The following is a 72,089-nucleotide window of genomic DNA, read 5'->3' as shown; positions in this document are numbered from 1 at the left end:
AAGACTGTTTGCTCCAATGATGAACATGCTTTCTTTCAGGTCATTCTGGACATTTTATTGCAATTATTTAGACGGTGTCCTGCTGAAACTGTCCAAAAAAGGGTGTCTTTTGAGGGCCTCCATGACGACAGCGTGAACTCTGATGGCTCTGTTATGGTGCGTGCCGTTCATTATTTTGTTCAGTAACACACATTCCAGATTATTATCATCATCATCATCATCATCATCTATTATCTATATTTCAATTATTATTATTATTATTATTATTTAATTATATATTATATTATTAATTATTATTATTATTATTATTATTATTTTATTATTATTTATTATTATTATTATTATTATTATTATTATTATTATTATTATTATATATTATTATTATTATTTATTTTATATATTATAGTAGTAGTAGTAGTAGTAGTAGTAGTAGTAGTAGTAGTAGTAGTAGTAGTAGTAGTAGTAGTAATAAAAAATTTTTAAAAATTGAGTTTTATGTAGCGCAATATCCACTAAATGTGCTAAAAACGCTTTACAAGGGGTCCCTGGTCAACAGCAACATTTAACATCTAGGACGGGACATCTGTAGTAGTAGTGGTAGTGGTAGTAGTAGTAGTAGTAGTAGTAGTAGTAGTAGTAGTAGTAGTAGTAGTAGTAGTAGTAGTAGTAGTATGTATAGTAGTAGTAGTAGTAGTAGTAGTAGTAGTAGTAGTAGTAGTAGTAGTAGTAGTAGTAGTAGTAGTAGTATTTTATTAATAATTAATATTTTTTATTATTATTATTATTATTATTATTATTATTATTATTATTATTATTATTATTATTATTATTATTATTATTATCATTATTATTATCATTATTATTATTGTATAATTATTATTATTATATTAATTATATATTCATACATCATCATCATTATCATTATTTTGGGGTTGGTCAAATATATTTATTAAAGAACATGAGCCTTCATAAACACAAACCAAAGCTGCACATAAAAAAGTGCACCCCGATCCCAACCAAGATTTTCTACCACTCTTTGTGTACAATATTAGTCAGTTCTTCTTGATAGAAAGTGATCCCAATAGGGAATTAGATTAGCGGAAGAGTAGCGTCCCTTGACTGGACGTCACCTTACAAAGAGAACGTCAATTTGGTTTTGAAGTGTCTCAAGCCGTGGCCTTCGCTCAAGCCGCTTTCACCGGAAGCGAGGACGAGAGACGCATGCGCACAACCAACATGACGTTCTCTCTCTAATAACTTTTCCGCCGGTGACGTCACAGACTATGGGTGACGTCCAATCAAGGGACGCTACTCTTCCGCTAATCTTATTCCCTATAGTTTTGGCCAGCAGTGGACGAAATGGGGAATGGCTTTGTAACTTGTTCAGCAAAAGTATGAGCCAAGGTCATTTTCTTGATCTGCACTTAGCTCAGATCACTGATTGTATCATTTTCATCACAAATGAATAATTCATCTAAACTTTTTCCTTTCCACGTATTCAACTTCCCCTTTTCTATTGTGCTTACCTTAGTATGTTGCATTGTGTCAACAGGAAAATCAAGCAATTGGCAAATAGTTCCAATGTGTTTGCGTAATGCGATAGAAGTAAATAACTCTGGATGACTGGCTCCGCATAATAATAATATGTCAAAAATTGTCTGAGAACATCTGATGTTCTCAAAGGCATTTTACGAATTCCCATTTTGTCCAAAAAAAAAACATAAGGATTGTCATGCTCAAGACCACTTGATTCTCTATAGTTTAGAAGTAGAAGTTCAACATTTTTATTGTAGCAATTAAGTAGCACCTCTTTTCCTCTGATTTCAAAACAGTCAAACTGAATGGCGAGTTTCTTTTCAAAATCACTGAGACTTTCCATAATCTCGCCCTGCAAGGATTTTTCGGAAGTAAGGCCGTTTTGATCATCTGCATTTCACCACCTCTTCGGAGATTAAAAAGAACAACTTGAGCAAGAGTACTTCAGCTAGTTTGTTTTTTTTTCCCCAAGAGGTTGGGTTAGGACTTTTGAACAAAGTCAATTATGAACTGTCTGATTTTTCTTGCATGAACGTGTACACTAATTTGACATCTTCCGCCAAGGGAATTCTTCGTGTTGCATTGGATTTTCTTTTGTGCAATGTGTTTAAGGCTCTTGACGATGCAGCATGCAACCAATTGGAAAGGTACAATTTAATGAAAAGATTTTGAATTATTTTTAAGGAAGCAAGAATGAGTGAAATTATGTGTACATTGGACAAGTAATGTATTAGTATTTGGCATCATCATAAACAACAAGGACAATCTAAATCCACTAGATCCATTTAAGTTGCAGATAGTCTCAAAATTATAAAGAGAAGTTTATGCTACATTGAGTCAATAAAACAGATGTGGCCTAAACAAAAGCCATGCATTTTTTAAACTCATTAACTCATTAAAGTGGGTTCATATTTATAAATATTTGCAAAAAGTTTCATTGCTGCTTACAAAGTAAACAGTAATAGATTTTAGCCATCAATGCTAATCAATACCCATAAAAGTTGATTAGGTATTGAAAACATGATTTTCATAAATTATGACTGATAGTCTTTTTTACAAACTAAAGAGTTAAATGCCTTATTGCACAATGTCAAAGAGGAAGGGTAAGCCATTGCAACAAACGTCCCAAACGCTCATCTTTCCTTAATCACTTCGCAACCTAAATCATCTTGATCGTCTTCACCTGGGAATTGATCCAAATCATCATCGAGAACACATTCATCTCTGCTGTTGAAGTAAACAGATTCATCCTACAAGCAGAAAAGAGACTAGTTATTCAACAATTTTTATGCAAGAGTTGAATAAGAATAATGGAATAATGAGTGATTCATACATTGGACAAATAATGGAATTGTGATCATAATCATCAAGGGCAATCTAAATCCACTAGATTCGTTTAAGGGCAGTTAGTCTCAAAATTATAAAGAGAAACTTGTGCTACCTTGAGTCAATGAAATGGATGTGCCCTAAACAAAAGCCATATATTTTTCCAACTCTGAAATTGCTTGGTTTTACATTTATAAATATTATAAATATATTTTAATATTTGCAAACATTTTCTTTGCTGTCTGCACAGTAAAGTTTTTCAGCCATCGAAATTAACAATTACCCATGACTAAGTATTTCAAAAATGATAGATGACTGATAGTCGTTTTTACAAACTAAAGACTTAAATTCCTATTTCAAATCTCCATTTGGAAGAGAAAAGACAAATATGGCAAAAGATCCTATACACTCTAAGTACAATGACTCATCTTACCTTAATCGTTTAGCAACCTAAGTCCTCTTTGTCGTCTTCACTTCACCATCGGGAACATATTCATCACCGATATCCCAGCAGATCGTGGCTTTTGAAAGAATCACTTCGATTGCAAATAGGTCTATCGAGAATGCAGACATTCCAGCCTGCTTCAAGGAAGCTCTAATTACTCCACTCTTGAAAAAGAAAAAAATTAGACAGCGATCAATTCAAAAACAACAGGCCAGTCTCGAACCTTCATTTCATTTCAAAATTAATAGAGAGACTTGTCACGTCTATGTAGGATGTTGGCAAGGATGTTGTCATGGTCTCAAGTGAGTAAAGAGCTACTCGACTATGCATAAAGATATATGTAGAATGAGGCCCCAGAATTTACTAGTTACTGTAAATGAAAAACAATTAACGATTTGTTTACAATGAAATAAAAATAATGATGAAATTTAATTAAAAGAGATAAATAGTGATCGTGGCAGTTACAAATAGAGATATGAATATATTACGTAACTTATGATAATATGTCAGGTTCGTAAGTTTACGTTTCCAGGCAGTTGACAGGCTTGGATGATATATTCGTCTGATAACAGGCTCGGGCTTGTAAAATTCCACTTCCAGGCAATTGGTAAGGGGTTATTGTGTAATTCTTTGACAGCGGGTTTGATCCTTGAAGATTATACAATCAAAGTTAAAAGCTCCGGCGTCTTAATGGTGTAGATATAATATCTACAAAGTCCCAAAAGATAAAAATCTTCCAGTATATATAAGGAATAGAGCGACTGGCCGTCCGGCATAGATTGTGGAGAGAAGTGAGTGTCAAATGTTAGACCTATCAGCTTTTATAATAAGTGGCTACGTGACAGAATGTAGAACGAAAAGTATTCACTAATTAGAAATTAATTCGAGGGAAGGCTATAAAAGGAAAGACGATCTAATATTAGAAGGTAAAGTTTATCTAAGCCTACCGAAATATAACTGGAGTGAGATGAATTCAGTTCTTAATAAAATAAAATTTAATAAGATAATTGTGAACAACCTTTACTGTGACACCCCCCACCCACGTTTAAAATATACTCTTTAACAATTATGGGAAAGATAGATTTTACAAACGGAAGTAAATTTACTATCATGATACTCTAGCATTAATCCATTGTTATGATTTGTGCTACAATTAAATTATTTATTAACTAGACATGGAAATGTTTATATTAACGTAGGTATATGAATGGGTGACAATAACAATGAAAGATTGTGATTACAAATCATTGTGATGAACAACATGATGGCAATGTGATTACAAATCATTGTGATAAACAATAGTGATGGCAATGAAGCATGATTTAAGTCGATGATATGAAGGTAATTTACTGAATGAAATGAATGAAAATGTAAATGGAATATTGACATTTCAATTATTAATCATAAATGAGTGAAAATTCATAACAATAATAGATAAAGAGAAGATTTCCCAAATCATGAATGGGTATGGTATATATATATCCAAACAATACTCAATGTTACATTAAGTTGGGTCATCATGTTTACAAATAAAATTATCGAAATTGTGCGTTCTGATTTGGCATAATTTGCGAGGTAACTAACAGTATGCATGGGAGGTTAAGTTATACCCTTCTCACGTGTTTACACTAATCGAGAAAGTAGGTCGGCGTGAATATTTTCACAGCCTGGTATGTGAGAGATACTGAAAGAGTAATTTTGCAAAAATAGACTCCACCTTAGTACTCTACTATTATTCATTTTGTTATTTCTTATGTACGTGAGTGGTTTATGGTCCGTTTCGACCACAAACTCTTTTAGCAGTAGATATCTGCTGAATGTCTTTAAAGCAAAGACGATGGCCAGTCCTTCACGCTCTATTACAGAGTATCGTGATTCTCTGTCCAATAATTTTCTGCTTGCATATAAGCAAGGCATTAGAGTTCCCTCATGCTCCTGTAATAGTACACCTGCGATGCCCTTATCAGACGCGTCAGTTCTTACAACAAATTCTTTTGACATGTCGGGTAATTTAAGAATTGGTTCTGAACAGAGTAATGCCTTTAATTGGTTAAAGCTATTCTGACACGCTTCTGTCCAAACAATTTTGTTCGGTGACCCATTCTTTGTCAGATTTGTTAGCGGTGTCGCGATGTGCGCGAAGTTGTAAATGTATTTCCTGTAAAAATTTAGGAGCCCAAGTACTTTGCGTACTTCTTTTTTTGTCTTAGGTGGTTGCAATTGTGCGATTTTTGTTTGTTTTTCTGTCTCGGGTGTCTGTGTCCCATGACCAACGGTATGATTAACCCTGCATTTGAAGCTTCGATATTAGTAAACATAGGTTGCGACACTGTGTCTCTATCAAATATTTTTTTAGCATATTTGCATGGAATGTCTTTGTTGTGTTGTTAATTTTAATCTCGTAATTAACATTAGATTTTACTGCTGTTATTTTGAATGGTCCTTTCCATGTAGCTAAAAGTTTACTCGAGTCATCGGGTAAGAGTATTAGTACTTTGTCACCAATCTCAAATTTTCTTGATTTGCTTTTGCGATCAGAGTATTCCTTGTATTTCTCTGCTTTTTTGGTGACGGATTCCTGTGCTAGCTTACATGTGTCCTCTATTCTGTCTTTCAGGTTTCTTACATATTCGTAAGCAAACATAATTTCGTTATTGTCCTCCTCATTCCCTTTACAAATGTCGGCTACTATATTGATCGGGCCGCGAGGTGATCGTCCATACATCAACTCAAATGGGGAGTAGCCTGTAGATTCTTGGGGTATTTCTCTATATGCAAATAGGATTGCTGGTAAGTATCTGTCCCAATCATCTGGTTTTTCTGCTGACACTTTTCTTAACATATTCTTTAGAGTGCCATTAAATCTTTCACAAAGACCATTTGCTTGGGGGTGGTAGGGAGTTGTGAATGAGTGTTGGATTCCCATGAGTTTCATGGTTTCTTGCATCATATGTGATGTAAATTGGGGTCCATTGTCCGACAGTATCTCATTTGGTATGCCTATTCTAGTAAAAATTGTCATCAATGTTTCAGCTATGTGATCCGATGTAGTTGATTTCAATGCTATCGCTTCTGGCCACCTGGTTGCGTAATCGACTAGTGTTAGTATGTGTGTATGGTTTCTATCTGATTTTGTTAAAGGGCCTATAATGTCAATTGCAACTTTTTGAAAAACTTTTTCAATAACTGGGGTTGTCTCTAATGGCAATCTCGGTATTCTGCTTTTTGCGACTCTTCTTTGGCATGTGTCACAAGATTTCACATATTCTCGGACGTCTTTAGTAATTCCAGGCCATGTGAAATTCTCGGATATTCTCTTCAATGTGGAAGAGCTCCCAAGATGTCAAGAAGTTATTGAATCGTGCGCTATTCCAAGGATTTTGTTTCTGTAAATACTCGGCGTGACCAGTTGTTTAGCTATTTTGTTTCTTTTCCTATGTAACCTGAACAGAATATCTTTTTCAATGATGTATTCAACTTTTGATTTCGTCCCTTTGTTTGCGATATTGAAATATGATGTTTAAGTCGGGTCCTTTTTCTGTTCTTCAATGAACCTGTTCCTGTCAAATTGTTGTGGTTCAAGAGAAATGGTCATTGGCTTCTCTGTTGTCTTAGTCATCTTTCTTGTTTCTGCTAGACAAGCTGTTTCTTGGGTTAATGACCATTCTTTTACATCTGTTGGGTTGTCTTTAAGACCTTTTATATTACCAACAATAACATCAGCGACGGGGTTGGGAAGTATACAGCATTCCACTATCCCTGTATAGTATGGGGTTTCTATGTACACATTAGCTGTTTCAAAGGTTTCGACTGTGCCACTGAATGTGATGCATTGTACCGTTTTTCCAGTTTTGTCTTCGTCATTGATCAAAGATGCTTTTATTCCTACTGTACTGCATCCTGTGTCTCTCAATATTTTGCAATCAGTTCCATTAGCTTTGCCTTCACAAAAAAATAGCGATCCTGACTTGTGAGTTTGTGTTAAAAGTGACATACCTTTCACGCAATACACATTTATATTTTCTCCTGACATTATTCGTGTCTGATTATTTACACTTGTTTGGAGTGATGCATTTGCAGTTTCTTTCGGATATCCCACGATTTTGTAACATTTGTCTGCTGTGTGGCCTTTCATTCCACAATATTGACATATTGATAGGTTTGTTGGTTTTCTTATACTCAGTATTATTGTCAGTGCTATTTCTTGTTTTGTTTTGATAGGATCGGCTATGGTCTCTATTGAACTGTTTGTTCCATGGTTTGTTACTATGATCATCTTGTTTCACTTGCGTGTTCCGAGTGATTGATCGGCTCGTTCTATTTGAGTATTGAACTTTAGGTGTACATGGATTCTGAGCAGCGGCAGCGTAGTATGGTTCCTTCAATGTTCTGCTAAGGGGTGTCAATGGATGTGCGCTGTTAAAGTTTTCTGCGTAGATTTTTAATTTGTCCAAGTTTTCTGGCTTTCTCTCTTTAAAGAATGCGACTAAATCTGGGTTGCAAGCTTGATAGATTCGATTCTTCAGCGTGAGATAGTAAAGGCCTGCAAAGTCGTCTTGTTTTACGTTTGCCAACTCAAGCCACCGATTTAGAAATTGAGTAATTCGGTTCACGAATGTATTAAAGTCTTCTCCACTTTCCGGTTTTGCAGTGTGAAACATTTCCTGGTAACCATCTTCCGTTAATCTAAATCTTTTTAGTAGTACCATAGTCATCTGCATCTTCAGTTGTTAAGGTATAGAAAACTTTTAGCGGTTCTCCAGATAAGCAGTTAATCAAGGCTGTGGCCCATTTGCTTTCTGGCCAACGATTGAGCGTTCATCGTATGTTGGCATGCGTGGAAGTTTCACGAAAAATTCATCACTATTATTATGTTTTCTTTCATGACCGGTTTTTGTTTTTTCAATTTCCAGCATCATTTGGGTCTTTTGGTTTCTTCTTCTGCTAAAGCTATTTGTCTTTTTAGTTCCCTTTCTTTGACTCTTTCTTCTCGTTCTTCTCTACGTATTCTTTCTTCATGTTCTTTTTCTTCTCTACGAATTCTTTCTTCATGTTCTTTTTCTTCTCTACGAATTCTTTCTTCATTTTCTTCTCTACGGATTCTTTCTTCATGTTCTTTTTCTTCTTTTACTTTCTCTTCGCACCATGAAAATATTCTTTCCTGGGGTATTTCTAAGTCCTTTGCGAGACTTAAGTATCTTTTATATGCTTCCATGTTGCAATAAATTAGTTACGATATTTTATATATATTATATTGACAGGATACTGTTACTGACTGTTTTATTTATTTACACTTACTGGAATGAACTGTTCTATTTTTAGAAATCTCTCTCTCTTATTTCAACTTATTATGTATGTTGAATTTGATGCCTTTTATCGTTATATCTTATAAAGCAATGTGTCAATACAATGCGGAGTTATTATGACTTGTTTCAATAACAATGTGTCAATCGCGTGTACTCTAAACTATGTTACTACGAAAAATGTATCACCAATGTGTGTGACTCGTCGTTAGTTTGTGTACAATTATTCGCAATGACGCTAATATACTAGAGTGTGATAACAATAATAGGATGCCAAAATAATCCCAAGTTATCTATCACTAAATATAACACGACGGCTAGTAGACTCCTTTTATTATTATTTAGTTTTTAAAGACTCACTTTTCAGAACATAATATATAAGTGGTTTTCGGTAACAGTAGTATGCCAAAAATGTATTTAAAACAAATCACTATGCAAAACAAATCACGATGTCTATAGTTATTATGTGATGCCCAACTCATGTAAAAGAGAATAATGAAGGATATATCTACCAACTCAGTTCGTGGCTGGGACCTCTCTCTTGTTCAATGGTTGTTCAACAATTGTAATTAGGCATTGAAGAGTGTTTAACAGTGATGTCTGAAATACAAAACAATAAAATATCGTAAGATTTACAATAGTTACAAAATGTGTTCACAACACTGAGTGATTGGATGATAGGTGAATGAATCGTTATGGAATGTAAACATATTGAAAACAATTCATGAATGAAGCAAACAACAAAATGAAATGTGTGATATAATAACAAAGTGGACAAGGAATGAATGAATGAATGAAAAACTGAGTGAATAGATGAATGAATGAATGGACAATGTATGAATGAAAGAATGAAGGGAGGAATAAATGTATGAATGATTGGATAAATGAGTGAATAAACGAATGAATGGATGAATGAATGAATGAATAAATAAATGAATGAACAATGAATGAATGAATAATTTATAAATGAATAAATGAATGAAGGAATGAATCAATAAATGCTATTCAATTTGAATGAAAGAATGAATGGATAAATTGCTATTTCATTTAAATGAAGAAATGAAAAAGAAAAAAAATTAATCCTGTAAATAGGGAGTTCAATTAAAATATGATCAAGTGGGGCAATTAAGAGTTTTACAATTTAAACTTTAAAGTTAGATGAAATAGATATAAGTAACTAAATAAATTCAATTCTTTATATGTGTCCCCTCCAAAATGTCATGGTCTCAAGTGAGTAAAGAGCTACTCGACTATGCATAAAGATATATGTAGAATGAGGCCCCAGAATTTACTAGTTACTGTAAATGAAAAACAATTAACGATTTGTTTACAATGAAATAAAAATAATGATGAAATTTAATTAAAATAGATAAATAGTGATCGTGGCAGTTACAAATAGAGATATGAATATATTACGTAACTTATGATAATATGTCAGGTTCGTAAGTTTACGTTTCCAGGCAGTTGACAGGCTTGGATGATATATTCGTCTGATAACAGGCTCGGGCTCGTAAAATTCCACTTCCAGGCAATTGGTAAGGGGTTATTCTGTAATTCTTTGACAGCGGGCTCGGGTTTGATCCTTTAAGATTATACAATCAAAGTTAAAAGCTCCGGCGTCTTAATGGTGTAGATATAATATCTACAAAGTCCCAAAAGATAAAAATCTTCCAGTATATATAAGGAATAGAGCGACTGGCCGTCCGGCATAGATTGTGGAGAGAAGTGAGTGTCGAATGTTAGACCTATCAGCTTTTATAATAAGTGGCTACGTGACAGAATGTAGAACGAAAAGTATTCACTAATTAGAAATTAATTCGAGGGAAGGCTATAAAAGGAAAGACGATCTAATATTAGAAGGTAAAGTTTATCTAAGCCTACCGAAATATAACTGAAGTGAGATGAATTCAGTTCTTAATAAAATAAAATTTAATAAGATAATTGTGAACAACCTTTACTGTGACAGATGTAGATAAATAAGATAGGATTCAGATAGTTTCCCCATAGACAGCGCCGGGTGCCACTTTATTCCATTTTATTGATGGTTAAAAGTTCCTAGCACTTTGACTGATACTAATATAATGTATTAAGAAGTTTAAAGAAATAGGTAATAGTGGAGTTGTAGGCTATTGGCACGTTGTATACGGATAGGTGGGTTCAGAAAGTAAGTATTAATCCCCGTTAAAGGAAATGTATTTTTATGTAATTAACAGAATTGCCTCATACAATAACAAGATAACACGTAATTAGTCAAATAATAATCATAATGCTGGTTTTAATTCAAAAAGAAACATTCTATGAATATTGATCTTCATCCCATCACAATGTAATTCATTTTTCATTTGCGTGTCCTTAATGGAGTGACGTGGGATGTTCCCGTTATCTTTGGCGACAACCGCTTCGGTCCGCCATCGGTAGTCGGTTGTGCTAGCCGTATTAATCCGATTCACATTGGGTCATTTACCACTGAAGAGTTCGTCGATGACAGATTCATGCTGGGTGGTTAGAGGATGACGGTACGGTCATAGCTGGTCTGTGGGAGGATGATTAAAGACTTCTTGTTTTCTCATACCGATCTGTGAAAGATATCGGTGCAAAATCTTTGTCTTGTTGCGACATTTTAATGGTCAATTAATAGAGGGGTCGTGAGGGATTCGAACCAATACCCTTACATCACCACTATCCATAATGAAATAAATGGCGTATTGAGCTACTGGGATGGGGAAGGATATGCATCAATGAGAACATAATAATCAATGCATATAAATACTAAATAGAACTATCAAGTAATTGCGATAGCACATTGATAATTCATTCCTTTTTTTGAAGGGATAATATATACACTATTATACCAAAATACATATATAAGCTTATATATGTAATAGAATGACCATTCTATCTAATTTGATTTTGTACTCTATTACTCTTTACTACTTGTCGCTACCATCACTATTTAATTGTATGCAAGTAATGCAAGACTGTGTGCCTCTGTGGTTGATATCAACATTCCTTTACTCGTGTGTGTTACTATGACCAATAGTACACTGTGTGTTGTGTGTTAAGCCCTTACACAGCTAGCCTCTCGATGTAGTACTAGTACTAGTACTATTTTTATCTTCGGCTGGGTGTGACTTCTGGCCTGATACTATATTTTTGTGTGCTTTCTTTCATCGTTATAACTTCATTTTAACAACTATGATCATTTACAAATTTATATCACTAATTCTGGCAAATCATAGGTAGCTTTCTAGTCACCTACCTAGAGTCATCTAAATCTACTTTGTTCTTCTGTATACTTAATAATCGCTACTTAAATATTTCATACAGCCATAACGTTAACGCCTTTGATTACTAATTACGAGCTAAACATTTACTCTTTAACTCTGCAATTTTCTATGATTGATTCTGTAGCATAACTCTTTAGTTTAAACTAATTCGTTCCTTCATACACGTCCTATGTTATTTGCATTAATTTGTTTAAATCATGAAGATGCACACAACTCAATCGAGTTTACTCACTTCAGTCTACGCATCACTTTACCTGGACCAGTGACGTAGGTGCTCTCCCTGAGGTCCGCGCTAAATCTATTTTTAACTGCTACAGCTAATAGTATGTGATTCTTTTAATTCATTCATTGATCCATTCATTGCTACACGCCTATAGAATACGATACAAAAGAATGATCTGTTCCATTGTTCCTGAATAAAGACTTCATTATACATCCTGACCTTTGTTGTTTGATCGCCTCCACTACCCTGGAGTGGATGGGCTAGGACTCGGGTAGACTATAGAGCAGTAAAGTTAGGTGCCCCAAACGTAAACAAAGGTCGAGAAGCACGTGGCAAACCACATGTTCCTGTCTTGACAGCTCACGTTCCAATGTAAATAATAGAAAAAAAAATAACCTTTAAAATTTGGCTGTTAGGTGGCAAAAGAAACACATATTTATAAATACTCGATCATGCATCAAATAATGTCTAGATATGGATATTTTATGGAACAAAAGGTAAAATTTTCTAAAATTTATCAAAAGTTACAGTCTATCTATTTTTAGATCAGAGCAAATTATTGCGCTGGTGTGAACAAAACGAGAATTATTCGGAGCCTGATTTTCATAATAATTTAGCCATATATTATTATTTCTGCAACTGTTAGATTTTATTTAAACATATTTTCAATACTGAAAGTGTATTGCCTACAACTCAAACTACAAAATTGGGAGACCTATATTGTGCGTAAATTATTCCGGTCCCTAACCGAAATCACTAGCAACTTGTTATTGTTTACGTTTGGGGCACCTAACTTTACTGCTCTATGGTGTCTCCGGACTTGACTGTGGTGTGTGCTCTTCGCTCATGAAATCAACTCCCTACTTCTACTTCCGACACATGAAGCCATGCTACTATTAACTATCACTAACAGTAGTACTAAACTGTCACTTCATTGTCTCGATCTATCTTCCTCACTTGAGCACCACCGCTGCAGTTACAGTCTGGAACTCTTAAGTCGACACCGGGACCGAATCCATCCACTCCCACGACCTCTACACTCTCGCTGCCAATACTACTACTACCACTCGCCGGCATCAACTAACCGGTTGTCTATCAGTAACTACACTCGCCGGCATCAACTACCCGGTTGTCTCTATCAGTAACTACCACTCGCCGGTATCAGCTACCCGGTTGTCTGACTCTATTACATATATATATATATATATATATATATATATATATATATATATATATATATATATATATATATATATATATATATATATATATATATATATAAAGATAGCGAATGAATATCTTTATAGGAAACATGAGTATCAATTAAGAGTTATTGATTCCTGTTAATTTTTTGTTTGTGTTTACTTACTGCCAGGCGAAAACACAATATTAATTATCACTCCTACACTCTAGTATAATTATATTAATCATAGTATACACAATGTTAATTTTTCACTGACCCTTGGCGCACAGTTTTCTCGCTATGTGTGATTTTTCGAGTTGACTATAGAGCAGTGAGCTCTAAATAGATGAAATGGAGAGAGAGAGAGAGAGACCGTTATTTCTCCCCACTCTCGCTTATATGGGTTTTTCGACGGGAGTTGGAGAATGTGCTGGGTCGAGTTTGAAACGATCAAATCGAGCGGGTTTTCGATCGAGTCCTCTAAAATCGAGCGGGTTTCGAGCGGGTTTCGAGTCAGTGACGTCATCGAGCAGTGATTCGTTTGAAAAAAAAACAAAAAAAACACGAGCATCTCGTTTGCCACAGGAAACTTCACCCCTCTCTTATGTCTGTGGCTGACTTGACTGCAGCTGGTTATGATGGGGGCTGCCAGATGGCCAAGTTCAAAAATGGTTACTAAGAAACGCTTTTCTATTATTATTCTTTTTTTTTTAAATCTTTTTTAAAAAAAAAAAATGAAAAGATAAGTTTATCCAACTGTAGTCGATTGTTTTGTTAATCAAAACCAATGAGTTTTTCAAGGGAGTCAGAATGCTTGTGGTGTTTGGCTATTTGGGGTCTATTTGACTACTTGGGCAAGAAGAAATCTGGCTGTCTGGCAGCCTTGATTATGATCATTCGTCGCATCACACACACACACACACACACACACACACACACACACACACACACGCCATCAAACAGTTGTTGATGGTGAAGGGTTGAGACCCCCCCCCCCCCCCCCCACCACCACCACCATCCCGCTGTCACCTTAACATTTCATATTTATGTCGCGCCAAAAGTTGTCGGCCGCCCCCACCTCCCATTTGTCACTGGTCGTCGTCGCCTCTTGTGTGTGCGGGAAAAGCTCGTGCCTTTCATTATTTGAAAAATAAATGAACAAGAATGGTGTGTTTTTATTAGGTAGGTAGATAATAATAATATTTAGCAGGTTCCACCCCAGACACACATTGCCCGGACACGATGATAACGATGCCGACGACAATGGATGATGATGATGATTATCGTGTTTCTGTTTAAAAAATGATAATACTTTAGCAGGTTCCACCCCCAACCCCCACACGGATAGACCGGACCCGAAGATGATGATTGTGGTATTGCTGGCTGTTACGGCTGTGATGAGGATGATGATAATGATGATGATGATGATGATGACGATGGCGCAGATGGTGATTATTTGTTCGGTCTCTCAGTGGTACGGTGTCTCTTGTCACAAAACCAAGCCTTGCTAATGGCCGGATGAGTGACAGTGATTGTTGAAAATTGTGATCCAGACGTTAAGTCCGTGTGTAAGGCACTTGACTCAGGTGTGAATGTATTCCTATCTTATAAGCAATGACGGGTATTGTATTTAATACAAAAAGACTCCAAACAGCGATCGGTACCTACTGTACGAAATGGATGTATGGTCGATATGGCGTGCCGGAGGAATAAATTAAATAAAATATTGTGAAGAAGTTCATTGAGCATGGTAAATCCTTGGAAATGCGCTTTGAACTAATACACCTGCTAGACAACTCCGATTCCAATATAAACGACTGATTAATGTTCCCATATATAAACTATAGTTAGCTGAAAATCTTTCTTTGTCGGGACTCCAAAAGTATGGAACGAATTAGATAAAGAAAGCAAAGGGGTCTTTTAGGAGCACTGATTGATTTTAGATTGATTATTACATTGAAATGTGTTGATATTTATTATATCCATTATTATTAGGGTGGTGGTGGTGGTGATGATGATGATGATCCCGCTGATATGATGGTGATGATAAATAAATTAAACATAATTCCCTTTATTCATCCCATAGGGGAGATTCGTCTTTCGGGTCTATTCTAAGGGGAGACTGGAATAACCCAAGCGACAGCCGCAGTGCAGCGCCGCAAATTTAGTTAGGGCAAGGTGACTTGCTCAAGACCACTCAGCGGCGGGTGATCGAACTCGGTACCTTTCGGGTGCCAACCAAAGACCGTACCGCTGCCCCTAATGATGATGATGATGATGATGATGATGATGATGATGATGATGATGATGATGATGATGATGATGATGATGGGAACTAACAAAGAATACACAGGCATCTAAAATTGAAACATTCCATATTCAAGGCTAATGTTTTACTTTAAAAAATTGAGCTTTACAATATCCACTAAATGTGATCAAAGCGCTTTACAAGGGGTCCCTGGTCAACAGCAACATTTAATATGTAGGACGGGACATGCCGCCTGTTAGGCGATATTACAATTTTTCAGACAAAGACAACGCTGTTAACGGCCAGGTACTCATTTTACACCTGAGTGGTGAGAGAATGTGAGTAAAGAGCCTTGTCCAAGGACTCAACTATGCACCGAGTGCGAGGCTCGAACCCAGGACTTTCCGATCCGAAAGCGAGTGTCATACCACTAGACCATTATAATGCACTAGACCCATGGTCGACTAGAGTACTATAGTTACGTCATGACTAGACCACATAGCCGCACTACTGTAGGAGTGTTCATTGATAGATGGATGCGTGTGCGTCATAGAAATAGCCTTAGTGTGTGTGTGTGTGTGTGTGTGTGTGTGTGTGTGTGTGTGTGTGATAGTCAAACTTTAGTAGGTTTAATGAAGTCTTGTCACACACGCGTGATACACCTATACGAATTTCCCTGCCACCTAGACACACTAACATCTGACAAGGAGTGAGGGCTGTGGAAGAACCACAGAGTACCGTGTGCAAACTTTGGCGATTGGTATTGGATGGCAAACTGTGATCGTTTGAAATTATTCGAAACACTCGTTACCCCTCCGCTCGCTCGAAACCTGATCGTCTCAAGCTCGTCTCACGTGTCAAGATCGTCTCAAGCTCGTCTCAAGCTCACAACCCGCTCGATCGTTTTACTAACTCGCTTTTCCGGCATTGAGATCGGACGCTGAATCGTGGCTTCGCGCTCGAACGTCGATCGGGTAAAAGATCAAATAACCCAACACTAACTACTACTACCACTCGCCGGCATCAACTACCCGGTTGTCTATCAGTAACTACACTCGCCGGCATCAGCTACCCGGTTGTCTGACTCTATTACATATATATATATATATATATATATATATATATATATATATATATATACAGTGCACTCTGGATACGTCGACGTTGCCTAAGTCGATTTTTACCCAAGTCGATTTTTTTTCTTGGTCCCCCCCCCTTCTTCCTATATAACATTAGTAAAAAAAAAAAAATCCACATAAGTCGATGTCGCTTAAGTCGATGTTCTTATCACTCATGACTACAAAAAAATCACAAATAAACAAGTATTTCCATTGCTTAAAAAAAGCTACCAGTAAGAATTTTAATACGTTAAGAATATCCGTGAAAGATTGGCGCACATCGATGTGATGTAGGTGCTTTGCCTGACGTCCGTGTTCAATGTACATGAGCAGTATTGAATAACTTTAATTTCTCCATCTCAAATTTTACATTGTCGCAACTTCAAGCTCAAGATTTTTTTGGTTCTAATCCCAGGCCATCCTATGTAATGGCCCTCTTAATTAGTATCGATTTTATCAAGAGGAAATCAAGTCAAGTTTACAACTACAATGGCAAACCTATCGTGGAAAAGGAAGATTCGATGCATTTGGAGAGTTAGGCATGCGACAGAAAATCATCGCATAGGAAATTGGCATACCAGCTATTTCTGTCTCGACGATTTACAAGAAGCATGACCTTGACCTAGAGGCGCCTACCCTTCCGCTTTCACTTAATTGGTATACATTCCACATTCAAGGCATTCTCATCGAGGAAAATTTTTTTAAAAATCTCTAGCTAAAAAAAAGTGAGCTATGGCTTATTTCGTCATCTCCTATGGTCAATCAACACACATTTTATATGTCTGATTAGTCTCTTCAAAGTGTGTGCTGCTGATGGCGGATAATATTATATGTTTGGGAGGGGGGTTGACCGAAGTATTATTAGTATTATTGTGACTCCAATTCGTGAGGTCAATGACCTTGGTAATATTATATGTTGGCTTCAATCGGTAATAATATTATTTGAGTACGGTCAGCTTCTTTCCCTATTTAATTTTAGCCCTGTGTCCGTGTGTGTGTGTGTGTGTGTGTGTGTGTGTGTGTGTGTGTGTGTGTGTGTGTGTGTGTACCGGCACGCGCGTTTGCTTGATTAGGTGTGTGTGTGGGGGGGGGGGGGGGGGGGGGGGGGGGGGGGAGGAGGGTCCTGACAAGGTTAAATCCATCCATTTAATGCTTTGCTCTCAGACGGCCAGGACCTGTGTGTTCTCTATTATTATTTGACCCCATTCTTAGTCTTTACACAATCTGTACATTTTTACACATTTTTTATTTTTAATCATTTGAGTACTTTTGGATTGTCTATTACATTTTCTGTTGCAAAGTATGTAATAGTCAATAACAGTAAGTTGATTCCGCTTTTTTTTATATCTCAAATTCCGATTTTTATGTATTCTGATTCCTCTATGGGACTATTGGGGGTAGGAGCCTCTCATGACCCCTACAGAGACCACGCGATATGAAGGGACATACTTATTCTAGATTGGTTTGCTTTGTTCAAATGAGTTTTTGCTCATTTGGTTACACTCCGGTTAAGTTGATTTTCGGATAAGTCGATTTTTTTCACGGTTCCCCTGGGCATCGTCTTATCCGGAGTCCACTGTATATATATATATATATATATATATATATATATATATATATATATATATATATATATATATATATATAATATATATATATATATATATATATGTGTGGTGGCCCAGGAAAACAGGGTATAATGTGAAAAAATAACTTTTCTTCATGTTTAGGTTTTCTGATAGAGCAACTTTAGCTGATTATCATGCTTTTTAAATTATGTTTCTAGCTTAATTAGTGACAAAATTAGACAACTTCAAAGCGGATGACACCTATGGCAATGAAACTGAGAAAAACGGATTTTAAAATTGAACTTGTATTTTTCAACTTTTCGAATCAGATAACAACTAAGAACACAAATACCATTAACAATTATAATAAAAATTGGGTATATACATACATAATGATACTAAGGCAATGAATTATATTACATTATATGATATTAGAATTAGTATTTACAAGCAAACACACTCATCTCAACTGGTCTGTCTCCGTAAAAGCGAGTCAAATAATTTGAAATAAATGACACTTTTAAAAAAAAGGTTACCTCCCTCTACCACTCTCCCATCCATCCATGTTATACACTCACCCAATTTGCATTCCTGTTTTGACACACATTATATTTAATTGTCTTTAACACCTATGACAATTAATAAATTTATTTAGTCTAACTTACAAGTCATTTATTCTTAGAACGTTTCGTTTTTGGAGCCTCGCTTTCCTCCTCTTCCATGTCCACCTCACCCCTCTGTCTGACATTAAGTTCCTGGACTGGTCGTGGAGCGACAATGTCCTGGAACGGTTCCTCAACAAATTGACGAATGTCATTATATAGATACCACTGTCTCTGAAGAGTGAGTCCGTTCGGTTGGATTTGGGGTGGTAATTCATTCTGAATTGGTAGGGGAACTTTCAAGAGTGAATGAATAATTTCTTCCGAATCCACATTCACTTTGGTGATTACAGATCCAGTCGAGGTGAAACGAAAGTGATGGAACTTCTTAATGCCAATCAACTTTGAAAAAAATTTTGATAGGTGTTTAGTCCAGTCAAACATTGGAACGAGAATGTCTCCCTCCTGATTGCCACAAAGTTGAGCAGAATTCATCACAGATGAAGAATTAACAACATCTGCCACATCGTTTAGCGTATTAATTTTAGTTTTTTTGTAAAGTCGCTTGATCAGGCCAAATCCACAGTCAGGACTAAATTTTGTATGTCCAGTTATGAGAAAACTAAGATTTACTGAGGAATGTTGACCAGTTATAACTCGCCACAAAAGATACCACACCATGGCGGAATTTTTATTTTGCCCACTACAATTATCCGCATGCAAATGAAGATGTTTCTCTCCCAATCCATAATGTTGAAAAAAGTAATGGAGCAATGAAATGACACAGTTGGCTCCTTTGCCAGTGTTGAATTCCTCATCGATGAGGAAGTTGACTTGACGTGTCAGGGCCTCACAGTTGACACCGAAAAGACCACATCGACGAGGAACCTTGAAGTAGATGGGGCCTGGTTGCAGAGGGTTGGAGGATACATCAGCTGCTGGGCGAAATCAAAGCTGTAGTGCACAGTCCCATCCAAGGAGCAGGGTTCCTGTCCACTAAGACTCATGCCGATAGGGAGATTCCGTTTCACCTCATGACAGACCGTTTGGTAAAAAGATCTCTCCTGGGTAACATTCAGAAGATGATCTTCGATGTCCTTTATGGCTGCGGATTTTGCATGATCAGGGAGATTCGCTGAACGATTGACCTTTGCCAAGCCTTGCTGGCAAATGAAACAGATCAGTTGCAGGTTTCATGGTGGTGACAAAGGGAGTGAGTCTTTGCCACAACGATCTAAATGTTCTCTCCGCAACTTTACGACTGCTGGTGACGTCAACAGCTGAACAGTATTCTTTGTAGACTTTCCTTTTGGTACAGTTTGTTGGTAGAAGTTTTACATCACTCACCCAATGATGCGGGGTTCTTCCTGGCAGAGTGATGGCATGAAGATCAGCGTAGTTACTAATGAAAGTGGTTACTTGCTGAACATCAGAAATGGCCAGTGTTTTAGAGGGCAGTTTTTTTGTGCTTTTGTGTACACGTGGTTCAACACCATTAGTTTTTAGGTGAGCGATGAGGGCATCCAGTTTTCCTTTCGCAATGCAGTGAAGAAACATAAACAAATCTCGACAAATTTTAAACCCATGGTGAAAATAGTCATTCCTACTTCTTTGCCTTTTTTGCTGATGCTTTTGTTTAGGACGACAAGTTTCAGAAGACAGGTGGATGGTGCATTCAAGTTTACTCAGAATGACAAGGTCAAGCTCATTATGCACCATTCCTTGGTAGTGCAGTCGAGTGTCCTGGAGAACAGTAGGGGAAAACTGGAGGTAGCATGAAGAGCCTGAATTCAATTTGCAGTTGCATGGTTTGATATGAGGATCAGCAGGTGGTTCATTAGGTGTTGTAGTGGGAGTTTCCTCTGCAAGTGTGTGAAGAATAATGTTGACTGAATCCACAATGGGACAGAATGCATTTTCTTCCTCTTCAGTAGCACTTTCCTCATCTGAAATGAAAACAGAGAGAATTTATGTAATAAGATTGTATAATAACTACCATGAGATATATAAATGCAACTATAGTATAGCCTTTTTTAAAACTTTAAGTTTATGTCTATGATCTCACTCTCTTTACCTTGTCATTGTTGTTAGATACAATTCCTAACTATTTTTTTAAAATCAGAAATAGGACTGAGAATCTAAATACCAATAAAAATACGAATTGATGCTCGTAATTTAATAGTTGTAGGATCATGTTAAAAGCGTCTGAAATATCTGCAATGAATATGAATCAATAAGAAAAGTGGTAAAGAGATGAAACTTATGCTGAGTACTCTAGTAATAGTAAGACTAAGACTGCGTTTGAGAACAGCTCAAGTCGAAGTTGCATATAATTAGAATGAGGTGAAAGATCATTGGATTCATGTGATAAATTTATATAAAAAAAGGTAAAAACAAAGAACTGATAGCATTTGGAGTTGCCCTGACATTGTTAAAGACTAGATTTCAGTCACATCAGAGTCTTGTTTACTCGAGGCCCTACTTTCATTTTCGTCACCGGTCAGTCCTGAAATTTGGCACTCGATCGACCAGCCCAAAACAAACATTTAAAGCATAAAATAAAACTCACCTGGGCTTGTTTCTTCATCAGATGATGAATCTTTGTCTTCGATTCTTGAAGAAAAGTAATCATTTATCATTTCTTGGTGAGCGGCATTGTCTGTTTTGTTAAGATTTAGCAAGAGTGCAATGGAAGAATCGTCGAAGAACGCCATGATTGTTGTGGTTAGTGGTTGTTTTTTACCGTAGAAACACTAAAGGTTGAGATAGTAAAAAAGCCTATGTAAAAAGTAAAATTTGTAAATATACATAAATCATTTTTAAAATATACGTATGAGGGTTTGATTTTTTTAATGAGTCGTTTTCAGGTTGAAAATAGCTGTTTTTGCTCTATTTTCAGCCCTTTTTAGGACACCAAATTTGTATTTACTGATCGGTGAACCGTGCCTAGGTTTACGGTATGCGCAGTACAACACAAAGAAAGATAACCATGCGCACAAGGCAATAATCAAGAGAAGAAAGAATTTCCTTTTCATTGATGTGCGATAGTCGAGGCTTCAGACCGGCGAAGAGGCAAATATTTTCAGTACTAGGAGGTCGGTTCAAACCCATCCTCCGCATCAACTTGGATGGAAATTTGTCAATGTTTATCGACACCCACGTCATATAAATATTAAAATAAAAATATTTATGGCTTATTATCATGCAAATGCTTTCACACACTTATAGATCGATAATCAGAGATAATCTTGAGTGAAAAAACTCAATTTTGATAGTTTACCCCAAATTCATCTATTTTAGCCTGTTACGGCTTTTCGTGTCTTGCGTCTTATACCCGATTTTGCTGGGCCACCACACATATATATATATATATATATATAATATATATATATATATATATATATATATATATATATATACATATATATATATAGAAAGATAGCGAATGAATATTTTTATAGGAAACATGAGTATCAATTAATTTATTGGTTCCTGTTAATTTTTTGTTTGTGTCTACTTACTGCCAGGCGAAAACACAATATTAATTATCACTCCTACACTCTAGTATAATTATATTAATCATAGTAAACACAATGTTAATTTTTCACTGACCCTTGGCGCACAGTTTTCTCGCTATGTGTGATTTTTTGAGTTGACTATAGAGCAGTGAGCTCTAAATAGAGGAAATGGAGAGAGAGAGAGAGAGAGAGAGAGAGAGGGGAGAGAGAGAGAGAGAGAGAGAGAGAGAGAGAGAGACCGTTATGTCTCCCCACACCCCCTTATATGAGTTTTTCGACGGGAGTTGGAGAATCTCGAAGAGCCAATAATATTCCTGATTTTGGCATTCCTGTTATTATTGGTCGTTGTCCGTAGTTCAATCGGATCTGGTTATCGAAATGTAGGTTTATTACCTCCCGCTACGAGTGTCAAATCTTCCACATGGTCGCAGGCGAGTGCGAATTGCAAGTCCTAATGCAGGTGAGAAACCAGATGGCTCTCCTTCCATTGTACCAGGGCAAGAACGATTGACACATTTGCCACGCTACGAAAGCCGTTATATTGTCACGACAATGGTTTGGGTTGCGTTACGTGTTGTGACGTATTTACAATCGTGGGAAGGTTGAGGCGATTGAAATATGGCATTACAAGACTCATTGTCAAACGTCTCAACAACTACATTAATTTCAACAATATGCGTACTGTTTTTCAATCCGCCTATAAGTAATCACACAGCACAGAAACAGCGCTTTTGCGTGTCCACAATGATATTATCGACCTCTTGACAAAAACGATATTGAAATACTACTGCTGCTGGACCTAAGTGCCCCGTTCGACACTGTGGATCATGCAATACTACTACTACTAGACCGAATGCAGAGGCTCTTTGGAATCGGAGACAAAGCTTCAAAATGGTTTTCATGCTATCCACAAGATCGGTCACAACGTGTTCTCATAAATGATTCCCTTTCACCACTAACAAAACTGCAATTTGGCGTTCCACAGGATTCAGTGCTTGGCCCTTATAAAAATATTTTCACAATGTACACAAAGCCCTTAAGCAACATAATCGCGACCTTCTGTCTCAGTCATTATCTCTACGCCGATGACAAACGCATGGATGACAAACAACAAGCTTAAATTGAACGAGGACAAAACTGAGCTGATTGTATTCAAAATAACAGGAAAGGCTATTCTCATTGACCAACTGTCCTTCGGCGAATCTGTTATTAAAAGTTCCAATGTCGTTCGAAACCTTGGCGTCTTTTTTGACACTCAACTAGGCATGCGCGCACACATAACAATGTGCTGTCAGGCGATCCATAACACTCTCCAAATGATATGCAGAATACGGAATTTTATTGATGACGAAACATGCAAAACACTAATCCATGTCCTTGTTACCAGCCACTTGGATTATTGTAACTCTCTGTTGTACGGCCTACCAAAAACATCGCTGAACAGACTACAGTTGATACAAACAAAACTGGTCGTATAGTTATAAGGACAAGGCCTTGGGGCCATATAACAGTGGTCCTTAAGTCATTGCACTGGCTTCCAACAGAGAAAAGAATAAAATACAAAAATCGCATGTTTTGCTTACAATTGCCTTCACCATACATCACCTGAATACCTTGAATGCCTTGTCGGGGATTATAAACCAACTCGACCTCTGCGATCCGGCAGTTCTTCGCTAATGGGGAAAAACATCCCAAGAACAAAGTTTGCTGAGCGTGGTTTTGCATTATCGGCTCCAATCGCATGGAATTATTTTTTACCACCTAAAACCCGACAATGTGAAAGTCTACCTGTCTTCAAACGGCATCTAAAAACATTTTTTTTCATTCTGCTTATCGTGATTCTATGTGAACTTCGAACAAGATATTATTGTGTGACTGTTGTAGTGATTTTGTAGTCGAATGAATGAACATGTGTGATACTTTAAAAAAAAACTATTGTAAAGCACCTCTGAGCACTATTTGTTGATACTAGCGCGATATCAAATAATAATAATAATAATAATAATAATAATAATAATAATAATAATAATAATAATAATAATAATAATAATAATAATAATAATAATAATAATAATAATAATAATGATGATGATGATAATGATGATGATGATGATGATGATGATGATGATGATGATGATGATGATGATGATGATGATGATAATAATAATAGTAACAATAATGATAATAATAACGGTAATAATAATAATAATAATAATAATAATAATAATAATAATAATAATAATAATAATAATAATAATAATAATAATAATAATAATAATAATAATAATAATAATGAAATAAATAATTGAGCTTTTATATAGCGCAATATCCACTAAATATGCTCAAAGCGCTTTACAAGGGGTCCCTGGCCAACAGCAACATTTAACATTTAGGACGGGACATGACGCCTGTTAGGCGATGTTATATTTTTTTTAGGACAGAGACAACGCTGTTAACGGCCAGATACTCATTTTACACCTGAGTGCGGTGAAAGAATGTGAGTAAAGAGCCTTCTCCAAGGACTCAACTATGCGCCGAGCGAGGCTCGAACCCAGGACCTTCCGATCCGAAAGCGAGTGCCAGACCACAATAATAATAATAATAATAATAATAATAATAATAATAATAATAATAATAATAATAATAATAATAATAATAATAATAATAATAATAATAATAATAATAATAATATATAATAATAATAATAATAATAATAATAATAATAATAATAATAATAATAATAATAATAATAATATAATAATTATAATAATAATAATAATAATAATAATAATAATAATAATAATAATAATAATAATAATAATAATAATAATAATAATAATAATAATAATAATAATAATAATAATAATAATAATAATAATAATAATAATAATAATAATAATAATAATAATAATAATAATAATAATAATAATAATAATAATAATAATAATAATAATAATAATAATAATAATAATAATAATAATAATACGTCTCTCAGTTTCCTCCCCTCTAATATTAGCCTCCTATTATCCTTGATATGATATCCACGGATGTCCATTTTAAATGGTCCCTGGGCTCAATTCCCAAAGGTCCTCACCAGAGTCCCAGGGTCAATCCACACCGGTTTATCATCATAAACCTGGCCTTTTTTTCTATTTTCCGTCCACAAATCAAGGTTAATCGAGCTCAGTCAAAGACATTCATATAGAGATTAAATCGCACAGCGTCCCTGGTTTCATATAAAAGAAAATGGCGGCACTCGACCTCTCACTAGCCACTTTTGATGACGTTTTCTTACCCTCTCGTCCTGTATTCTCTATGATCCACACAGCCACTTTGATCCTAGTGAAACACGAGGACCACGCCTCTCAGAAAGTTAGCAATCTAGGTATCGCAGCGTGACCTTCGTTATTCGATAGTCACGAAGGCCACGATCGCAGTCAGTACATCAGTAGGAAGCAACATAGCGATTATAGAGCTCTTTTAGATAAAAACATTACTGTGAAAAAATTGCTACGCAATTGTTTCATTTGATACAGTGAAAAAATTGCCTTCCGTGAAAAAATTGCTGCGCAATCGTTTCACTTGTTACAGTGAAAAGATTGTCTTCCTTCCTTTTTAGACGGCAACAACTAGAATCTAGATAGGAACAACCAACCATAGATATAGAACAACACACGAAGTACATAGCGTAAGTGAAAGAATACAAGGACATACCTACCTAGTCCAAAGTTCAGAGTGTCGCCTCAATACTCAATACTTAGATCAACTCGCCGAAAATGGCTGCCCTTCAGCTGAGTAAAGTACTTCCAGTATTCCAACGTAAGTACTAATGGCATGCACTGAGCATTTCGTCTCAGTCAAGATCAGGTCAGATTGTTTATCATTATCAGATCATGAAATACAGGTTAGCCCATCCGATCTACTTGGGTTGTACTTGTCGAAATCGAAATCGGAGCAGATTATTATTATTTTTAAAAATTCTACGTATTCAATTCCAATGGATAGAATTAGAATTATCTCTAAATTTAACCACAAAAAAAGGATGAATATGATTATTTCAAGACTAGAGTAGGTCTTAATCTTAACTTCAGTAGCAGTCAGTCAGCGCTGATTCTGACCCATCTCTGTCCACTGACCAAGGGGATGGGTGTGAGTGTGAGCAACGAAGCAGGAATTCCTTCCAGCCAAGTTGAACACTCCCCGCACCACTTACACTTATGTAAAATTAGCCCCGATAACCATTTTTACGGGACTGTAAATGTAAAATAGCCACTGCAAAACCGAAAAGAAATCATTATGTTTTCATTTTTTCTTCTTTCTGTTAATCAAAGTATCGATAAACTGCCACTGCCACTATCACTATGCTCAAAAACTATCTTTAAACCGAAAAGAAATTGCAGAATCACTGAATCAGACGAAACACAAAAATACGACGTTTCGGCCTTTGGCTTTCTTCAGGGAAACAAGAAAAGGAAATAATATGTTTTATTACATTGGCATTATAGGTAAAATGTATGTGTGCGCGCGCGTGCGTGTGTGTGCAAGGGAAGGAGAGGGAGTGAGAGAGAGAGAGAGAGAGAGAGAGAGAGAGAGAGAGAGAGAATGAGATGAAGTAATGAGTAAAGAGATAGATAAATAGGTAAACTTATTCTAAAATATAATATTTTTTTACCTATTTACATATCTCCCGAAAAATTCGTAGAATTGCAAAATGTTGGCTTCAATTTCAGAACTTCCTGAGCATCTCTAAGTCATTAAAACTTATTGACAATAAAAGTTGATGCCAGACTACATAATTTAAAGGTTTTTGAAGTGTTATTTAATCATTGTTAGGGTAAATTGTTGATCTATAAAGCTAACTATAGCCTAAAAACTATGAATTTTTAGATTTTCAAGTAGTCAGCTCTGCTGAATAGCCTAAGAAAAGAAAAGAAAAAAAGATAACCGAACAAAATTCCCATTACAAATGTTATCCAATGTGCTCTCTTGTATCCATTCAACACCTATCAAACACCTCCGCTGAAACCCACTCTACTTCGCCACCAATTCTCTTTCGCCGTGCCCACACTAATCCACAATGCCTTATTTGTCTTTATTGCCTCTCTGCTCCCCCACTCACTTCCCTTATCAACCAATCCTACCCAACTGCACCAGTCCATTCTTACTTGATGGTGAGGACACAATGTGCTGGTTGGAAGCAGTAATGTTGTATAACACTATTGCTCTCTTTGGTGCCTAACTACTAGGACTTTCGTTTGTGTGCACATATACACACACCCCCCCCCCCCCCACACACACCCATCCATCCATCCACACACTCTCACAAACAAACGCACTACACTACTTCAACCACAAAGTCATACGGTTGAAGAATTGAATTCGGTGCATTTTGTCTGACAGAATGTAAGCAGTGGAATAATAATACCCCTGGAAAATGTTTCGAGGCATGCCCAAACCAAAAAATATTTCCTGGTCCCTACTTGTTTAAGATTTCTGTGCTGCACTCTATATTGAGAATTGAAATACTCATAAACTTTGATTACAGAAAATCTAAGATGTCTGTGCACCAGCAGTGTCCATCATGCAGCTCAAGCAAGTGAGTAAAGTTTTTATATTTTTTATATAGAAAATATTGATCTTTTGTTAATATGATTATTTTGACTCTAGTTGTTTAACAGATTGGAGTTCCTGACTGACTGTTAGATATTATGCCATCATTCTTTGTTTAAATTTTTATATTTGTTTTGTCTTTTGTTTTTGCCTTATTTAAAAAAATAACTATTCTGACAAAGTAGTCTCTCTCTCTCTCTCTCTCTCTCTCTCTCTCTCTCTCTCTCTCTCTCTCTCTCTCTCTCTCTCTCTCTCTCTCTCTCTCTCTCTCTCTCTCTCTCTCTCTCTCTCTCTCTCTCTCTCTCTCTCTCTCTCTCTCTTTCTCTCTCATTCATTCATTCATTCATTCATCCATGCTTTTTTTCTCAACCGCCTTTCTTCTACCCTTATGTAAGTCATCATGGGCCTGATTCATGGACCGAGACTATGATTATAGTCTGAGACTATTTGCATTTCTCTGACAAGAACGCGTTACGAGCTATTCATGAAGCCGGACTATGCAAAGTCTGAGACTAAACGAGGGACTTAACGGGTGAAATTTACACCCGCGATCTAGCATGCGTAAATAGCGTAGTCCGGGACTAAATATCAAAATTATATGTGCTATTCGCTGGGGGAAGTATGGTGCAACCCCTGGATAACAACATTGCACAGGACTGGAAAATTATGTCATTATTCAGGGGTGTCGTTATTCCGGAGTTTTCAAGATGACGGAAAAAGGGGGCGTGGTGAGACCCATGAATACCTAGCAGTGCATTGCGCGGTCCATTGCCTGAGAGAAGACCCGTCTAAAAACGTTAGAATGAGTATTTCTCCTGTGAACAAAGGGTATAGTTGTTATGCGCTTTGCTGTGAAACTCACGACATTGCCATCCGGAAAAATAATGGACTAATACACATAACTATGTGTAACCTTGAACGTTTATAATCTGGTTAATACAGTTTGGTGGGAATTACTCATAATCGTGGTTGGCAAAAAACAATCACAAAGACCTGAGTTGTGTCAACTTGTTCCATCTTTGTTGTTTGTTTTTGTTTTGTTTTGTTATTTCTCACTTTCTCAAAGATTCGACGTCGCACATCACTACTCATCTTGCCCATTCCAAACACCCAGGGATCCTTCCCCATATGTTTCAAAGTAACTTCTACGATGACTATTACAAGTGCTGCAACCACCTATATACTACTATTACTACTACTATACTATCTACTACTACTCTACTATACTCTTACTACTACTATACTATACTGGAACTACTACTACTACTCCTATCAATTCTATTATTAATGTTATTAGTGCTTTACTACCACTATTACATATACTACTACTTACTACTACTACTACTACACTACTCTAACTATACTACTACTACTATACTTCTACTACTACCATTACTTTACTATTACTTTCTATTATGTCTTTTATCGTCCATTATCATTAGAAAGTTCACGTTCTCACTGGCCTTATATTTCTATCATACCATGGGATCACGCACGCTAACGCTTCATTCACTCCAACATGTTGAGTACAGACGATACAATTTTACTTCATTTCATTTTATTTGTTCAACGTTTATTTGTTATTGTTGTGTTGACGAAGGGTTTGTACCGAAATGTCCATTGTCTATATGATTCCATCGATGCCTCTCAATTATCCTCTTTCGTTAGTATTTTCATGTCCAGGCTTTGGCAGCACACATTGTCTATTTGAACATGTTACACATGACTTTATTTACTAAAACATTACACACATACACACATTCTCAAACAATTTTTACACCCCTAAACTTGTCTCACACTATTTTTCTTTGTGGGGGGGGGGGGGAACGATCAAAACAAACAAGAAGTAGAAATAGATATTATTTCTGTGCTACTTCACATGTGCAGCTGGAAAAGTAACACATTTCTGTGATGTTTTGATTGTCATACTTTTCTGGGGAATCCCCTGTTTAAAAAAGATTGACCTTTGTAGTCTGAGACTTCGCACATGTAGTCCCAGACTTGATAGTCAGAGACTATGTCTGACTCCAGAATATGAATAGCTTACTTTTCATAGACTCAGACTTTCCCAAGTATTAGACTACTTTGTTATAGTCTGGATCAATGAATCAGACCCCTGGTTATAAAGAGACAATAGTAATAGGGTGATTGACTTAGTTTACTCTTTTTACCTTTTTTATATAGACTATGTTTTTGCAATTTATTAAAGATTCATGAGTCTTATTTGGAAGCTGCGTAAGCACCAGGTTGGAGTATCAAAAGTATTGTAGCCTGTTTTATAAAGTAAAAATAAATACTTTCTGGCATTTTGGCCAAAAGTTTATCATATTTTTTTGATATAGTAAGGGATATGAGTAATATAATGTAGACCTTTTAAGATAGTTTGTGGAAATGGCAATTCATTAATTATTTACAAAAAGTAAATTTATGTCTTTTGATAAGGATGGATTCAAACTGTAGTAGTAATATCTTACAGAATATTTTGTAACTATGATACTTAGTTGTTTTTGTATTTTGTTTGAGTTTCATCAATAGATTGATACATTTTCCTCCTTTTTGACAAATTGCCATTATCATCACTGATAGCTGATGATTGCAACATTAGTTTCTGTAAAAAAAAATTGTATTAGGGCTTAAAATGCGGATGTTTTGTCCCACACGTTAAATGATGCTGTTGGTTTTGTATCTCTTTTAAGCTTCTTGAGCGCATTACGTTGATGTTGCGCGAAACAAATTTTCAACAAACCTTATTTTTGTTTTGTTGGGTTTTTTTAATTTTTAAAAATTTTTGATTCAACCTATAAATAAACAGCTTGCCTCAATAAATTGTTAGAAGCTATGATGTGTTGAAGCTGTTATGTGTCCAGGTTTCAACAATAAACACATCACAGAGACTATATAATCTTTAGGTTTTATTGGCCATGAGGTTCTGTTCAGTGAGATCATACATAATGAGTTCACAAAAAGCATTAGAAAAGATAATGAAATGAAATTCTGTAGACTCTAGTCACATTTGTATTGTTACAGGCCATTAATGATGTATTAATTCTTGTTAAAAATTTTCTTGCTTACTATTTTTTTTGCTCAGTTAAAAATGATGTTTTGCTTGAATGTATAACACAGAACCAGCTGCTGCCAAAAAGCCAGGTGTGGGTAATGTGGTCTTGGTTGATGGTGTGAGGACCCCCTTCTTGATGGCAGGAACACAGTATAAAAAATTGATGCCCCATGATCTAGCCAGACATTCATTAAAGTGAGATAATATAAAATGATTAAATCTGTCCAAGTTGACAACAAAATTATTATATGGTTAATGTGTTTATTACAAATAGTGATTTATTCTTCATCAGATATTCACTGATGATATATATATATATATACAACGTCAACTTTCAAACAGCTTAATTCATTGTTGCCCAAAAACGAATAAATTTGCATTTCTGAAGCATTTTCATGATTAATATTTTTTTTTTAATTTTATTTTCAAAACTTTGTACCTGTTTTACTGACATTTCATTTTGTTAAAATATGATGGACGGGTTTGATTATTGACCTATTACAGCTAAGCTATCAAGTTCAGATATTAAATTTATTTATGAAAGTAATCCTTATATATATATACTCTCAAACTCATTTTTCACTATGATGTCGGGAAGGAAATGATGGTGTGGGGTCTGAGGAGACAAGATGGATTGTTCAAAAGAAAACATTAAATTCTATATTTTAATGCTTGGTGAATCTCCAACATTGATCCATGAAAGTTTCCAGATCATTTGGGGCGAATATTCTTGCTCTTTATTAACTGTTTTCCATTAGGTGAAAGAATTCAATTAAGGTAAATAACACATGCCTGACAATCCTCATTGTGGGTGCCCAAATTCAGCAGTGAATGAGTACATTGTCGTTTCTACCTCACACTCATTAAGGAAGACCCTCATTCTTATCTACGAGAACTTTGAAAAATTACTGGACTTTTTAATGTCTCCATTCACAAAATTGTCCATAACCATCTAGGCATGAAAAAAGGTTTGTGCAAGATGGATACCCCATGCATATAGAGGAACATAAACAAGAGAGGGTGAGAAAAACCACCATAATGACATACATTTTTGTAAAAACCCTGTATAGTGACATTGATGTGGTGATAATCACCAATTTGAAATTGATAGTGGATGCGAAATTCCTGGTCTCCATCCTATGAAATCCCATAGTCGTAGATAATTAAAATCATTGATTGGCCGATCAATGATCAATGATATCCAATCCTCTCTAGTCCAGTTGATTTGATCATTTTCAATAAATGGCAAAGCGAGACGAAAATCTTTATTATTTGGCACTTCACATTGCACGAACGCTCACTAGCCAGCCGACCATTGTGCTGCAAGCGAATGCCATGGCGGTTGACCAGCTAATGTACAGAACATGCCTCAGTTATAAGATACTGTGCTTGCTATCATTATTTCTTTTCGTTGATCATGTACATGATTACGAAGGTGAATCATGATGTCCACTCCTACGTATACGGAGTTAAAGAGAAAAACGCTGATATAATACCTTTATGCAACTTGCAGCGCCAAGCTAGCTTTTTGTCTTTCTTGACCTTGGGGAATCTCCATAACTTGACCACGATAATCAAGACCCGATAGAAATTGAAAAGCATGGGTTTGAGCCACAGAGAAATAAATTGTGGCTGTTGATGAATGCCGATTTTGATGCAGCTGTGCTGGCGTAGTTCAAGCAAAGTTGAGCGATCATCACACCAATGTCATGAGCTGTCATTGTAGACCCGTCATAGATAATAGTAGATACGCTGGGAGCAATTAATTTTCCATCAAATTCGAGAATTGACATGGCACTGTTTTCAAGACAGACTACTTCGATTGAAATTTCTACAATAAACTGCTAGAAAAAGACGTCGGTTCATAAGTACCTCTCCCCTCCCCGTCAGCCATTTTTGGTTGCTCTGCTAGAAAGCAGTGATAATAATCTTCCGCGGATCCGTGGAATTCCAGGATTTTAGGATTTTTTCAGAAATTTTCCGCTGTTTTTGCAATGTCAAACATTTTCCGCCAAGTGGTATTGTGACGATGCTACCCGGCGGGTTCGCGACGGTGCACAAATGCGGACCGGACTTTGCTGATTGGGTCGATCGTCATAACACAGTAGTGTGAGAACCATAAGAGGCTGCTGCCAAGTGGTAGTTAAACAGAAAAATCACAATTATGTCTTGTGTCTATTTTTGACACCTCTGCTCAGTTGCATGAATTTTGGTGACACTTCCATATTCATGACGTTAGTCTAGATACAATGGCGCCAAATGTCAAAAGTGGCACAATAACCTTGATGGCCTTGGATGAGAAGAATTCAATATGTTATAAACACTCTGTTTACTTTCCAACCACCTGCTAAATGGGAAAAAAAGAAAGAACATACTGTCTTTTTTGTTATGGAGTTCAGCACTCAGAATGTTGTCGGTCTGTGTGTCTGCGTAAAAGTTCAGTAAATTTCTGCTTCTTGAATTGGCAACCCTGCCATTGGTAATTTCCTGTCTTGAAGGAAAACTTGTTGATGGCAGAAAATTTGAATGCATATAAGACCTTGAAAAAGTTGTCAATTAAGGGCTGCTACTACTGGAACTACTACTACTACTCTTATCAATTCTATTATTAATGTTATTAGTGCTTCTACTACCACTACTACTACTACTACTACTTGACCACGAACTCTACCTCTAAACAGCTGTTGCCGTGCTTTTCAGAATTGGTTGACAAGGCTGACTGTTTGCATACTATGAAAGGGAAAGTACTTTGAAGGCTTGAGCAAATTTCAGTTTGTAATATACAATACTACTGTCAGAACTTTCTAATAGTAATAGTCCCTTATAATTTATCAACTGCATGGAAAATTCTATATATTTTGATAATAAATGAATTACATTATGATGATATTCAATATTTATATACTTTCATTAAATTTTTTCAGAGGTCTTATTGAGAGGACTGGAATTCCAACAGGTCTGTGGGTTTGTGAATTATTTTGTATGTTCATAACAGTCATTTCCTTGCCTTGTATGGGAAATCGACCAATGTTTTGAGACTTTTGATAAATAAAAATCTTGACAATTTAAAATAAGTTTATAATGAACAAAAATAATCAAGGGATTTTCATAATGTATATCTCTGAGATTATCGGTCTTTACTGAAATGCTTAGAACGTATATTATGTATGCAGGCATGCCTACTGTCCTGGAATTTCCGAATTTGTCCGGAAATGTGAAAAATATAATGGCTGTCTGGAAAATACGGAAATTCATTTTTTACCCGGAACTTTAAAAAATCAACTATTATTCTACCACCTTCATCACCCTTACCACCGCTACAACTACCACTGTATCATCATCACTACAACCACTACAATAACTACCACCACATCATCATCCCAACCATACTACAACTACTATTACCGTATCATCATCCCTACCACTAATACTACAACTACTACCACGTTGTCATGTCTACCACCACTACTACAACAACTCATCATCCACACCACCACTACCATAACAATGTTAAATGTTGCTGTTGGCCAGGGACCCCTTGTAAAGCGCTTTTAGCACATTTAGTGGATATTGCGCAGTATAAAAGCTCATGAAAAAAATTTGATACTCTTGATATCAGACGTTTGACTGTCTTTTAAGACATTACTATTGCATAATGTATTGTTCCTGAAATTTGAGGTTTTATCTGTAAAATGTCCCTGAAATTGAATTTGAGGGTAGGCATGCTTGTATATGGGAATGATGGTTTTAATATTTACTGGATTGCCTTGTTTTGTTACATTTATGTGGTTGGCCATGCCAAAATATTGTCCTGAAAATGTGTTTGATAATCTTGTTGAAAAAAATGCACTTATTTATATATCTCTTCTATCCTATTATATCATTTATCCTTCCCATGTGGCTTTGTCTCCTTGTTCTGGAACGAGGTTTCACTTGGTTTCACTAAATGCTTAGATGAGAGGGAAACAATTTGATTCATTTACCTTTCTGTGAAAGTTGATAGGTTTTCCTTTTTAAATCACTTTTCTATTATAAGATTTAAATTAAATGCCTTTTTGTAACCATTAGAGTATACCCATTTTTGGAGATCGTGTAATATTTATTGACAGTAGGATTTTAGATGATTTCAAATCTTTGTTGAACTTGACCCCTTTGTCTTACTTTTTCATAGGCATTTGTTAGCATGATCTTAACTTTTGGCTATTTTATTGCCTTCTATTTTCTTGTCGCTGAAATGACCTTATATTGTTGCAAGCACCATCAAAACCTTAAAAACAATTAACAATCAACACCATTTTTATCAAAAGGAATACATTTTGAAGTGGCCAAGCAATTATTGTAAAAAATCAGTTGTTTAAAGAGATTTTTTTTTGTTATAAAAAAAGTGTTTTTATGTCAATAAATAGATAAAACATTAATTAAAAATTTATATAGAGTACATTTCCATGGATTTACCATAAATATTGCACTTCACAATGCTTCAATTATTTCCTCAGCAGGTCATATGGACCCATCTTTATATTTCATTCTATAGCAGTCAAGTTTTCTGTACTAACTCTTTCACAATATCCGTCAATGTCTATAGCCAGGTGAAGTGCCTTAGTCAAGGTTTGACCACTGACCATGTTTCTGTTTAAACGAAATTGCTTGATTTTTGTGATGAGACAAGACTGACAATGCCTGTGTTTAAAATTGCTGGATTTTTTTTTTAATGAGACACTTTACATTTATCGATCTTCTGCTTAAAATTGCTTGATCATTGTAATGAGACACAACACTGTACCTGTGATCCACTGAGCCATATAATTTAACCTTTATCACTGAAATCTTAAGGGGTTTATACTTATCTTATAATCATCACTTAAGATACCCACACAGTACTTAATCTTATGAAAGAATTATCAAAAGAACAAAAGAAAGAGTATTTTTGATAAGTTAAATTCTTACTACAGTTAAAATGTACTGTATTTTATAAAAAGGTGTATTGAGTTGCTCCTTCAAAATCGTAGTATATCCTGAAGATATGACAAATTGAGGCAGGAAGTTCCAAATCTTAGGTTTAAAAAGTTGAAAAGGGACTAGTCTACAAAATTTAAGTGTATTTATCTTTTTGTTGACATTCTTTATTTTATTAATTTCCTATAATTTTCCACCAGATACTGTGGACTACATTGTGTATGGCACAGTCATTATGGAAGTAAAGACTAGTAACATTGCTCGAGAGGTGGGTTGTGGCAAATTTATTTACCATTCAAACTCTTGCCACCTAATTCTTTTATATTTTAGGTGGATTGACACAGTGCAGTCTTAGTATTTTTTTGACGTCATGTGAGCTTACTTCATTCATGTAACAGCTTTTAGTAGCGACCATGCCAGTAATGTATAGAATTCAATTGTCCTGTTTTGAGGCATCACATTTAGGCATTTCGATAGTTTTGCGTGGAATCAACTCTCCTTTCCTTTTCTTTCTCTGAACCTGGAAACAACTCTTTTACTTAGGCAATGCCAGTCTTTTTTGTAGTGTTGACCAGAAGCAGATTCATGTTGAGGCTGTTGCCATTACTAAAATTAGTTACAAAAATAAAGTGGGGAAAAAATTTGGTCTCATCTTCCAGGAAGTTATCTTTTCATGACTGCATTACAATGAAATTCAAATTTTATCGTCATTGTGTCATAAGTATGTCAATAGCTTTCTGAGATAATCATGAGAAAAGTTGCCTATTTGCTGTTTGACCGAAGAAAATTATATGAGCAAAGATGAAAGTTTTGGGTGCATATTTTAAACCGCATTGTCTTCTGGTTGGTTTCTACAATCATGCTTAGTAATTTAGGCACATATTTTGCAGTAAATAGTTTTGTATGAAGTGGAAATGTTAATGCCAAATAATATTACAGTGGCTTAAATTATTTTTAAATAAATATTTTCTTTTTCCTGTTAATGCAGTACAGAAATATTAAACGTATATATACATATATTTTTTAATGTTCCTTGGACTGATTTTTTTAGGCTGCTTTGGGGGCTGGTTTTTCTAACCGTATCCCTGCTCACACTGTCACTCAAGCTTGCATCTCATCCAATCAAGCCATAACCACAGGTTAGGTAATTTGTTTGTTGATTTTTCTGATAATCCCCATTTATTAAATCACAATTTTATACCAACATCTTAAATTATTGAAGCTTTATAAAAACTTTGCTCAATCAATTTAAGCAATGAAGAATGAAATATAGTTTTGTTGTGGAGAGAATAAAATAAGATAATTTTCATTCACGTAATTGGTTTTTATCTTTGTGCTTATAAAAATGATATATATTCGTATTTATGACGTGATTTGTAAATGTACTTTCTCAATCATTCATTTTACATCACAATTCTCTTCTCCCTTAAATGAAATATTTTCTGCTTTATTGTCAAAGTATAAGTAGCCTTTTCTTTGACATGATCTTTTTAGCCTGCAGTTTACTACATTTATTCATAACTATTATTACATTGAAAAATGACAGGTGTGAGTCTGATAGCCTCAGGTCAGTGCGATGCTGTGGTAGCTGGGGGTGTTGAATTTATGTCTGACGTTCCAATTCGGCATAGTCGCAAGATGAGAAACATCATGTTGGCATCAACCAAGGCCAAAACCTTGCCTGCTAAGTTGCAGCTTATAGGTAATGTTGCAAGTTGTGCTATTTGGAGTTGGAAAACTCAGTGAAGTTTTTTATCTTTCATTATCATTTAATGGAATAATAAAAATGTTTGCCTCTTAGCTACCAATTTTGGAGATCCAATGGGGCAGTTTGTAGCTGCTGTGGGTGTAATTTCCCTTTGATGGCTTCCTTGTGGATCTGTTCCCAACCTCCCGCCTATACCTTAGTGGATTTGTTTCCATGGTTTTAGAATAAGACCATCCATTTGGTTTCATCAGACCCCTACCTTTAGTCTTGTGTTGATGAAAATATATCTTTTTTTCCATGTTGTCATCTCATTATGTTTCATTATTTTAGATATATTTGTATGTAATTTGTACCGTTTGAGTGTATCCCTCTTGGATCCCATGCTTGAGTCAGGTGGGAATTTTACTTATGGTCTGAGACCAGATTCATGTACAACTCGCTCTTGGATCTATTTCTGTTCATTGTTTGAATTAGTCTCCTTGCTCTAGTCATCGATTTATCTTACAGTGAACTTTTTTACTAGTGCTGAATTGTCTTTAAAATTTTGCAAGTACTGTAAACCCCCTTCAAAATAAATAAACAAAACAGGCCTTCAGCTAATGAGTAATCAATCATTTCGAATCCCATATTTAATTTTTTCCCTCAGCTGTACTGTTTGATGCTGACTAGTGCTAACCATATCCATTGATGCATTGGATGTAAAAAGAATAATGAAATCAGCACTCAGTTAGGCACTCTATCACTGCTTAATTTTACATCAACCAATACATTAACCATTCATTTGATAGAATATCTATATTTAAATGCTAAAAAGATCGATTTAGTCCTCAACAAGCTTCCTCATTAAAAAAAGAAGTTAGTGGAGTGCATGATGTTTTGTAATAGTTTTAAAAATTGCCATCTAGTCTGATTTTTAAAAATTGAGATTTAAACTAGGTTACAGAGTTGCTTTTAGCACAAAGCCTTTTTATTATTTGTCAGGCCAAGCACTCAGCCCTTCTGCGTGGGTGCCAGAGCTGCCAGCTGTGGCAGAATTCTCCACAAACGAGACCATGGGACATTCAGGAGATAGACTGGCAGCAGCTTTCAAGATTTCCAGACAAGAACAGGTAAACCAAATACAATTACTGTATTGTTCCCAATAAAAAGGTACCTCTACACCCTTGGGCACAGGCTTGAATAGGGAACCTTTCCCATTCTACCTGCACCCTGTTCAGGGGGTCATTCACTCCATCTACCATTGAACTTTCCTGACCTGTTATGCTGATTTCTTGTTTAAAATAATTAAAACACAAAGTATGTCGCCTAATTTTTATCAGGAACAGTTCCATAGTCTTTTTGGCAAGTCTCAATGACTTGAATGATTATGCTGATAGCACCAGTACTTGGAGTGGCTTCAATTGAATCGTTAGATTGATGTAATAGATATTTGCAATCATTGTTTTTATAACACTTTTACCCTGACCCTTTTTTATATCCTAATTTTGATCAGGATGAGTTTGCCATGCGATCTCACAAACTTGCTGATGAAGCAACAAATAAAGGTTTGCTGTCTGACAGGCTCGACTACAAAGTGCCAGGTAGGTAGAAAAGATAGACAAATATCAACTGGTCATGATGGTTGCCAGGATTAAGGTTAGGAAAATCCTTCGAAAAATTGATTTTGAGATTTTGGTGTTTTATTATCTTAGAAATAATATAATTGAAGTCCAAATTCTTAAAGTAGACTATAAACGCACGAAAAAGACAGTCAAAAATGGTACAGGTAGTAAGAAAAGTGTGAAAAACGGGAGGCTATTTTGCTATTTTCTCAATATGTCATTTTTCTAAGGGTATGGGATTCTGTGTCAAACGTTTCTCAGAATATATTCGATGAAATTGTCTGAAAATTTCCAGTTATCACAGAGATAATGTATTGTCGCCCTAGAGAGATTTTTTTGATAAGATATGTGAATTTTGAATTATATTCCTAATTCTGAAATTTTAACATCAATTTTGTCATAACATTTTGTTTATCAACTTTGTAATGTTCTAATAAAAATTTCATAAGCTTAAGCCGTAAAATCTTTCTATGGTGACACACTATGTACAATATTGATAAGGTGGGAGGATATAAAGGTCATTCCTTAATTAGTTTTTGTGGATTGTTTGCCACAAGATTGTTATATTTTTTAATGTCAGATCCCCAAATTAGGTCGCAAAATTGGTATCAACACAGATAAGTAAATTTTTTTTACCAGAAATGTTGTTTTTTAACCTATAATGACGATACAGAATGATTAAAACCGCCCAATATAGGTTATTAAATATTTTTTTGAAAAGACTCAAACCGCCCCTTAAGTTCTGTGGGCAGGATTACTGTAGTAAACTCCCATAGTGGGCAAGGAGGTACATGCTGTGTCTTTTATCCCCCTCAACCCGTTTTCCAATTGTTTCCTGTCGTTGTCTTGGAATGAGATTACTTAGTTTTGTCCTGACCCTGGCCGGAGTTCCTTGACTGGGAGGGAAAAAGTCAAATGTATAGTTATAATTTTCGAAGATGATATTTTTTTCCTTGTAAATCATCTCTCTGTTATGCATTGTATTATGTTTAGTTTACATATTATATTATATGATTTGTAAACATTTGAGTGTATTCCTCTTAGTTGGGACCTGTGGTTGTGTCTGGATGAGACTTTTCGGTGATCTCAAACTAAGTACTATGATAGTGTGCTCTTGAAATCTACATCTGTTCCCTATTTGAACCAATTCCCCTTTGTCTAACCTTTTCTTTTGTGCTTTAATTGTATTTCTAGAACTTTTTACTATCCCATTTTCTTCCTTTTTACTGGCGCTGATATGACCTTAATGTGTTGCAAGCGCTGTAAAACCGTTAAAAACAAAAACAAACTGTAGTTAATCTATCTAGCTTGAATAGGATGAAGCATTTAGAAAATATCAGCCAAATTTAAACTTGAAACGTGCTATGTTATGCTTACTTTGATCACATGGTTTATGTGCTAAATTGCCTCCCAGTTACAGAACAAATAAAATTTTCTTGATGCCTGACACGAAAACCAGCCTTTAGATTGGAAATCTTTTATAGTTGTAGGGCCTTATGTTTTGAATGTTCTAGCTTGTCCTCAGAGATCTTCAGAAATATTGATCTAATTTTAATTTTTTTTTTTTTAATGAATGAATTCAAACATTATTTATTCAGGACTGAATTTGCAGTCATTATTGAGTGATAAAGATAATTATTACATTTTACTCAAAGTATTTGAAGCATTTCTGAATATGTGCAATGTGCATATATAAATGCTGTTGTTATTTTTATTATTATTATGATTATTATTATTATTGTTATTATTAGCTGTAGTCGTAGTAGTAGTAGTAGTAGTAGTAGTAGTAGTAGTAGTAGTAGTAGTAGTGGTGTTTTAAATGTTATATATTTGAATTTGAATCTTCCTTTAATCTCCACCTTCACTCATGAAGATTTTGACATGAACAATAACATTAAGATGAAAATTCAGCAGTGATCTAGAAGTTCTGTAAATAAATCTAAAGTGGGTGCAGATGTAACTTCTCGCGGTAAATATATATATGTGAGGGGAGTTAGCTGGAACCATGTAGAGTGTTCGACAGTTTCTTGAAGCGAATTATTTATTTATTTATTCTCACTTCTTTTTTTTTACTCATTTTCCAACATATCAAATTTTTGTGTAAAAAAAACGACGTGAAAATATATATATATGTGTGTGTATATGTTTTATGATTTAGGTGTGATGGAAACAGTGACCAGGGACAATGGTATTCGTGTGTCCAGCATGGATAAAATGGCCAAACTGAAACCAGCGTTCATTAAACCCCATGGCACTGTCACAGCTGCCAATGCTTCTTTCTTGGTAATTCTTTTAATAGTTTTGACTTTATCGTTTTGAAGAAAAGGTTTGATGTCATGATTTCAAGTAAATAATTAGAACTATTTGTTTATAGCATTTTCAAGGTTTCTTCATTTATTCCACCAGCAGGTCATATGCAGCGGAATTTTTATTATATAAATACAGTTTACTTGTTAGGCATATTGTTGTGTCAACATTTTTACATTATTGGTATAATATAATTGACTATATGTCCCTTAATGGAGTTATGTAAACTAGGGAACATATTACAGTCTAGCAATTTGTATTTAGTGCACTATCCATACACAAGGCAGTGGTCAGACTCTGCAATCATCTTGTTATTGACCTCACTCAACTTCACTTAACTTTGATTATAGGACGAGACAACACAGCACTCAGCCACTGATGCCAAACATGAATCTACATAGTTTAAGAATGGCATTTATAATAATGTATCAATTATTTTCAGACTGATGGTGCATCTGCCTGCCTTATCATGTCTGAAGAGAAAGCCCTGGCTATGGGATACAAACCAAAGGCGTACTTGAGAGAGTACCTCTATGTTGCACAGGATCCTAAAGACCAACTTCTGCTGGGGTAAATTGCTACTTGTAGCTGATCATATGAAAACATGTAGATGATATTTATCCAGACTTTTAAAAAATTCATAGCTTAAAGATAATAAATAAATATTCAGCTACCTAAGGTTGTCACTGTGGTTCAGCAGTACGGTCTTTGACGTGAAATATGACCTGGATTAGATTTGAGATTTCAAAGCAGCACTTAAGCACCTTGATGGTATGCCCTTAGGAAAGGAATTTTCATAAATATTACTCTGCTTACCAAGTGGTGATGAATAGCTAGGTCTTTTAGACCTAATAGAATCTGGTAGAGATAGACTAGCTTTTTAACTCACTCAACACTAACACCGACTCTATCCGTAGTTTACCCGGGTTACTTTTACCCCATGCCTATTTATTACATTTTTATAAGACAAATTAGAGGCGTAGTATCAAAGCTAATAATTTTAGTTTTTACATGTTAATGGTCGTTGAATAAAACTATCTATGCACATGCTCATTTTTAATACATTTTTTCCAATTTTGAAAAGTAACAAAAAATTCTAGGATTGAGTGAGCTAAACCATAATCTGGCAAGTGACTTTTATTGTACAATTAATGCTACATAAATTGAGATCAACTCGTGCTCACTGCGCTCTGTGATTCTGATAGTACAGTACTCTCTGGATCTGAGCAGTCTCTTGGGAGAAACCAAAATGCGTGCTACAATCTGAGACTGCCGAAATCCCATGCACATAGGAGGTAGTGACTTATATAGATAAAATTGGGTCTTCTTAATCTTTTGTATCGTATTGCAGAGCGTGCTGGTATTGGCCTGGTAGAATCCAGTGAGTACTGTATTGACATAGGTTCCACCGTTAACTGTTTGATATCATGTATTTAACGTACTATTGAGTGAAACATTGAAATGAATTGATTTCAATCAATTTGATTTACATATTTGAATTCTTTTACACAGCTGTAAGCTCAGGTTTGTTAACTGTGAGGCTATGTGGTCTTGTGGTATGACACTTTAGGATAGGAAGGTCCTGGGTTCAAGCCTTGCTTGGCACATTGTTGAGTCCTTGGAAAAGACTCTTTACTCACATTTTCTCACCGTACCTAGGTGTAAAATGAGTACATGGTCATTAACAGCATTATCTCTGTCATAAAAATTTGTATTATCACCTAACAGGTGTCATGTCTCGTTCTCTATGTTGTGTGTTGCTGTTGGTCAGGAACCCTTTGTAAAGCACTTTGAGTACATTTGGTGGATGTTGCGAATTTTTATTTTATTTTAATGGTTGATTATAGACAGACAGGGGGTCAGAAAAAGCTCTCGACTGTATCCGGGATGGATCTATATCTCTTGCATGTGAAGCTAGAGCTCTACCAACTGAGATATCAGAACTCTACAGATATGAGAAACTGGGATGAAATTATATCTTTCGATGCTCAACAACAAACTGAGCATTTTTTGGACGACAGATAATCAAGAGGATACAAGACCAGTCCTTGAATTTTATATATATTTTTTTTTTTAATCCATGAACTTACTTTTGCGCAATAACTCATTTTTAAAGCTTCGCATGACACTTATGGGATTTTTTTACTGCATTAGTTTTACAAAAGTTCTTCATTCCTGGAATCCAATTGTAATTTTTCAAACTTTGGTCAAGTTTGTTTTATTTGTTTGATTTGTTTTTTTAATAAAAACTATTTTTAGTATCATTCCATTGATAGCCACCAATATTTAAACTAGAAGAGAAAGAGCTTATAAGAAATTTTCATCGCAGTTTCTTGCAAGATTCTAGCATTTTGTCTACTCCCAGATGTTTTATGTTCTTTTCACCCTCTTTGTTCCCCTCTCATTTATGAACAGACCAGCATATGCCACACCCCGAGTTTTGAAGAAAGCTGGCCTTACGTTAAATGACATCAGTGTCTTTGAATACCATGAGGCTTTTGCTGTAAGTTGATCCATTCTTTACTGTAATTTTATGTTTGTTTTCCTGTCCTGGTGGTTTCTCTTTGCTTTTTCACACAAGAATTATTTAAAAAGATGATTTATGTAATGGCTTTTTAGGTGGGGTTCCCGACCTCCCATTGTGGGCAGGGAGGTACTTGCTATATCTTCTATCCCCCTGTATTTGTTTTCCAATTGCATTCTTGAAATGGCTGGGAGGGAAACAGTAGAATGTATAGTTATAGTTTTGGGAGGTGATATTTCTTTCCTTGTAAATCATCTCTCTGTTATGTATTGTCCTTTTTTTTATTTTTAACATATAATTTGTATAAATCTGAGTGTATTCCTTTTAGTGGGATCTTGTGCTGGTGTCTGGGTGAAACATTTAGGTAATCTCAAACTAAGTACAGTGATAGTGTACTCTTGGAATCTGCATCTGTTCCCTATTTGTACCTTTCCTCTTTGTCTTACTTTTTCCTCAAGTCCTTTTAATTGACTTGAGGAAAAAGTAAGACAAAGAGGAAAGGTACAAATTGGGAAAGTACCATAAAAACCCTTAAAAACAAACATTTAATGGCTGTTATTATTAACTGCTCCTTACTTTTCTTGAAAAACTTTGGGTTTTTTTGTTGTTGTTTGCTTTGGTTTACGACTGGTGAGGGGGTGGCCAGGGTTAGGGGATAGGGGTTTGTGGTGTTGCGAGTGATACAAATACAAAATCTTATAGAGAGTATGCCGATGACGTCACACATTTACCATCCACGGTTACTTCCCTTGAACTAAGAGCACTGCAACTTTCTATCGCGTTGTTTACATGAGAGAGAGACAGACAGACAGACACACAGTGAGAGAGAGAAAGGTTCGTTTTATCGTGTATTCATTGTGGAATGAGGGTGGGGTCTTTTGAGACAATAAACAATGTGGGTGAACCCTAAAGAAAGAGGAGGAGAGTTTAATAACTGACAATTGACCCCAGGGAGTTGTGATAACAAGTGACGTGTCCTAAATAGCTTGAGGTTGCAGCTCAAACAAGAAGATTCAATTATATGATTTCATGTAAGTCATTACAAATTAAGCCCCATCCCCTCCTCTTCAAGCTGTCATCTGACTCTAAATGGAAACAATGCAACAAATGATTTGACCAGTCCCATTTTTTAAATTGCAATCTCATTGGTCAATATGTTTCCCAATACTATCCCTACCTATTCTTTGCTCCACCCCCTCCCTCCTTTTCCCCCATTCTGTATCTACCAGTCTCGCTCTCTCTTTGTCTCCCTCGTGGTTCTTTCACACATACAAACACACACACACACACACACACACATATTTATATCTTTATTCTATTTAGCTCCTGCCCTCTACAATGCACATACAAGCAGTCTCTCTCTCTCTCCTCTCTCTCTCTCTCTCTCTCTCTCTCTCTCTCTCTCTCTCTCTCTCTCTCTTCTCTCTCTCTCTCTCTCTTTCTCTCTCTCTCTCTTCTCTCTCTCTCATCTCTCTCTCTCTCTCCCCCCCCCCCCCCCCATTTCGAGATGGAGGGTCACAAATATATTAATGATTTAAAAAAAAAAAAAATAATAATAATAGTAATAAATAATAGTAATAATAGATAGATAGATAGATAGATAGATAGATAGATAGATAGATAGTAGTAATAGTAATAATAATAAATAATATAAATAATAATAATAATAGATAGATAGACAGAAGACAGAAGACAGACAGACAGAAAGACAGACAATAGATAGATAGATAGAGATAATAGGTACGTGATGAGATAATAATAATAATAATAGATAGACAGACAGACAGATAGATAGATAGATAGATAGAGATATGATGGTACGTGATTGGAGGATAAGTCTTTAAGTCTTTGTCCAGTTTTCAAATTGTATGTCGTATGGATCAATCTCTTTCATACATTCAATTTTTTCTTTTTAGCGTTTTCTCGATACAGTGTCCATTGTGTTGAAAGGATTGGTTGCCAATCAAGGACTAAACCGTGTAAAATGTCAAAAATTAATTCCCTTAGTCTTTACTGCATACTCTCTATACTTATAGCGTAAATTTATATCTCATCTGCTGTCACAAAGATTAATATTCAACTAACTCAATTACTGTGAATAACTAGGGTCCTATGGTTGATACATAATAAACATTTTTTTTAAAAATGGATATTCACACTTCAAATATTAGGAAGTGGTTAACAGAAAGAGAATATGAAGCATCAATTTAAGAAAATGTTTGTTAATTATAAGAATCTAAATAAGTAAAGAAATACTGCTGTTTCTTGGTTGGGATTTAATTTCCAATATCAACACAATTTTGCTGAAAACAACCAAACCATAATGAATTTAAAACATTTTTTTCTAGTCTTTGACACACGAATTTCCAGAAAGCACCACTCACCATGGTATTTCTAAACCAAATACATCACCCCTTTTTACCTGATTAGTTTGTTATTGGCATAAAACTGTTTGGTCACATTGAGCTGTTTTCTATTTGATGCCTCTGATATAAAATGGAGTTATAGAATCAGTGAAATTGATGTCATTTTCATTTAGTTCTTTGTTATCATTATTAAATCCCAAGAGGGATAATAATTCTCACTTGATTTTCTCTAACAAGCTTTAAATGTTAGAGGTTTTTATAGTTTTGGAAAGTGGTTATGATTCTTTTGGCAGGCAGAAATAGTGAACATTTTACTTAATTGCCTACTATCTTTGCTTTTATTATATAAGGGAGTAAACTCAACTACGGACTACTGAAGGATTCTTGAATGAGTAAAGTCCCTTGAATCTGATTTTTATCCTCAGAGCTAAACTGTAAAAAATGAAATAAATAAATAAAAGTAATAATAATAATAAATTTCTTCCTGAAATTCCAAAACAATGAGTGCTCGTTTGAACCGAGTATCATATGCATTTTCCTCATTCTTTTTATAGAATTGTACAATCAAGATTTGATTTTCATTCAGACATACTATTAAGTTTAATCACGTAAATAAAATAAATGAGAATTAATGGTAGTAATCTCTGGTTGTATTGTATTATTAATTTCATCAAATTAAATGACTAAAGTCGGCAATGTTTTCATCTTTTACAATATAATCTCATCATACATTTCCACTCGTTATTATCTTGAAGCTTTGTATTTGTCTTTGGATTTCCGCGATTATTTTTTATCGTTAACGGCAAAACATTTATATCAACATTTGACAACTGTAATGTCAACGTCAACATGTTTGTCCTCCATTTTATCTATAGCAGTTCCACTTGTCTAACCATCTATACTATGCACATTATAATATTTTCATTTTTTACTGAATCAGAATTGGCGAATTGATTATTTTTTATAACCATTGATATGCTTGTATGAATCAGTGGTAAGGACCCTGTGTGGGGATCCTGACCTCCCATAGTGGGCAGGGAGGTACATGCTGTGTCTTCTATCCTCCCATACCCGTTTTCCAATTGTTTCTTGTCGTCTTCCCTGGCTGGAGTTCCTTGGCTGGGAGGGCAACAGTCGAATGTATAGTTATAGTTTTGGGAGATATTTTTTTCCATATAAATCATCTCTCTGTTATGCATTGCATTATGTTTAGTTTACATATTATATTATATGATTTGTAAACATTTGAGTGTATTCCTCTTGGTTGGGACCTGTGCTTGTGTCTGGTTGAGACTTTTAGGTGATCTCTTGGAATCTACATCTGTTCCCTATTTGAACCAATTCCCCTTTGTCTCACCTTTTCTTTTGTGCTTTAATTGTAATTCTAGAACTTTTTACTATCCCTTCTTCCTTTTTACTGGTGCTGATTATGTCCTTAATGAATGTTTTGCAAGCGCTGTAAAACCCTTAAAAACAAAAAAATAAAAAACAGTGGTAAGGATCAGATCTGTATTTTAAGATTGAAATTATTGTCCACAGGGTCAGATTTTGGCTAATATGAAAGCATTGGACTCGGATCATTTCGCTACTTCTTACATGGGTCTTTCAGAAAAGGTAAGTGATTTAAATGCAGATATCATCTGTCTGCACGACTAATGATGAAATATTGAATTTCCCTTTTAATATCGATCGATTGATTGAACTGATTTGTTGGGCTATGCAATAGAACAATAATGCTATTGGACTGAATCATTAGAGTAATATGAAGAAGTGATTAGATGAGATACTGAAATAATCCCTATTTTTAAAATTTCATCTATTTTTTTTTTTTTTTTTACCTTTTTAAAAAAAACTGAGCTGATCTATTTGATAAACGACCTTAACTGGTTTCCATTTATTATGTCCTTGGTTTGTTAATATTAACTTTGTAAGTTGAGCAGCAAAGGACACGTGGTAATCATCAATCATTCTCAGTTTTCTGAAAATACATTTGTCTAATCCATTTAAAGGTTAGGTGACTGGAAATTCTTCATGGTTTTAAAGATTTGCTCTTTTCTCTCGGACACCCACATTTTTATTATTGATTAATTAATAATAGCTATTAATTTATCAAAAATATGAAGTCTCAGAGGTTAAGGGGGAATCACCTCACTTTATCTTTCTCTAATTTTAGGTGCTCAATGTTTCAATTATTACTATTTACTCACATCAAATTGTGTAATTCAGCCTGGTGCTCCACCATTGGACAAACTGAATTTATGGGGTGGTTCCTTATCACTTGGTCACCCATTCGGGGCTACTGGTGTCAGACTGGTGACCACAGCAGCCAACAGACTAATCAAGGAAGATGGACGATTTGCTCTATTGGCAGCTTGTGCTGCTGGAGGACATGTGAGTCAAAACCATTTGCAAATTTGTAAAAAAAAAAATATATATTTTTAGGTTTGAAGCGTGGTTGGGTGAATTAATTTGTTTGGGTTATAATTTTGTTGCAGAGAGAATGTAAGACTTTGTTGTGCGTTTTAATTTTAGAAGCTTGAATTAACATTTGAGATATAATTCTGTAACAAATCAATTTTAGAAAGTACTTGTCTAAAGGAGTTCCATATTTATTTCATATTATATACAGATGTCATTATTTGTAATATATATGATATTCTCTCATTTTTGTTTTCTTACCCATTGATATTGACTATTGTGTGTAAGGAGAAATAATTTTATTTTTTTCCCATTTTGATTTCTCCAGGGTCATGCTATGATTGTTGAACGTTATCCCTCTTGAATTGGTCATGACAGCCATTGATATGTTATGGAGTGAAACCATGATAATTCTTTTGTCAAGCAAATGAAATTTGGATGTTGATAATTTTATTACATTGAAATAACAATTTGCATGGCTTATGTGATGGATGTTGTTAAATGTGAGGAAGTAATTATGTGATAGGGTTATGGAATTTGAGATACATGGTATGTGCTGTGCTAAATGTTATGAAGATTCAAAATTAGGATGAAGAATTAGAAGTGTAGCGGTTATTTTGAAGGGAAAACTCGGTCCAACAAATATAAAATGTGGGGGTACGCTTCTGCATGAATATTTAAAACTATTATTGCATCTACTATTGATTCTCGTCTGCAGAAAACTCAATTTTATTTATTTATTTCAATTTTTGTAAGGTGTTGGAGACTAATGAAAAGTAGAAGGCTTTATACTTACAATAAAAAAGTGGAAAGTAAATGAGGAATGTGATTATAACTCTCTTTATCCTCAATTTAAATCTTTTCCTCTGCTTAATTTTCTATCCATTAATTATGTTATCTGTTTTTGGGTTGATTTTTGTTTGTTTGTTGTTGTTTTTTGGGGGGGTGGGGAGGATCTGGGCTTGTTTGTTTCCTTTTACCGGTTTAAATGGGACTAGTGAATGAGAAGTTGATTGTTGTTAAAATGAGAGAATAAGTGATTGTTATGGCGTGGTAAAGGGTGTCAAGTTTGATCCTTGAGGCAAGATGGAATAATATGGCATCAACATTTGTTTCGAACAATGAGATTTGGATACACTATGATTTTGTTGAATTCATCGTGCATTTTGATTTAAAAAATTAATTAAAGAAATTAACATCAGTGAATTTGTTCTTTTCCTTCTTTCTTTGAAAAAAAAAAAAATTTAAAATAAATCTTTAGAGGTGCTGTCAAAAGGCACAACAAAATACAGGTTTCGTTGTAATATGCATATTGTAGCAATGACTATCCCGCACAAATCTTTGGGCCTCTTTTTCGCTAACGAAGTGCCCGAATTCGCGTCAAAATATGAGACGAAGCCGTTTCGTATATGCTATTTTAAAAAATTAATTACGACGCTGTTTATCGATGAATATGACTGAAAGTTGGCACACAGTTAGAAAAAGGTCATTTTAGATTATGTCAAGCGACAAAACTCTGCGATTACTCAGAAGACCGTTAAAAATAGATTTTTACTCTTTGGAGTAAAATATTTCTAAAACTACCGGGCGTGGAAGTTTTTTCGCTGACAAGGTAATACATGAACATTTCTTCTTTTTGGTTGTAAAATTTCATATGAATATGACGAGTACTTTTCCCGTATTTTTCAAAACACCATCCTAATTTGCTCTTCAAGTTTCAATCTTTTAATCCACTTATTACGCAAGATACAACCAAAGGTCGAAAAAAATGCCGAAAAAGCGTCCCATATTTTCGCGTTTTTTTCCTCTTTGCGGGTCACCCAAATAAATGACACCTTTGAAACTGCATAACTTGTTTATTTATGAATGGATTTTCAAAATTCAAAAACATTTTTACTCAGTGGAGATAGGGCTTTGATTTTAGACAAAAATTTTCCTCAAAAAGAGAAAAAAACATTTTTCATAGTCATTGCTACATATTGATCAGTGCCTTTTGGGAGTAAAGGTAAAATGATAGATCATAAACTGGAAGTTTATTGGAACGCTTTGTTGTACGGCGAAGAAAGGAATGCAGTGCATGCATTATTGGGTGAGCAGTTGACTATTCAGCACTAGTTCCTTCCCTACCTCAGATACTTGCATATATTGATATTGAATTACTCTTTCTAAAAATAAAAAAATACTTCTATGATGGTGCCAGTGATCACGATGTATTGAAGGGATTATCACATAACCAGCTTTTTTTTTTTCGTTAATGCCAATACAAAAGATGACATAGGCTATAACAAAAAAATGTTGTATTCAAATACAAAGAAAGTTATTTCAATTTCAATACATATTGTTATTCCTCAAGCCTTTAAAAAAGAAAGTTTTTTGTTGGAGTTGGGCCTTCTGATCTCCCATGGTGGATGGACAGATGTGTCCTCTTTTCCCCTATATCTGTTTTCCCTTTGCTCTCTGTTTTGTTCTGTATTGAGATTGCTTGGTTTCTTTCCTGATCCTGGTGGGGATCCTTGGCTGAGAGGGAGTCAGTCAATTTTTTGACAGATGATATTTTTTCCCCCTTTGTTGTTAACATGTTATCTACTATTATAGTTTTTAGTTTTAAATATATCGTATATACTTTGTATGCATTTGAGGGTATCTTTATAAGCATGATCCTCTGCTTATGACTGGATGATACTTTTAGGTAATGTTGAAATTGGCTATAGAGGGTGCTTCCATATTTTTAATTATTTTTCTATGCTTAATATTCCACTCACTCAAATAATCAATGTTGTCCATCGAAATGGATGACATATTAAAACATGTTATGCCTGTTTAGATGGAAACATTGGCAAGTGTTGGTGGTTTCTATATATGTCGATAATCTCTTCTATCTGGGTTGGTTCCCGACCTCCCATAGTGGGCAGGGAGGTACTTGTGTCTTTTATACCCCTATACCTGTTTTCCAATTGCTTTCTGTCTTTGACTTGGAATGAGATTACTTAGTTTTGTCCTGACCCTGGCCAGAGTCCTTGGCTGGAAGGTTCCTGACCTCCCATAGTGGTCAGGGGGGTACATACTGAGTCTTCTATCCCCTTATATCTGTTTGTTTTCCAACATGCTTTCTGTCCTTGTCTTGGAATGAGATTACTTTGTTTTGTCCTGGTCCTGGCCAGATGCCCTGGCTGAGAGGGAAACAGTCGAACGTATAGTTAGTTTTGGGAGATGATATTTTTTTAATTGTAAATCATCTCTCTGTTATGCACTGTATTATGCTTTCTTTATATTATATATGATTTGTAAAACATTTGAGTGTGTTCCTCTTACCGGGACCTGTGCTTGTGTCTTAATGAGACTTTTAGTGATCTCAAACTAAGTACTTTGATAGAGTGCTTTTGGAATCTACACCTGTTTCTTATTTGAACCAATTCCCCTTTGTCTTCCCTTTTCTTGAGTGCTTTAATTGTAATTCTAGAACTTTTTACTATCCCATTTTCTTCCTTTTTACTGGCGCTGATATGACCTTAATGTGTTGCAAGCGCCGTAAAACCCTTAAAAACAAAAACAATTGGCGGGAAGGAAAACAGTCGGAGGTATAGTTATAGGTTTAGGAGATTATATTTTTTTTCATTATAAATCATCTCTCTGTTATGTACTTTTTTCTTTTTAAACATTTGATTTGTAAACATTTGAGTGTATTCCTCTTAGTGATATCTTGTGCTGGTGTCTGGGTGAAACTTTTAGGTGATTATCAAACTAAGTACACTGATAGTGTGCTCTAGGAATCAACATCTGTTCGCTTTTTGAACCATTTCCTTTTGTCTTACTTTTCGTAAAGTCCTTTTAATTGTAAATCTAGAATGTTTTTGTTATCCAATTTTCTTCCTTTTTACTGACGCTGATATGACCTAAATGTGTTACAAGCTCCGTAAAAGCCCTAAAAACAAACAATACTCTTCTATCTCTCAATGGCATTTCATTTGTCTCCTGTCTGACTTTTTGTCTTAGGCCTGGAACACAGCCATTTGAGTCTTTTCTGAACTGAATAAATGGTGCCAGATTTATATATAATGATACCTGAGTGACATGAGAGTATTCACAAGTTGAAAAGAAAGAGAGCCAGTTTTATGCATGCTATATAAATGAGGAATGACTTTGTTGCTGTTTCTAACCAGACGTTCAAAGATCTACACATTTTTTGGGGAGAAGTTTAACGAAAAGAGTTTTATCCCTACCTCTTTTATCTCTCATGCTATATACAACAGACAACTTCCTTTTAATTCGCCAGAGAATCATAAACAATCGGACCCTTCAAAAGAAATTACTTCATCTTTTTTTTTTATTCTGTCATAAAAAGAATGTCCTTTATGTAAAGTTTTAATTGTAATCCTCACGGAGTGAATGTGGACATTAAAAGGAAGAAATATTGTTAAGGTCTTTTGACTTCCTATTGTCAGGAGGTCATTTGCTGGGAACTTGTATACCCCTATACCTGTCTTCTGAGTTGCTTTTTGTCTTTGTCTTGGAATGGGATTACTTGGTTTTGTCCTGACTCGTGCCGGAATCCTTGGCTGAGTGAGAAACAGTCAAATGTATCGTGTTAGTTTTGGGAGGTGGTATTTTTAAAATTTATAATCTATTATGTACCGATAGCTAGTTATCCATTTTGTTTTGAACATATCTTGTATACATTTGAGTGTGATCCTGTTTTTGAGAACCTGTGCTCAATCGCACACTCCGCTTATAAGCTACACATTCCCGAAAAATGGAATTTTGTTCTATATAATCGCTCAACTTAATCGCACACCATCTCTGCTTAATCACTACACCTTGATTGCAGTGACAACCAACAGCCATATGAAATCAACTATTCTGTTCTCATTACACACGTCTTTTCGGCCGAATCATTCCATAAAATCTTCAATAATAATTATAATGTATATCCATCAGCAATGAACTTCATCTTGGGAGCTACTGAGCTCCGTTCAGCCACCTTTATTCAGGCGCGCAATCTTCCCGATTCCAGATCCCAGGCTATACGTTGGTCCTACGAGAGGACACTTCGAGGCTCAAAGTCAAAGGAGGGGTTAGGGTTTACGCTAAAGAGTCCTCGAAAGTAAGGGTCATAGAGAGCGTAACGGACAGCAATGGGGTGAACCGAATTTCCGTGGAAGTAGGTGGACTGTGTTTGCATAATATTTACAAACCACCTAGAGCGACTTGGACCACACCCGGTACCGGTGGTCAGCCAACCTTCCATCTGTCTGGGAGACTTTATTAGCCACCATCACTAATGAGGCTACCGAGACTGCAACGAGGCAGGAAGACAACTCCGCTCATGGATCAGTGATGATACTTATCCGCGGAAATCCGCGGTTTTCTTTCCTTTCCTCGGTTTTCCTCCTCAGATCCTCGATCCGCGGATATTTCCTTCATTTCCTCCTTTTACTTTTTTTTTTATATAATAAATCTTTAAAAAATACCTCCTTTTTAAAAAAAAATAAAAATATATATAAAATGTCCTCCTTTTACTGGACTCCGGGCGTTTTAAAATTGAACGATCCAGCTGCGGGGCTTCATCGCCACTGCGCCACTGCGGAAGTGTTCATCGACCATGTTTATTCGTTCGATGTGGTAAGCTAAGTATCGAAGAATAAAACTAGCACGATATCGCTTCTTTTGGACATGCGAACTTTCCTACAGTGCCACTGGAATGCTTAAAAGAAAAGACATAGATCACAGTGAAATTGATCCTGTCCTGATAAGTTGCATTAAAAAATCTCGCAGCAAGTATCATGCTGAGTTGCAAAAACAGAAAGAGAAAAAGGAAAGAAAAAGAAAAATGTTTGATCAAGCAGTTGTAAAGGCGGAAACAAAAAAGCAAGCAAAGGCAGTCCGGGAGAAGGCAATTAAAACAGCCTATAAGCTTCATATAAAGAAGCAATCCAAACAGGTTGGGCCCCCACCTAGAAAGAGGCCCAAAACACACTAGTACTCTTCAAGTACTCAAAAGAAGTCATCCTGCCTACTTTCCTGTGGTGCAAGAATGTTCTAGGTGAGTTTTCCGTTTTTTCCGAGACTTTTCCTCCTTTTTGACTTTTTGTGAGTATCATCACTCATGGATGGACTAACGATCTACACCAAGTGTACGATCCTACAGCCAAGGGTACTTTCAGGGGTACCGCCATAAGAAGGAGTATACTCCAGACCTCACCCTCGTTATGAAAGGCGCGAACGGTTAACCGCTGCAGGTGAAGCGAACAGTCCTCGGGGACTTTCCGCATAGCCAGCACAGGCCGGTTCTTGTCACAGCGGGGATGACAATACCGAGGGTGCAGTCTTTCCCACTTTGCAGATGGGACTTCAGGAAGGCTGATTGGGAGGTATTCAGTTCCTATATCGAGCAGGTTTACGGAAATTCTACACCCCTTGCTGGACAGCAGAGTCAGAAAAGCTGTACAAAGAGTACAGGCAGACCCAGTCCCAGGACGTAGCCGATAGACTACTTCAGTCTCTGGCAGAGGGAAGGAAGCAACGTTGACAGGAGACCGTGGAAAGTCTCGACTCTACACATTCCAGCCGCCACGCTTGGCGTTTGATAAAGAAATTGGACCCGGACCGGAATTACGCGAAGGCTGCACCGGAATGTGAGGCAGACACAATTGCCAAGAATATTAAGAACCATAGCAAACGGGTCCCTAATCATGCTTTTGAGCGCGGTGTCCGTAAGGGGTACTGTACGATTTTGGACTCGCTACCTGCGGAGGAGTCGGACTGGACGTCCCCGTATGGTGACGCATCTGGACCCCAGGGCACGGGCCTGGCTGGCAGAGGCAATGTCCGACGTCCTTGCAAAAGGAAAGCTCCCACAAGTGTGGAAGCATGCGAAGATAGTTGCCATCCTGAAGCCCGGGAAACCGGCGAAGGAGGCTGACAGTTACAGACCCATATCTCTTCTGAGCTGTCTTTACACATTGTTGGAGCGTGTTCTATTTAACCGATGGGGGCCGGTCCTAGACGCTGCCCTGCCACCCGAGCAGTCAGGCTTCAGGGAAGCATATTGAGCAAGGGTACGAGAGAAAACAGCAAACAGGTGCTGTATTTATAGACCTATCAGCGGCGTATGATACGGTCTGGTGCAAAGGGTTAATGCTCAAACTTGCAAAGATCATAAGTTGCAGAAAGACCTTGAAGTTGTTCTCTTCTATCTTAGGGGAAAGACAATTCCACGTCGCGCTGGGAGATGCTACGAGTAAAGTAAGGAAATTGAAGAATGGGGTCCCTCGGGGTTCGGTACTTGCGCCAATGTTGTTTAACGTTTACATTAGCGATATGCCGAACACTTCCTCCCTGAGGCTGATATACGCGGACGACTGGGCACTCGTTACTCAGAGTAAAGTGTGGACCCGTCTCGAGAGCGTACTCAAATCCTACTGCAACAAGTGGTACCTGAAGATGAACACTTCAAAAACTGTGGCCACTGCATTCCGTCTATGCAGTGCATGGCACACCCGCAAACTGAATGTCGGGGACCAGCCACTCCCATATGAGCCGCATCCAAAATATTTAGGGGTGACGTTGGATCGCAGCCTTACCTATCGGGTGCATCTCGAAGGAGTTTCCCGGAAGATAGAGAAACGCAACATTGTTCTGAGGAAGCTGGCGGTATCGACTTGGGTCGCTAGCCAAGCGCTCCTGAGAACGTCTGCCCTGGCACTATGCTATTGCACCGCGGAGTATTGCGCTCCAGTGTAGGATAGAAGCAGAAACGTTGAGAAGGTGGATATAAAACTTCGCAAGTCGATGCACATAGTGTCGGGAACGCTGGCAACAACTCCTAGAGAATGGGGCCCGATAATGGCAGCGATCCAGCCCCCCGATGTCCGGAGGGAGACGATTACGGTAAACTGGCTGAGTAAGATCCGAGAGAGAGGGAATGGGGATACCCCTCTGAAGCGCATAATGGACGGTGCCCCTGTTTCGATCCGAAATAAGTCCCGGCAACCATTGTACGCAGATTCCCTGACTACGGACATCTTCTGCACATACGAGGTGGAAGTCGGTTTGGACGAATTCAATCCCTCGTGGGGGCGGGGACGTACATTCCTCTAAGCTTGGTGAGAAGTTGCCAGGCTTTGATACCAGTAAGAGGAGACACTGGGTGGCTGCGAATCGGCTTCTGTCGAGGAGCTGCCTAACAGCAAGTGCGCTTCATCAGTGGGGACTTTCCACCTGTCCAACATGTACCCGATGTGGGCAAGAACCCGAAACGGCAGAGCATCTAGTCAAACGGTGTGTTGTGACGATGCTACCAGGCGGGTTCGCAACGGTGCACGAATGCGGACCGGACTTTGCTGATTGGGTCGATTGTCATAACATATTAGTGTGAGAACCATAAGAGGCTGCTGCTGCTGCACACAAAAGCCAACGCCTGGATAATAAAGATGAGGAAGAGTCATCGGAATGCGACAAACACTGAAAAACTTGACATGGTGGACAAACAACGCCGCTAAGTCTAAGAAGAACGCTTGACATTGAAGTGATGGATAATATTGTTCTTCACAAACCACCTCTCTTTAATTAGTCACAAATATACAGTAGGTCTATGTATATTTTTGTGTGGGCATTGGAGTGTATCCTTCTTTTTTCACAAAGAAGGGCTTCCATGACTTTATTGCAAAATAAATATTATGTCAATCAATTCATGGCTGTTATCCCTAATTTCAATGAAATTCAAATTTCTCTGGAAATGGCGTAACTTTGAACACAGTTAAACTTAAAAAAAAAATTGACAAGACAAAACTGTTTATCACAACATACATTTTATTATAAAAAAAATAAACAAACGTCATATACATGATCACTTATGTCTCTGAATGCCGCATAGAGCTAACATAATTGCTGATTAAGACAACACTGTTCTACAATAAGGGGAGCTCTAAATTTAACATCCATTCCCAACGAGCTGAGTGAGATGGAAGTCACTTGCTTTGTCTTCTATCTCCCAATATTATCTGTTTTCCAGGTCGCTTTTCGTCGTTGTCTTGAAATGAAATTCTTTGGTTTTGTTCTTTCCCTGGCCGGAATCCTTCGCTAAGAGGAAACAGTCAAATATATAGATATAACCGAGACTGAAATACAGTGACAGAAAACTTCTGGAATGGCAATAGTGTTTTAATAACGGATGATACGTATCTTAGTAAGGTTGTGTCAAGTTTGTAACATCCTCTCGCTCATGTTTATTTGTAATATTATTACACGGCTCAGGTTTTCGCAGCTTTCTATCTTCAGTTGGGTGATTACTCCTAATTTCGCTCTAACAGACTATACATTTTTAAGCTGACGCATACTTGAGTGTTTTTATACGAATGATATGGCGGGCAGATTGGTACATTTTACCTAAATGCATGCCATCAGTACTCAAATGCTATGTTTACCAACTTGACATTGAAAATCTGCTTATGGAGGGAGACCCTATGTTTCTTGTCTCGATATTTTTATTTTAGTTTCGGGTTATAGTTTTGGGAGATGATATGTTTTCTTGTTTGTTTGTTTTTTCTCGTGTGCTTTCGAATGTTTGTTTGACTGTCCCATTTTCTTTGAACTCTCCGGCCGGGTTTAGGTCTTCCGAAGGCCCCCAAAACGGACATTTGCAGCGCAACTACACACCAAACAATGAATGAAGCTTCTCTCTTGTTCAGAACAACGGACAGACTTCCCGGCGAGTTATCATGTTGGCTTTGTTTTTAAAGTATTGTATCAACTGTAATACCCGAGACTAAAACGATGATATCGAGAGAAGAAACTTAAAGGATCCTTTCGTATGTGTGTTTTCAATGTCAAGTCGTTAATCATAGCAATTATTTAAGTAAAATACTCACAATTTCTTCCCGCCATATCAATCATACAAAGACACAAATAACTATGTGTAAACTTAAAAGTTTAAAGTCTGTTAAAGAGGCTAGTGAGAAGTATTCACCCAACTGAAGACAGAAGGCTGCCGGGGTGATTTGAACACATGAGAACAGGCTCTAAAATCACGTTTATTGTTGGCCATTCATAACTGGTTTAATTTACTCTTGTTTGTTTTTGCGTTCCTTATATGCATATTATTCCAAGGGTAGACTTGAATAACCCAGGCGTTAGCCGCAGTCAGTCACGCACTCACTCATTCAGTCTCATGACCGGATGGTGGTCGGGGGACTTGTGGGATGCAGCCTTCACAACACCTTTTTGGTTGTCATATTATAGGACAGCACTGGTAATGTTCTTCAGCCGCAGTGCGGCAGCGTCGAGAATTCGTCAGCATTTTTGCCAAAGATCATACCGCATTACCATGCTGCTCCCAGTTATAATGAAAAAAAAAGACTGTAAAGTTGGAATGATTCCACCTCGCCGTTCACCAATAAATTAACTGCCGTAAACTGGAAATGTGACCAAAAACTCGACCTTCAAATATCTATCGATTAAAATTACCCTCATCTTGGCAAAAACTCTCAAATACAGTACTTTGTGAGGCCAAGATGAGGGTACTTTAAATCATTTGATATTTGAAGGACGAGTTTTCTGGCCAAATATCTAAATGCTTGTCTTTCCAAAGTATTGCAATTTACTGTTTAAAGAATTAAATAAGAGAAAACGCAGCTAACTACTAGCTAAGCCTATCCCTATCTGACAGCGTTAGATAGTCATTCAATAATGAATAAAATAGCCCCCGACACATTATTTTGAGGGTCATAAAGATTATGGCCGTTATATAATCGCTCAGATTAATGGTCAGGTAGACAGGGCAGTGTTGTGCTATTCACACTAGTTGAGGTGAAGGGAACTTGGAAGTGAAGTATAAATTGTTGGTGTAGGAATAAATCTTTTTATTTGAACGGTGACTGAGAAAGCACTTCTGTTTTGATAAGGCGACTTTTATCAAGGGATTCTATAATACGATAAATCACAATGAAGATGATGGATATATCTCCAATTATACTATGCTTCAATATTTCATATTTCTATCTCTCTCTCTCTCTCTCTCTCTCTCTCTCTCTCTCTCTCTCTCTCTCTCTCTCTCTCTCATCCTCTCTCTCTCATCCTCTCTCTCTATCTCTCTCTCATCCTCTCTCCCCTCTCTCTATCTCTCTCTCTCTCTCTCTCTCTCTCTCTCTCCTCTCTCTTCTTTCTTTCTTTCTTGCCCCCCCCCCCTTCTATCGTCACTATCATAATATATTAACACTGTCTTGTAATCCACATACAACACTTCACACTAAGGTACTGATTATTTTCCAACAGAATCAATGCTTAAATAAAAAGGAGAAGTAATAGCGTCGATCAAAAGTGGAAAGATGTATTTCGGGCTCAATATCTTATTAATTCCCCCCCCCCCCCCCAAAAAAAAAAAAACAAAAAAAAACACAACAAACAAAAAAACAAAAAAAAACCCGACAAAACGACAAGACAGCCCTTCCCCCCCCCCCCCCCCCCCCCCCCCCAATATCTCTACTTTGTTGTTTATACAAGCTCATGGAAAGAATCGTACTAGAGCGAATCACCCCATATGTAAATCCCTGCATACCACCAGAACAAGCGGCTTTAGACCACAAAAAGGCACAAGTGACCCCCCCCCCTCCCCCGCCCCCCTTCTAAAACGTTATTGATTTTTACAAGAGTATTATGATTGTGGTCGTTCTTTCAATTCATTTCACAATGCGCGATCGAATATAATTTTATATTTCTTTTCATCTTTCATTCAAAGCACGAATAAACGATTATTTCCTTTAAAAATAATAAATATGGAAGAAAACAGAAAAAGGAATAATGTCAATAATAAGATATGGCGGTTAAAATATACCGACTAATTATTCAGCCAATAAAAAATCCACACAGATCGTATCAATTACAGTAGTAGTAGTAGTAGTAGTAGTAGTAGTAGTAGTAGTAGTAGTAGTAGTAGTAGTAGTAGTAGTAGTAGTAGTAGTAGTAGTAGTAGTAGTAGTAGTAGTAGTATTAGTAGCAGTAGTAGTAGTAGTAGTAGTAGTAGTAGTAGTAGTAGTAGTAGTAGTAGTAGTAGTAGTAGTAGTAGTAGTAGCGTATGGCTACACCTCCAAATGTTTTTCGTCAACCCAGCTTCTAAAGTCTTCCTCCGCCCTAAGGATGGTTTCGTAGCCACCTTCAAGTTTAGTGACTGGACAGTGGAGGACGATGTGATCGCTGGTCTCTGGGGCTGCCTGACATTTCTGGCAGGTATCACTGTTTCCAAGTTTCCATCTGCACATATTTGATGCAGTTCTTCCATGTCCAGTTAAGAGGCGGTTTGAGGAAATCCAGTATTTCCTGGCGTTATTGAATGCAGGCACTCTTTTGGTTGGATCTTTAATGATGTTTCCTCCTTTTGGTGTTTCCCTGTTCCACATTTCTCTCCAGTTGTTGAAGGTGCCCCTTTACGATTGATTTTATGGGAATGATGTCTGTGGCTTCGTCAATTCCTGGATGCATCCTTTGATTAGCATGTTGTCGTCTTAGACTTGGTGCATGGCGTACTAAAAGAGTCAAGGCCTTGGCGCACGCGTATCGAGCCGAGTTGGTTAAGGCCATTGACTAGCTCTGTGTAGTGTGCAGGTAGTGTGTTAGTCTAGTGTTAGTGAGAATTACTAAAGACCGGTATGCAATGGGCAGTGATGTAAGAGGCGAGTTGTAATTATTTATCTCATTAAACGTGTCGGAGGGATGATTTACTAATAAATAGTCTATATTATATTCAAATTATAAATCATGACGAGATAGCAAGTTAAGCTTTGTATAGAAATAAGCGTACACAAAACTTTATTTGAGATGGACTAAAAATACAACAACGAGAGAGAGAGAGAGAGAGAGAGAGAGAGAGAGAGAGAGAGAGAGAGCGAGAGAGAGAGACCTTTGGGGGATTTTGTTTCTTTTTAACAGTAGTGGGCAGTTTGATAGTCAACACTGAACTTTGATGAGTAACAACGAACATAGTTTTGTGGAAAAGAAGCACCTCAATGTGATGGTAGTAGTAGTAGTAGTAGTAGTAGTAGTAGTAGTAGTAGTAGTAGTAGTAGTAGTAGTAGTAGTAGTAGTAGTAGTAGTAGTAGTAGCAGTAGTAGTAGTGTTAAAGAGGAAATGATGAAGATAGTTGTGATAATTTTATAGTGAGCAAAAAAATTTATAACGGGAAGAAAAATGTTGGAGAGGGAAGGGGGTAGGTCATACAATGAAAAAGATATTATGTTTGAGAGATAATAAAAGATTGGGGAAGGGACAAATGATGATGGTGATGACAATGATGATAATGATATGTGGTGTCAATGATGATGATGAAGATTGCATCTTACCTTAAATGCGGTGTTAAACAAGCAACAGTGGCGATGTTTTAGTTGGTTACATTGATGTTGATGATAATTTGGCAACTTTTCTTGTTGCTTTATTCTTATTCTCTGATGGAAATGCTAGGCAGTGTCTCTTTAAAATTATACGCTTCAAGAGTTTGAATAACACTAGAGATGCACCGATAGGCGAACTCTGCATTAAGAGAATGGCATGGAACTAGCGAGACTAAAAACTTTTTCCTCGTAAATAAACATTTCACCATAATACAAAATAATGTTCTTGCAAGCTTTCCATGCTGATCTTGAGCTTTGCCGAATACCTCCCCTCCTAAAATGTAAATATATTGTAATAATAAGTTGTATCAAAAAATGAAAGGTCATACTATTAAATATTACCTGTCTGATCACACCAGATCCAATTTGTATGCCTGTAACCACAATATTCTATTCTTAAATCGATTCTATACATGAGCATTGGGCATCCCAGTAATAGGCACTGTAACATAATTACTGTATTATGAAAAGATATTAGATAAATATGGTTTAATGAGATTTACAAGAAATTTAAAGTATGACCTTTATTTTAAGACTTACTGTAAACCTGATTGCAATGATTCTGAAATATTTGTCACTTTAATATTCAAAGCTCCTTCTAGTTTTATCTGATACTTCCTTACTGTCTTAAACAGAATTTTTAAATTATGCCATATTAATGTTAAATTATGTCATCAACATTTCAATACTCTACGATTTTATTTTACACTTTTAGATAGGTAAATGTAACCCTGTGACGGACACAATGGCCAGGGTGAATCTATGAAAATGTATTACATATAAATGGTCAAATGGTTATTTATTGTGTTATATTTACTTGATTATTTATTTGTTTATCGTTTCAATTCGGAAAAGTAAGCCCTTGTACTATTCACTAAATATTTATTAATTTAATTAATACATTTTTTTACAACACCAAAAATGTGCATCACTCATGGAGCTGGTATTCCTCATAAATAAAATTACCCCTGTACGTTAATGAAGCTTTGACATAAACTTCATCTGCAATTATAATGCAAGCCCTGCTCCTTTCTTCTTTAGAATTAAAAAAAGACGAAAAAAGTTTGACATCATCAATGTTCTTTGCTGATCTCGTTACTCTTTGAAGTGTTGTTATTGATGGAAGTTGAAGTACCTCTCTCAATTGAGAATACAGATGTCTTGAAACGGCATACCATGAAAATGCTTTGCATAAATCATCCATTGCATATATCCTTTTGTTTTTTGGAAGGTACATCAGAAATATTTGTCTCTCAATAAATTTGAATTTGTCATCCTGGGTGTCAATAGATGAGCAAATGAAATTAACTAGCTCCTGGAATTGTGACCAGCATTTGATTTCTTTACAAATAGCAGGGTGCTTTACTTTTTTGACACCTGCGTATGCTTCATAAATAATTCCCTTTATGTTTCCGTGTTTGTCTACACCCAAGGAAGTAAAATGAATTGAAAAAGCATAAATAGGCCCATCTCTCGATTCACTAAGGAAAGAAAAGTTATCGTCTTTTCCCCAAATTAAAGTACCTGAGTAATTTTCTAATTTTTTCTGCAAATCGTTAGGAAATGTAGAGGATTTTAATACGTCTTTCATACGAAATTCTTTCAATTGTTGATCCTCATCAGGAACCCTAGATGCAGCGGTTGGTTTTGTTGTTCTACCTTTTGATTGAGGGACACCAGCACACGATGATGGTGCATCAGGGAAATATGTGGGAGGGTCAGCTGACAGCTGGTACCATAAATTTTCCTGCTTTCTTCATTTTTGAATCTGGAAAATGTTTAGCCATATATTTGGTCACTTGATCAACAGATAATTAGTCAGGCATGGCTTGAACCCATTTCAACTTTTCATTAAGATCAAGAGGAAAACTGTACACTGGAATTTTTTCTGTCGCACTAGCATAGCCCGACTTGCAGCCATACGTGCTGCATTTCTTTCCCATGATGATGGAATTCTAAGTCAAGTAGTGATTTAGAAAAATGAATAAATAATCCGATAAAGAAATAGTAAACTAAATTCCTGAATGTCAACAATGATAATCACATTTCCACTTAATTAAAAACATAAAATTTAAAAAATCCAGCGAATTGAATGAAGCGAGAGAAAACAAAGCAGGTGTGACCAGTGAAGTCGAAACAAAGAATGAAAATGTGATTGCTCACTTCACACGGTACCTACTACACACGGTACCTTATTACGTATTCAATTTCCCCGCTCTGTGTAACTAACACAACGAAACAAAGAATGGCGAAAATTTTATTACTGACTACGCACGGTACCTAATTACGTATTCAATAACCCCTCTCTGTGTTACGAACACAACGAAACAAAGAATGGCGAAAATTTTATTACTGACTACACACGGTACCTAATCACATTCAATCGCATTCAATTTTCCCGCCTTGTGTAACGAATACGATAGCCTTAACCCCTAAGGTCAATCATCCTGGTCCTCCGGCCAGTATTATAGTAGGGCTATGACTTGGTGGTGCAAAGACGCTCAATGTTGGGAGCCACTGAGTTGGAGTTGACTTGACACATCCTGTTATACTTCTCATTGATTCTCTTAATCGGATGTCAATGCGGTTTACATATGGGCTCATCCTAACAGGGGCACAGTATTTTCCCACACTATAGCACAGTCCCAAAGCAGACGTTCTCGGCACCTGTGGTGAGGCTCCCCAGGTGGTAGTTGCGAGTTTTCTCACCAGGCTGTTTTGTTTTGTTTTTTGTTTTTTTTTTTTGCGATTTTATTTGCAGTTCCCTCAATGTGTTTGCGATAATTTAGTTGTCTGTCCAATATAATGCCAAGGCATTTAGCATTGGGGTCTGGGGGTAGGATTGAGTTGCCGTTGTGATCTTCAGTTCTTTTGTTGCCTCTCGATTATTCAAGTGGAAGTTTGTGGATACTGATTTGGTGGTATTCATTTTTAGGTACCATCTATCAAAATATTGTTTCAGGCGGGTGGTGTCTTTGCTTAGAACTTCTTCAATCTCTTTCCAGTTTTTCGATTGATAGGCTAAGGCCCAGTCATCAGCATATCCAAGTTTGAGTGCTTCGCAGTTTGGCATGTCTGAGATATAAACAGTGAAGAAAGTTGGTGCCAAAACTGAACCTTGTGGTACCCCATTTTTGATTTTGCGTGTTTTGCTTTTGTTTTCTCCTAATATGACATGGAATGTGTTGTGGCAGTCATGGTAGACAACAGTTTGAGCGTCTTTCTACAAGGAATCATTTTTGAGAGCTTTAACATCAGTCCACCTGTCCAAACAGTATCGTAGTCTGCAGATAAGTCTATTAGAACTACACCAGTCTTCTTTTTGTTCTCAAAGTCTGCTTCAATGTATGAGGTCAGTGCAAGGGCCTGTCCACTTGTGCCTTTTTGTGGTCTAAAGCCCGCTTGTTCTGGTGGTATGCAGGGATTTACATATGGGGTGATTCGCTCTAGTACGATTCTTTCCATGAGCCTGTATAAACAACAAAGTAGAGATATTGGTCTATAGTTGGATAGTTCAGTCATTGGTTTGCCTGGTTTTAATATGGCGATTACTTTGGCATGTTTCCACATTTGTGGATATGTGCCCTTTTCCATGATGTCTGTCATAGTATTTGCCAGCCAGTCAATTACAGATTACATTTGATATATTTTCGCTTAATACGAAAATTACATAATTGATTTATAGATGTAACTAATAAAACAAATCAGACTCGCCAGTGGCGCCGATGACTAACATTTCTTTACATTTATCATAACAAGAAATATTCCCAATTCTTTGTCTATTGCAATAGGAAACGTGTTGGTTTGATTACAAATTGCTGTTTACAAAACAATAATAAGATTAAGAAAAGATCATAATGATTATTGACATGACAAACAATCAAGACGATTACAAGGCGCCAAAAACTACGAGTAAATTCTTTATCCTGAGTTCTCACAATTATGCCAGAAAATTATCATATCGTAATCCGGTGCATTGGCATTGGAAATTCCCCATTAAAAAACATCAAAACAATACCAAACAAAAAACAAATAAAAAACACAAACAAACAGAAAAATAAACCGAAACGAAAAAATCACCATCGGGCAAAAGAAAATTTCAATTTTATCTGAAAATCTGAGAAGACATGAGTAATTCTAAACATTTTAAGCAGTTTCAAATTTTACGGATTTGATTTTATTATTTTAACAATTCAACAAAGGTGTATGACTAATTTATGCTGATAACTTGTTGACATACTAAATGTTTAAATATATCTTATCTGTAAAAAGGCTAACTAGGATAAAAAATAAATCACATTTGTTTTTTATTATAACAAACATTAATCATATTCATATCTTACTGAATTCAATTCTTTGTCGTTCAATTATAATGCCCTTTAATCTTGCTGTGCCTTCACGCTTCATCTCATAAGTTAGCATGGTAGAAGTTTACTTTTAAAATTCATTCTTACTCATATGAAAAAAAAACCCCTGTAGTTTGACTTATTATAACTGAATCAGTGATGCAGTTATCACATTGATATGAATATTGTTGTAGAATAATACTTTCCGAGTGAGGTAATCAACTCGCACCATGTCATAGTGTATAAATTTTTGATGAATGTACTTTTAATGCACCAGCCATTCACTTTGCCCTATTTTGATCTCTTATTCGTGTATCATTCATTGTCTATAAGTTTTATTGTCTAATAGTTTGTAATCATATCATATGTTGGATTTTAATCTAATAGTTTGTAATCATATCATATGTTGGGTTTCAATGGAGTGTCATTGTAAATTCATTTTACACATTATACTATTCATGTAAATATAACAGCTTTTTAAAAGCAGAATAATTCATTTATTTAATATTGATTTGTTTAAGTATATTTTTTCTGTCGATGTAAATGCTTACGGCTTAAAGAAGAACCCTTCTGTTTTAGGCAATATGTAACAGATAAAAAATCAGTATATCAAAATGATAAACATTACATAGATCTAAAAATATATTCTAATACCCTTTTAATTTTGCAATGTTTATACGCTCTTTTATGGCTTTATGTTATGCTATATATCAAATCTGTTATATGCTTTATGTTATGTTATATATCACATCTGTTAGGTTTGATAGGAATGTCATTTTAAATTTATTAACAATCATGCGAAAGTTTTAGTAGGTGTGTCTGCATAGTGATACACTTATTATAATGATAATGATAATGATAATAATGATAAATAATAATAATAATAATAATAATAATAATAATAATAATAATAATAATAATAATAATAATATTAATAATAATAGTAATAATAATAATAATAATAATAATAATAATAATAATAATAATAAGAAGAAAGAAGAAGAAGAAGAAGAAGAAGAAGAAGAAGAAGAAGAAGAATAAGAAAATAAAATAATAATAATAATAAATTAATAATATAATATATAATAATAATAATAATAATAATAATAATAATAATAATAATAATAATAATAATAATAATAATAATAATAATAATAATAATAATATAATAATAATAATAATAATAATAATAATAATAATAATAATAATAATAATAATAATAATAATAATAATAATAATAATAATAATAATAATAATAATAATAATAATAATAATAAAATAATAAAATAATAATAATAATAATAATAATAATAATAATAATAATAATAATAATAATAATATAATAATAATAATAATATAATAATAATAATAATAATAATAATAATAATAATATAATAATAATAATAATATTTAATAAACGCTTAGTTTTTAAAAACCCGTTTTCTTTTATTCAAATCACATTATTAATATAATTTTATCAGTCAGCCAATCAGTTATTTAATATTGTATTTTAAAATTTTAGTATCCGGTTAGAATGCATTTATAGAGAAAATAAGTATGTTATTTTGAATTGTCTTGTTGAATGAACATGGCATTGTCCTAAGAGAATTCACCCTTAACAAAATGCTTAACATTTCTATTTGCCTTTTATAACTTTAGTGCCAATTTAATGTTTATAACTCAATTACTGGTTTGTAAAAAAATTGCACTCTCGCTTCTTGAAATGTTATGAACTTGTGACAAGTTACCTAATTATAAATATAAAATTTTGCTTAAGGTTCTATTCATGAACGCAGATCGCTTATCTACTTATCACTGTATTGGAATGTAATGGCCTTTTAATTTTGTCATATCAACACTCTTTTTTATCACGTAATTTGTTAGTTTCAATTGGAATATACTTTGTTATTTTTTCAAACGATCCATCAGTTTTCAAATATTTGATATCACATGCAAGCAACGTTTAAAGTAGACAAGAATTTGAGGGAATTTAGCTAGATTGCGTATGTAATTGCTCTTTGTTTATGAGTATCAGATCAAATGCATTTTCCTTTTTTTTCCTCCAGAAAAATTTTTAATCAGATTTTATATTACTTTGTAGTTGAATAAGACTTTGTGCCACTGATATTTTAAAACACCCACATCAAAAGTTATATTAAATTTTAACTCCCAAAACTCTATAGAGATTTTTGTATGCAGGCTATCTAGTAATTGGACACGGCATTGTCTAAAATGTAGGAAAAAACACCCTTATCAAATTTCTTTCTGTCTTTGAACTGGAAATTTCAATTTAATGTTTATAAATCTATGTTGATTGTATAATACAGGTGCCTCTCTCTTCAATACATTTTAATAACCTGTCACATGTTACCTAAGAATACACTATAATATTTTGCTGACTTTTCTCTAAATGAAGATAGATTGCTTTTTTTGTACATATCATTGAAACCATATATATTAAAATGTTGATTGCAAAGTCATAAATGGAATTTAAATCAAATAAAATTCTTTTAAGTGGATATAGTGTTATGGTGCATCTTTATAAGAAATCACCATCTCTAATACTTCATTTGTAACGCACAGTTAAATGTTTATTACTCGAATAAATTGTAAAAGAGCTGCCTCTTTGAAATATTAATTTTAAATAGTGATATATAACTTGTAATCACATTGTATATAATTTTGTTGAGTGTTTATAATAATGTATTTATGCTATACACATATAGTCGCATTGTATATAGAAAATCCACAAATACTTGTGGGTCTGTATTTTGTAATGTTTTTTTTTTTAATGATGCAATTTTATCAATATCATCTGGTGACCTGCCACTCAAAACCCTTATTATTCTCAATCCTATTGGCTCACAGAAAAAAATAATTTTTGAACCACATTTCATGTTTTGTTTAATTTGACATATTATCACACGGTTTAGTGTGGCTAAATCTAGAGTTTGATATTATCATGGCTGAAGTGGTGAAAGTGAAACCGCGTGTTGTAAAAAATGATAAGTGCAGTTTTGAAATGATAAAGACTTTTGCTAAAAGGAATACAATTGTGTCCTTTCGATGTACAATTGAAGAAACCAGATTTATGGTTTGATCAATTGGATATGACACATTCTCATGTGACTGAATCCAAAGTTATGTCGTGAAATAACAAATGCAGTGGTAAAGTAATGAACACTTCTGCTAAAGATTAAATGGTTTTATCATTTTCAAAAATATTGTGAAATTCTTTTTTTCTTCCATTCGCTCTTATCCATACCAGCCAAATCAACCCTTAAGCTATTTTGAGGAAAAGGTTCACCATTATTATTTTGTCATCCATTAATCTCATTTTTTATCTAATAATGATAACTACCTTATTTATAATATTATATATAAATTGATTCTCCATGAATTATTAAATAGCCGCCTCTCTCTGAAATGGAATTATAAGTCATGATATGTAACTTGTAATCATGAAACTCAAGATTTACAATATATTATAATTTGCTCTGCCAAATGAATTATTTTCATGTACTACAACTAGGTCAACCAATAAAAGATTTAGATGAAATGGCTATCTCTACCATTACCAAAACATTTTTGAAGTTAGATTTTTCAATAATCATAACTGATCTTTTCACAATGTCAATAATACTTATGTTTGCATTTCAATGTTGCTTATATTATATTTTCTAATTCACATTCATAAAATATGAGGTATTGTCCTATAAAAAGCATATCATTAATCCGGAGGTCTGGCTAAAAAAAATTGAATGAATATCTTCTGTACGTGACAATTTATTAATTTGATCTGAAGAAACCCTTTTAACTTTGGCTGCCCTTGCAGTGTCATTTGATATTATATCATTTTTGATAGGATTGTAACTTATATTACCAAAATACTTGATACTTTATGACAGTTGTACAAATACGATGGTAGCTACCCAAAACAATATTGCTTCATTTATTTGACATTGAAATATTTGTGTATATTGTTCCTGCACATCTTAATGCTTAATGCTTAAAGAAGAAAGTGTTGTTTATAGGAAAATTATATTCTTTTAGAAAGAATATCAATTTCAACAATTCTACACAAATCCCTTATTAACATATTGTAATAATGTAGTCTTATATAGATATGATGTTTAATTTATTGTATTTTGATCTATCAGTTTTCAAATACTAAATTTCTCAGTCAACCAATTATTGACAAATAAACCTCAGTGTATTTGTGTGTGTGTGTGTGTGTGTGTGTGTGTGTGTGTGTGTGTGTGTGTGTGTGTGTGTTTATGTGTATATTTAGAATCACATATGAAGAAAATATGTCGTAAAACTTTAAAATGCTGAAAAAAAAATTAGATTAAATGTTAACCCCCAAAACTCTATCATAGATTTTATATGAAGATTATCTTGTAGTTGGACATGGCATTGTCTAAATATGTAGAAAAAAATACCCTTTTCAAATTTTTAAATAATCATCTTTGTGTCTTTGAAATGTAAGTTTCAATCTAAGGTTTATACATCTATTATAATTTTATAGCATAGCTGCTTCTCTCTTCAATAACTTTAAAAGAACATGTCACATGTTACCTAAGAATACAGTATAATATTTTGCTGACTTTTCTCTATAGAACGAGAGCTCGATTTTATATTTTATATATATATATATATATATATATATATATATATATATATATATATATATATATATATATATATATATATATATATATTATATATATATATATATATATATAATATAGATATTTATATTTAAATGTTGATTATATTTAAATCACATAAAATTCATTGTAGGTGGATATGGTATTACGGTTGGCATCATTTATATGAAATCATAATTTGTGAATTTTGATATGTAACTTGTAATGACATTGTATATAATTTTGATGCGTGTTTATAATATTGTACTTATGTCATACACATGTAATCTCATTGTATATAGAAAATAGAAAATTGGGCTGCATTTTGTATTGTTTTTGTTTTTTTTTTTTACAAATGATCCAATTTTATTCATTACTATCTGGTGACCTGCCACTCAAAACCCTCTTTATTCTCAATCAAATCGGCTCACAGAAATAGTTCAATTTTTGAACCACATTTCATGATTTGTTTAATTTGATATTATCACACGGTTTAGTGTGGCTAAATCCTAAGTTTGATATTATTATGGCTGAAGTGGTGAGAGTGAAAACGCTTGTTGTAAAATGATAAGGGCAGTTTTGAAATGATAAAGATTTTTGCTAAAAGGAATACAATTGTGTCCTTTCGATGTATTATTGAAGAAACCAGATTTATGGTTTGATTAATTGGATATGACACATTTTCATGTGACTGAATCCAAAGTTATGTCGTGAAATAACAAATGCAGTGGTAAAGCAATGAACATTTCTGCTAAAGATGAAATGATTTTGTCATTTTCAAAAATATTGTGAAAACTTTTTCTTCTTCCATTC

The 72,089-nt window shown here is 35.3% G+C and overlaps 2 protein-coding genes across 2 annotated transcripts; one reads left to right on the top strand and one right to left on the bottom strand.

Moving 5' to 3' along the window:
• Nucleotides 1-18,526: 18,526 nt before the first annotated feature.
• LOC144964358 (uncharacterized) lies at nt 18,527-21,539 on the bottom strand. The gene is made up of 2 exons (XM_078898485.1): nt 21,409-21,539; nt 18,527-20,785 (listed from the first exon to the last, which is right to left on the bottom strand). The coding sequence occupies exons 1-2, from the start codon at nt 21,476-21,478 to the stop codon at nt 19,962-19,964; spliced, it is 894 nt and encodes a 297-aa protein (XP_078754611.1). The 5' UTR covers nt 21,479-21,539; the 3' UTR covers nt 18,527-19,961.
• A 4,498-nt stretch (nt 21,540-26,037) lies between these two features.
• Nucleotides 26,038-50,106, top strand: LOC144978344 (trifunctional enzyme subunit beta, mitochondrial-like). The gene is made up of 15 exons (XM_078924247.1): nt 26,038-26,176; nt 27,903-27,953; nt 31,091-31,220; nt 33,950-33,981; nt 36,182-36,249; nt 37,033-37,120; nt 37,528-37,683; nt 38,671-38,798; nt 39,182-39,269; nt 41,449-41,573; nt 42,040-42,167; nt 44,013-44,100; nt 48,027-48,101; nt 48,714-48,878; nt 49,234-50,106. Exons 1-15 carry the CDS (start codon nt 26,134-26,136, stop codon nt 49,267-49,269), a joined length of 1,401 nt encoding a protein of 466 aa, XP_078780373.1. The 5' UTR covers nt 26,038-26,133; the 3' UTR covers nt 49,270-50,106.
• Nucleotides 50,107-72,089: the final 21,983 nt, after the last annotated feature.

This window comes from Berghia stephanieae, chromosome 1, assembly GCF_034508935.2.
Source record: "Berghia stephanieae isolate SIO BIC M18660-M18661 chromosome 1, UCSD_Bste_1.3, whole genome shotgun sequence".
Lineage (NCBI taxonomy): Eukaryota > Metazoa > Mollusca > Gastropoda > Nudibranchia > Aeolidiidae > Berghia > Berghia stephanieae.
Note: the sequence above shows the minus strand (reverse complement) of the source record. Positions and strands in the feature narration are given on the sequence as shown.

Bases quoted from the DNA above. Each gene is read 5' to 3' on its own strand.
- LOC144964358 (XM_078898485.1), bottom strand. From the start codon at position 21,478: ATGATAAATGATTACTTTTCTTCAAGAATCGAAGACAAAGATTCATCA. The intron at 20,786-21,408 runs GTGAGTTTTATT...TTTTCATTTCAG, and splicing joins TGATGAAGAAACAAGCCCAG to ATGAGGAAAGTGCTACTGAA.
- LOC144978344 (XM_078924247.1), top strand. From the start codon at position 26,134: ATGGCTGCCCTTCAGCTGAGTAAAGTACTTCCAGTATTCCAAC. The intron at 39,270-41,448 runs GTAGGTAGAAAA...TTTATGATTTAG, and splicing joins GCTCGACTACAAAGTGCCAG to GTGTGATGGAAACAGTGACC. The intron at 44,101-48,026 runs GTAAGTTGATCC...TATTGTCCACAG, and splicing joins AATACCATGAGGCTTTTGCT to GGTCAGATTTTGGCTAATAT.